The sequence below is a fragment of the Beta vulgaris genome, chromosome 4 (genome assembly GCF_026745355.1).
Source record: "Beta vulgaris subsp. vulgaris cultivar EL10 chromosome 4, EL10.2, whole genome shotgun sequence".
NCBI classification, from domain to species: Eukaryota; Viridiplantae; Streptophyta; class Magnoliopsida; order Caryophyllales; family Amaranthaceae; genus Beta; species Beta vulgaris.
Genome location: NC_079205.1, coordinates 51,395,797 through 51,467,885, shown reverse-complemented (window position 1 = coordinate 51,467,885; position 72,089 = coordinate 51,395,797). Strand labels below are relative to the sequence as shown.

The following is a 72,089-nucleotide window of genomic DNA, read 5'->3' as shown; positions in this document are numbered from 1 at the left end:
CTTACTTCTTTTAAGTAAAAATTATAAAAATTTGATATTGTGAATCTACACATCGAAACAAATCTAACAAGATCACACCTGACTATCTTTTTACTTATAAAAACATTAAAATGATTTGTCAAAGTTGGTAGCTTGATTTCTCATAATAAAATGTAGCAAAGGAAAAAAAAAAACAAAGGGTGTAATATTCAACATAACAATTTATAATATACATCAACATCATTGACAAAAGTTTATTGATGATTCTAATTTGGAACTCCTATAATATTATTGAGTTTATTGATAAATTGGGTACTCAATTCAATATAAATTTATAATCAAATAAGCAATTTCATATAAAAGCATGATTTAAATAATAAAATTAATACATTGAGATGAATCTGGCCAATTATATGAGCCCTACGCATGTAACCTTAAATTTAAGGATATAGGAAATCTTTATTAGGGAGGAAGGATTAGGAGCACAAATTATTATAATAGACGGTCTAATTTTAATATAAAATTAGACAATGCAAACCTACGTTCTCTTATGAAGCCCATTCAATTTCTCTCTAACCTAACACTATTTTTAGGTATCTTGCACCATCCTAGTCGTCCATTCTCTTTTCCTCTTTTATTTCCCTTTGAATTTCGAATTAGAACAAACAATTTTTAAAAATAGTTCGTCAGTCTTACAAAATGGATAAGCTAGTCACTAAATGGATTAAATCAGTCACTAAATGAATTAAAGAATGTTATTAATGAATAGATTAAACTGGTCACTAAATAGATTAAAATGGTCACTAAATAGATTAAAGTAGTCACTATATTAAGAAATATGATCTATTCTCTTCTTAATATTGGGCTTGGGCCGCGCCTACTTTTAAATTAAAAGTAGACGGTCTCTTACAAGACCAACTGGGATTAGGAGAACAGTGATTCCCCACTCCGGATTCCAAGCACTTTCTAGTTCGCATTCTCAATAAGCCATTGGCTGATAGTTTGGGTTGGAAGTTAAGGAGTGCTGTTTCGATCTTGGGCTACTTTAAAAAAGGAAATCAGCCCATAATCTGTATACCAACAACTAAAAAGGAAGACCTACAAATTTGTCTCTCTCATTAGTCATTATTAAAAGAGTTCCATAATTCCTTTAAATAAATAAAAAAAATCCATAATTATCTCATTGTATCAGTTTCCTATTGTCTAAAAATCAAACCACTCAATTTATAGATTCTAGAATTTGATAAGCGATAGATAAATCTAAGACATACTATATGAATTAGAAAAATCATTTTCTTTCCATTTAGATCACTTGTGATATATATCCTACTGAATTGGCACCTCACACAGGTATACCGTATAACTAGCCAGGTTTGCACGTTAGAGTCCTTGGATGGAGGGGGATGATAAGGGAACCCTCACCCCAAAGTACCCCGAGTGAGATTTGATCTCATGACCTTTGAAGTCATGAGGCCAAACCTTTACCACAGCCAAGCCTTGCTGGGTAATTTACTCACTTTACTTTGAGTGAAAATCAAGTAGAAAATAGAAAGTTCAAAAGTGTGAGAGATAAACTAAAAAGGTGGAGAGAGAAATTATAAGGAAGTTTATTATATTAAAAAGTGGATTACATGGGTGGAAAAAAAAAGAGAAAATAAATTGGACATCTTACTAAAATAGAAAAGGCAACATTGTGTATAGATTACAAAGAAATGACTCATAAAAGAAAGCGTATAGATTTTAAAAAAGAATCGGAGGGAGTTATATATAACGAGCTTCAATAAATGAAAGAAAAACTCTGGTTGGCAAATTTTTGGATTAATAATCATGATTTTTTAACACAATTGAACTTGGGTTAATAGCTATGATTTTTTGGTTATTAATTACTAGTTATGATTTTAGATTGATAGTTAGGGTATTTGGATCAATAACTATCATATATATTTAGGTTAAAATTTATGGTTTTAGATTAATATATTGTTGATAATATAAATTGGTTATTAGTTAAGCCATTTGGGTACATAATTATGATTCTTAGGTAAGTAGTTAAGGGTTTTGGATAATAGTTTTGGTTTTCAAGTTTTCAGTTAAGGTTCTCAGGTTACTATTTATTATTTTGGATTAATTCATCAGCTACGATTTTTAGGTAAATAGTTAACGATTTTGGATTATAATTATGGTTTTTCAATTATGAGTTTAGGTTTTTAGGTTAATAATTACTATTTTGATTGAAAGTTATGATTTTTTTTCTTTATTATTTATTACTCTCTCTGTTTCAAATTATAAGGCATTTTAGCTAAAAAAATTTGTTTCAAAATATAAGGCATTCTACAATACCAATGTAAGATTAAATGCAATTTTATATTATCAAGATAAGCTTATAGGTTGTTTTGTATTATCAATACAATATTTAATGTCAATTCTTATTACCCATGCAAAACTAACTAAAATTAACTAAATTATTAATTTGTGTGCAAAAACCTTAAACGACTTATATTTTGAAACGGAGGGAGTATTGGGTATATAGTCATGGTATTATAGTTATTATTATCGCTTTAGGTTGATAGTTATTATTATCGCTTTAGGTTGATAGTTATTATTATAATATTAGTACTTCCTCCATTTCCTTAATATCTCTAATATTTGTAAGTAAATTAAAATTTGTTATTTTGAAACTATATGTCGAGATGTATCCAACAAGAAATGACTATATTTTTCCTTACATTGAATTCGCAAAACACGGTCAAATAAACAAGAGTAACGTAGGTGAATAGTTTAAAAGTTAAAATATTTTCAGATTTTGAACAAAGAAGATGTTTATTATTTTTAGGTAATAGTCATAATATTATGATATTTGACAATTCACCAGGTAACCCCTGAAGTTTTACGAAATGCAATATGTACCCTTGTTGTTTGAGAAATGCACCAAAAGGCCCTAAGGTATGATTGATTATTTGATTTGCACCAAATGCCGTTAATTATGAATGACGTTAGACTGTTGTTAGTCACTATGCCTAAATCAACCAAATTAAACATAATCATATATAATTAAACATAATTAAACCTAATTAAATTTTTTTCTTCTTGTTCCTACCTCCTTCCTCTCCTTTCACCCCTCTGCGTCCTTCCCCTAGCTACCACCCCCAAAATCCCCTCCCCATTCCCTGCCACCAGAAGTTCTCGAGTACAAGCATAATTTCTCCTCCTTAATTTTGCGACAATGGAGTTTTAGGGTAAAATCATCGATCAAATGTTACTATGCGTGTTCAAATTCTGTAGCATTGGCGTCGGATTAACTACGCATCCTGAGTTTTTGATACTCGCCGCAAGCAACGCTATACCTAGATTTTATGGGAGTTCGATAATGCTTCGAATTCCTAGTGTAATCTCCTCGATTTGAGAAGCAACACTAACCATAGCAATGTTGAATTAAAGAAAAGGATAAGTAAAGAAGGAGAAATTCCGGCGTATAAGAAAATTTTGAGTGTGGAGAAGGGAGTTCATCAAAATGGGGACCCACTAGGTATGAGGGATATAGGGAAGGCAGTAGTGAAGTGGATACGATAAGCAACGAAAGATGTAGGGTGCTGGAGGGAGGATGTATGGTGGTTGATGTTGGGACTGAAGGTGAGGAGGAGAAAGAGTGAAGCCATTGTTGTGGGAGATAGAATGATAGAATTTTGGGGGTTGACGTGAGTTGGAGAGGGAGAGTTCATTTGTTTTAATTTCTGAGTTTTGGAGGTTAAGTTTTGTTGTGGAAGGAAGGAGAAGATCAGAAGAGAGGGAGGGTGTTGCTTAGGTATATGCGTGTATGGTGTATTAGATTATTCTGATATTGGGGGTTTGAAGAAATATTGGAGTGAAGGTGGGGAGGAGATAGAGTGTCCCATTGTTATAGGGATGTTGGGGGTTTGAAGAAATATGGGATACGAGGGTGAGGAGGAGTGTCACCATTGTCAAATGGGTGTTGGGGGTTCGAACTTCGAAGAAATATGGGAGTGAAGGTGAGGAGGAGAGAGAGTGTCACCATTGTTGTTAAAGAGAGAATTTCTAGGTTGATGGAGTTGTAGAGGTGATGTTGTGGCTAAGGACAAATGTGTGAAGATGAACTAACGATAGTATAATACCGTTCATCATTAATGGCATTTGGTGCAAATCAATAATACCTCAGGGGCATTTGGTACATTTTCAAACAAAGAGGGTACCTAATGCATTTCGTGAAATCTTAGAGGTACCTGGTGAAAAAATCATTGACAAAATCCAAGTCATTAGCTATGAACTTATAATTTTTGGGCATGTCAAATGGTTTGATTCAAAGATCTGTTGAAACTGAAGATGCATATGTATGTTCGAAAAATTGAATTAAGCTTCAACAAATTATGAAAATGAGCTTCATTGAGCTCCATAAGTTCAAATGAGACGATAAATCTAGGCTGAAATAATTATAAATAAATCAAAAGCATTTAAATAGAGTACATCCTAAAATAAGAATCATAATTATTTTTATGTGAATCAAAAATTATAAATTAAGCAATAAAAAACACTTAGGATTCTTTAAGTCGTTCGACATCATTGATAATTTTCAATTTTCAATTTTAATATTTTCAAAAATTTAAGTTCTATCATGAATTTAAAATTAGTCATAATTAAATATTTACATATGTGATCTTGAGGGAGCGACGTAACAAGCAAAATCTCTTCATACTTGAAGGAGGTTATGACAAACGGATTTTAGCTCAAGGGGAGGCTTGCGGTTCAAACAAGATATTGGCCTTGAGGGGGAAGTTTGTTAGGATTACAACCCCTGTATAATGGTCTATTATGTTGGTTGAAAACTTATGGAGTAGAGGAACTAAGGTAGAAACCTGATTTGCTGTTCTACGAAGGTTTATATGTGTTTCAGTTGCTGTCCATTGAGTGGTCCATGAGGTGGTATGCATAGCATATGTAGCTTTGTGTGTGTGACGGCAAATATAGATCTCCACGAGATTTTCGGCTTGGCAAAGTTCTTTTGTTTGTTTGATTTATTTAGTTTCCTAATATTATGAGGTTTGTATTTAGGTAACTAGATTATTTTTGGTATGTGATAAGTTTTAGAATTATTATCTGAAGGGCAAGTATTATAATTCTAGTAGATTGGGGTTTTTTTTTCTTGTTTATTATCTCCACATTTATTTATTTTGTCCTTAAAAGACAAGAAACCGAAGATGAAAAACTATAATGAACGTATAATTCCTAGTGATGACATTAGTGTTGTAAATTACTACTTTCGTTTTATAATATTTGCAACTTACTCATTTTAGTAAGTTCTTCTACTTGCAATGTTGATATCTTTAACAATATATTCTTTTTTTTTTTGTGCTAGTCACATGGTTTTTTGATAAGTTTATGAGAAGAGAGAAACAATATGATTTTATTAAGGTGTGTTTAATAATGACCAATGACTACAATATATATAGGAGTACACAGGAACTCCTACCCAGAAACAATCTCCAGAAGATATATTATTCTTAATACTTATCTAACACTTATTGAAAATAAATCATAAGATAATGTTTGCCTAAGATAATATTATATCCTAACCACTAATATATCCTACATATATTTATCATATCTTTAGTATCCTACTTTATCTCTAACACCCTCCCGCAATCGCAATGGTAGTAATACGAACGTTGCGATTGGAGAAAAAATTCAATAATAGTTGCAGATCAATTGGATAAACTGAAACTTCTTTTCGTTGAAGTTGATACACTAATTTGGTGTCATCGTATTCAATATTTTAGTTTTATAGCAAAATCAGGAACGTCATTCTTTTTGAACCCTTCCTTTACAGTCAAACGGGGATGTCAATATCACTCGAACAACGCCATCTTTTTGAACCTGTCTTAACTCGGTCAAGGAATGCCATTCTTTTCAAACCTCGTGTTGTAAAATCTCAGTTGAATGGGAACGCCTTTCTTTTCGAACCCGCAAAATATAAGTTGGACGAGAGACGTCGTTCTTTTAGAACCACTTGCCAAATATCAATGAACAAACATCAAACAAGATATTGTGTTCTAGAGCAAAATATACTCAAAATCAGAGAAAACCCTTGTCTCACGGCACAAGGAAGGTCGATAAAGAAACTCTATCTCACGACATAAGGAGAGCCAAAACTTTTTTTTTTGGAGGGGTTACTATAATTAAAGAACCAAATTAATTAGGTTTTTGAAAATAATATCAAAGATCAAGCAAGCCTTGTGACACGGCAGCAATACTTAACTAAGCAAGAGGAAAACATTGATGTGATCCGAGATGGTAGAATAAGTAGAAAGTCAACATGTGCAGCAAAGAAACACTCCTCAAGCACAACAATCAAAGCAGAATACTGCAACGGGAAAAACACTATCAATGAACAAGGGTTATGAATGATTTTCAACAAAACAAAACCTAGAAAATTGAAAAAAAAATCTCTAATTTAATTTTCGGGATAAACTTCGGCCGGTGAGTATGAAACTCAGACCCATCGGCAGGAGAACAATATTTTTGAGTTTTACCTAAGATCTTAACTTGCTTTGATACTATGAGAAGTTTATGAGAAGAGAGAAACAATACGATTTTATTAAGGTGTGTTCAATGATGAATGATGACTACAATATATATAGGAGTACATAGGAACTCCTACCTGAAAATAATCTCTAGAAGATATATTATTCTTAATACTTATCTAACACTTATTGGAAATAAATCATAAGATAATATTTGCCTAAGATAATATTATATCATAACTACTAATATATCCTACAGATATTTATCATATCTTTAGTATCCTACTTTATCTCTAACATTTTTTTATGTCTCTTGATCCCTCTTCTTCCCTCAGCTTGGTCCTTTTGTGCATTTCGACATTGCGAGTGTTTCTTAGAATAATTGTTATTATAGGCACAGTTAACCAGTCGCTTAAGTTTCGTACTGCTATGGGGTTTCTAGCTCTATCAAGTGTGTCATTTTAACTGAAAGCATCATACATACCATGTTCTTGGATCTTTCGAAAAAGAACATTTTTTATTTAAAACTTTTTTCTAAATATAACCACCTTATATGAAGCTTTCTTTAAGATCACCGCTAGTAATTAGTTGACAATCTTAACATATCTCTATTATATAAGGAAAGGAGGAGGAAAATGATATTCCCAATATGAAAATACTAAATTATCCTTAATGATCGATCTAATGAAATGAAAATAATGTAGAATCCTTTCTCATTTCAACTTGTCATTGTAAACAATGGTATATGCATGAAACATTTCAATAAATGAAATTAAATGGAAACAATATCTTGAGTTTGTTTTTAAAAAAAAAGATAAGATGGTATACTTGATGTCTACTTGTAAAGCTTGAAAAACTCACCACCTTTGATACTCTTTAATTTAGTCAAACTAACTCATTATGTCTATTTTTTTTGTTCAAAATTAATTCACAAAAATTAATATTAAAAATCGCTCATAATTTTTGTTAGTTTTTTGCATTAGCAAATTAATATATCTAAATTCATCAAATTATATATCTTTCACATTTTAAGTGTAATCATAACTATAATACGGATGCAGAGGTGAATTCAGGATTTTAGATTTGGGGGCCCTCATCAATATATCAATCACACGTACTAATTAGGAGTAGACAATATGTCTAATGCACCTCAAATAATTTTATTGTAGCAATATACAATGATGAGAAATTTAGATTTTAACGTCAACAGATTTAACATTAATATGGATTCACTAATTTATTTAAAAAAATTTGTATTAAAAATTATTAGGAATGAAGTTTTTTTTTTTTTTTTTGGTGAACAGACAAACATAAAATTAACTAAGTCAATCCCGAATTAAAGGTATTACAGCCCGAGATGTACTCATTCTTGCAACAAGGGGGTGGGGTTCTAAACAAATTTGTTACATTCATGCAATGATCAAATTTTAAAGCTTCCTTCGCCAATCGATCCATAACCTTATTAGGTGTCCTAGGCAGATGCTTGACTTGAACTTCCATGATCTGGAATAGGAGCTCCCTGCACTCAGATAAAATATTAGTGTAGATGTCCATCACTGACCCATTAAGCAAGCTAATAACAGGTAGACTATAAAAAAAACAGTAACAATTTGTGATATTCCGACGTACAATATGTTGTAACCCTTCCCTGATCCCTAATAATTCCGCAAGTACTACATTCAAAGTGTAAGATTGTTTGCAAAAGCCCAAAACCCAAGTACCCTTAGAGTCTCTAATCAGCCACCAATACCAATTTGAGAGAGAGGATCATGGAATGAGGCATCTGTGTCGATCATGAAGCTATGCTCGGGAACTACAAAATGTTGTGACGGGAAGGATGAAAACAAGGGTTGTAAATTGGGGTGGTCCGTAGGGAGATCCAACAAGGGTTTATAATTACAGGCCTTCAAAAACTCCCAGGCTTGCCTTTTTGCTTGGGCCATGGTTCCCTGGGGGGCGGGAAGAGCTTTATCCTAAAAAACTAGCAAGTATCTAGCCTTCTAGAGCTCAAAACATATCCAGGGAAATAGCACTTTCCATGGTAGGGCTTGTGTTACCCTTGTAGATTCAAGATTTTGGGTTATCCAGAATTTGATATCTCCCTCACTAACCTCGGCATCAAGGCTAGTGAGGGACCATACAGGAGCCGAAAATTGGCAATCCCACAAGACATGAATTCCATCTTCTATGAAATTAGCACACCGAGGACACGTTGATGAGGGGTAGATGTGACGATGAGCAAATTATGAGGTAGATAGTCACGCCATACCAACCAAAGGAAGAATTTCAGCTTGGGAGGGGTTTTAGATTTCCAAATCAAGCTGACCTTAGACGGTAAAGGTTTGTGGAGGTGGGGGATCTGCATGAGGCTCTCTTGATAGGCCATAGCAAGAGAAAAACCCGTTGCATTAATGAAATTTGACACCGGTGCATCAATATGGTGGTTCTGAGGAGGGGTTATAGAATGAATGTGGTCCACAATTTCATCCGGGAGGGACATCGACAACAGTTGAAGGTTCCAATAACCGTTAGATTTGAGGTCTCTAAGAGTTAGTCTACTTTCAATCTCAGTGAGGGGGCCCATAACCAAATCTTAGCGGTTCAACGCCCACCCAATTGTCAAACCACACCTTAATCCCTTCCCCATTACCAATGGTCCAAGAGCTAATTCTGGATAATAAATCCCACCCTTTCCCAATTCCTTTCCACACATGAGATCCACACTTAAATCTCGTAATATGGTTGTTATGAACATATTTAGCAAATAGACATTCTTTGGCAAGACTAGACTCACCATGGCACATCTTCCACCCCAGCTTAGCCATGAATGCCCGGTTTAGAGCCATCTGATTTCTTATCCCCAATCCACCTTTTTCTTTCAGGAGGAAAGTGGTATCCCTATTTACTAGATGCAAATATTTTTTCTCCTCCGTGTCTTCCTAAAGGAAATTATTACATATGCTATCTATATCGTCCAAAGAAGCTTTAGGAAGATAAGTGGCTTGCATGTAGTACGAGGCTATTGTTGCAAGGGTCGACTGAACCAAACATAATCTACTTGTTGTGTTCAAAAAGCTTGTTTTCCATTTTGCCAACTTGTTTCTAACCTTGTTTACAACAAACTGGACTTGCGCTCTGGAAGGACGTTTGTGAGAGATGGGAAAGCCTAGGTACATACCCAAATCTACCGACTCACGAATGTTTAGGGTATCCTGGAATAAGCCCCTATCCTCCTCAGTAGTGTTAAACGAGAAAACTAGTATACTCTTATCCTCATTGATCTTTTGGCCCGACTCATGACAAAACACATTCAACACCTCCCTAACAGTAAAAGTCGTTGTCTCATCCACTCTCCCAAACAAGAGAAGGTCGTCTGCAAACATAAGGTGTGAAATAGGTACTCGCTTACTTCCCACCCAAAAAGGCGTCCATAACATCCTACTACAGGCTTCATTAATCAAAAGGGTTAGGTGTTCTAGACATAGGTTAAACAAGTAGAGGGACATAGGGTCTCTTGATTGTCTCAAGCCTCGAGAATGTTTGAAGTTGGGCTCTTTCTTTCCATTAATGAGGATGGAGGATGAAGCTTTGGCTATACAGTCCATGATTAACCGCATAGTTCTCTCATCAAGACCATGGCTAAAAAGACATTTTCTAATGAAACTCCATTCCAATCTATCATAAACTTTTTCCAATTCTATCTTTATAGCAAATTAAACCACCCTACATGACCCTTTTTCTTGGACATGGAGTGTAGAACCTCAGAGGCCACTACCAAATTAATATCCGGCCCTCTATCCTTAGTGAAGCTATTTTGATTTGGTGCTATGAGGTCATTCATGAAGGGTTTCAATTAAGCGATTCACAATCACTTTGGTTAACACCTTATACAGAGTATTGCATAAATTTATAGGCCTCAAATGTCTAACAGTCTCCGCGGGGTATTGTTTGGGGATAATGCATATCATTGCTTCACAAAGATGTTCTGGAACTCTCCCTTTACTAAACCAACTATTTAAAGTTTCACAAATGTCTTGTCCCAGAATGCCCCAGGTCCTTTGGAAGAAGATCGGGTGAAGATCGTCCGGTCCCAGAGCCTTGTTTGGGTGCATACTAAACAGGGCCGTCTTGACTTCCATAGTGGGTAGATGGTGATATAAGCATATAGAAGCCTCATGTGTTTTATGGGTCCACACACTCTCAATTTTTTCTGACGAGTATAACTTAAGAAAGAAACCTGATATATGATCCCTAATATCCACTGGATCCGTCATCACATTTCCTACTTGATATCTAATAGAAAGAATCCTACTTGACTGGCGGTTCATCAGAACACTTCTATGGAAGAACTTAGTATTCTTATCCCCCTCCTGAAGTCTTTCTACTCTACACTTAGTAAACCACAAAACCTCTTCTTGGTTTAGGATATTCAATAGCTCTCTTGCAATTGCGATTCTAACCTGAGTAAGTATTGGGAGGACGGATTATTAGCTAGTGCTAACTGAGTTCCTTTCAACCTAGCATTCACTCTATTTTTCCATTGGTAAATATTACCAAAGGTGTTCTTGTTCCATTGAGTCATAGCGTGGTACAAGAGCTCTAAGTCTTCACTAAGCGAACCCTTCCTTCTAATTTTTCCCCACTTCGAGGCCACAAACTGATAAAAAGAAGAATCAAGGAGCCACACAGGCTCAAAACAGAAAGGTTTAGGTCCATGTGGTGGAGTCCTATAGTCTAATTCTAACAATACAGGGCAACGATCTGAGGTAATCCTAGTTAGATGCCAAAAGGAAGTATTCGAGAAGGAAGTAATCCAATCCAAATTAGCCCATCCACGATCCAATCTCTCAAATACGGGTTTAGTTTTCCTTTTATTCGTCCAATTGTACTTCGGGCCATTAAAGCCCAAGTCTACTAACTTACACTCATCCATGGTACTTGCAAAAAGCTTCGCCCATTTCCTATTAATAGGTCTACCTCCAAATTAATCAGATTGCCATACAACTTCATTAAAATCCCCTAGTACTACCCAAGGGACAGTCACCGTCCTAGCCATAACACATAATTCATTCCACAATAATTTTCTAGTTTCAAATTTAGGGTTAGCATAAATCGCAAATAATAAAAAAGGTGAAGAAAGATTTTGTACCTCCACCAACCCAGGCACTCCCTGAGCACTCGCTCATGTGAAGTGAATCGTGACCCTATCGGGGTTCCACAGGAGAAGAATATCACCTGCTAATCCCACCGGCTCAACTAGATACCACGATTTCAAAGGAAGGCTCGATACAATCCTTATCGTGTACTCACGGCTAACCCATGTTTCCACTATAATTGCTATATCCGGATTTTTGTAATTCATAAGGTAGCGGAAATTAGTTTTAAACGAGGGTCTAGCAATACCTCTCGCGTTCCAAAAAATAACTGACATATTTTCAGGAATTGGTGGGCGGCTTTGGATGCTTTGGTATAGCACCTCCTGTGGTTGTCCCGTTGTCTCCACTTCTAGCCCCGTGACCGGACACATCCAAAACCTCCTTTGAGGTGACACTACCATCTCCGCCTCGCGTGGGTCTTTTTCCCTTTTCCCTCTTCCCAACTTGCTGAAATCTGAAGTTGTTTGAGAGGTGTCCTTATTCTCGCTGCCACCAGTGCATTGGTGTTGCTCAGAAAAATCAAGCGTTGTGCCGTGTGTGTAACTCTTACCACCAAGCGTCTGTGAGGGAGGAGTGGCGTCGGGTCTAGCCAAGGTCCTAAGTTATGAATTAGCGCCCTCTCCTTGAACTCCTTCTTTACCTCTTTTGACTGTAGCCATGTCATGAATAATGTCTTCATGACTTCTGGGAGGTGTGAGGCTGTGAATTGAGGTACATGAGGTGGTAAAAACTCGTTGGCATCATGATGATACATCATCATCTTTTTCGAGAGGTCGGGGAATGCACTGGGTTCGAGTATCATCGCTTTCATCTAAGCGAAGGTTATGTCCTCCACAAATTCCTCCTCCTCCTCCTCTAGGGGAACTACATAGTCCGTGAACCCCGGATTCATCTCCGGCATCAACAGACGAACGTGACGGTTGAACATTATCGGTCCCTCGTAACCTTGGTGAATGAAGTGTGGTGGTGAAATCGGTGGTGATATTGGGGACGATGGGGGGGGGGAGAGTGGTGGAGGTGAGAGGGAGTACAAACTGATGGTCTCCGAGATGGGGGACGTCATTCTTTTTTGGTTTAAGGATGGAGATAGTTGTTGAGAGATTTGTGAGTGGTTTGTGGTTTTTTTGAGTGTCTGGGTTGGGTATTTGGTTTGTGGGAGGGGTTGTGGTATTAGGAATGAAGTTGAAACTGAATAAATCATTATTGTTGGATATTATTTTAAAAAAAAAATTAAAAGTAATTGTGATTTAAAGATAAGTAGTGATAATAATTAAAATTTGAAAATAAACATAAGGATGGAAGCAAGAGAAATTGAAAAATAAAAGAACAATTTTTTTAAAACGAACAAAAAACTAGGAGAATAAAGGAAGAAAGGATGAAGAGAAATAAAAGAATATGACACAAAGGTTTAGCCTCGGCCCTCGAACACGACGTTATGTGTACTATAAAGATTTTCAAGTACAGACAATACCACTGAACCAAGGTGTTTAGCATTGATTATAATTGTAAGAATACTCGCTCTTTTATAAAAGACGTACGGGTAAAGGCCCAAAAGTAAAAAAAAAAGTTTGGGGGGGGGGGGCTAGAACCCTTATTGGATCTGCCTCTTTACAGATGAAGTACTCCCTCCGTTTCCTAAAGATCTTCCTTGATATTGTTCCTACATATACCAAGGAGGATCCATTTGTGTGGGGTGGGTAAAGCAGGAGAGAGAAAAGGGTTAAGATAAATAAACAAATAAAAAAGGGTTAAAGTAGAAGAGAGAAAGGGAGTAAAATTGAATTAATAATGTAATGGTGGACCATATGATAGGGACATGAGAGGGTAAAGAGAGGAAAAAAATTTCAAATAAGGAATAAAGTAAAAGAGAGAAGATATTTTGGAAATGCACTTAAACAAAATGAGGGAAAATCTTTAGAAAACGGAGAGAGTATATGATAAATTAACAAGTATTTAAATTGATGCACACATTTCGTGCATTTATTCATATAACTTATTAGGGTATAGTTTCAATAAAGATATGATTAGAACTCGCAAGTAACAATAATATTCCTTTATTTTTCACATTTTACCATTAATTGGTAGTGATAATGTTTTTCATATAAAAAAATCATATAAAGTGGTTATTTGAAAACAATACTTTTTTAAATAACTAGTTAATTAGAAACTTCGATTTGATAAAGAGATAAAGTAGTCAAAAAATCCTTGAAAAGGAAAATAATACTCCATCCGTCCCAAAATATAGTTCTTGTTTCTATTTTGGGAGTCAAACTTTAAAAACTTTGACCAACTATTCACACCAATGTATACAAAAAAAAAATACTCGTGAGGGGTCTTGTTAGATTCGTCTCAATATATACATTCGTAATATTAATTTTTTATATTTTTTACTAATAAGAAATAAAAGATATTATAAGTTAAAGGTACATCTCGAAGATTGTGCAAAAAAGAAATAGGAACTATATTTTGAAATGAAGAGAGTACTAAATTATTTTATGTATTTATGAGCATAATTTTCTTTTCACATTAATGAGGTGAAGGGTGTTAGGACTTTCTAGGGGAGGAGGTGAACTAATTCTGAAGATGAAAATGGAACGCTATTTCCCTAGTAGGAGATCCTTTTCTCAAACTCCTACTATAATTTTTCCATATCCCACCAATCCAATCAGGCAATCATATTTGGTTCTGGTTCATAATTGATTTATATCTTGTACTCTTATGTAATCACATAGGTTAATAGTGACCATGCAATTACGATCATGATCTAATTGCATGCGAACACATTGTCCTACATGCAAGTTTTTGTTTGGCTTTTAAGTTTCTGATTTGATAGGTCAAAACTCCACCGCTGTACATATAAAATGAAATATTGTAGCATTTCCATGCATTCCACCTATATGCTTCATCTGTGGGGTTTCTTCTCTTTTGACTCTTGATCGTTGTTTTAATCAAGCACAAAAAATATTCTAAAGTGAGGTTCCATATTCTTGGTTTAAAAGTAATGGAAAATGACGTATAGAAAAAGGAGTGATGTGAGTTCTTTAATTTCTTTGTTTATTTGTTGTTTTCTTATATTTTTCTTCCCACATGGACGATTGTTGTAGAATTGGGTAGGAGACTTGAAGCTATTGAGTATTGACCATAAGAACAGATAGATTGAAGTAGAAACTATAGCAACCACAACGATATATTATTACTCACTTCGTTTCCTATTCGTATCTTACATATTATTTAATATATTTAGTATCTCATTTTACATATTAGTTAATAATTTATTAATATATTAGGTAAATATCATAAAATGTAGATGTTACTAATTGTATATTGTTGAAACATATCTAACATGTGCTCAAAATATAATTTTTTTTCTTATATACGAATTACTAAATGTGAAATTATATTTTTCACTTTGATTACATGAAAAGTAAATGTGAAAAGTATTATGGTATTGAGGGAGTAATTATAAGATGAAATCGACAATAAGGAGTTGAGACAGATTTATTTGCGTCATTTGTGTTTCATCTTGCGTCTCAACTTATAAGTTTTTATCATCAAGACTAAGAGTCTATTCTCTTCGACATAAAACAACTGAACTGAACTGATTGCAATTTGAACTGAATTAAATTATAACTTATAGTAGTGATAATAATATAATATTATTTAATTAATAATAAGTTCATAATAATGATTTACTAATAATAGTAAGTTAGTAAATAAATAATAATTAACTGATTATGTAAATTAGTTAATGTTCGATAGTACTATTATTTTGCCGAGTAATTCAACTATCAGAACGTGTATTTTTTTTTTCATTTCAGCAATGACAAGTATTATTGTTGTTATTATTGATAGTATTATTGTTGTTATCTATTAAAAAGTTTATACTTTGAACAATGACAAATATTATTGCAATATGTACTTCTTAGGCTTAAATTATCATTTTAATATAATTAGCCGAATTATATAGAAAAAAAGTATTAGCAAAATAATAATTAGCAATATTAAAATAATAATAATATTACTAAACGCAATAGTAATAGGAGTAATAATAACAATAATAACATAATAATAATAATTGTAATCATGATATTAATATTTATAATAGTAATAATAATGATAATAATAATTATTATCAGAGAATTAAATGACTGAACTGATTACAACTGAACTGAACTGAACTTAAAATAAGATGGGGAGAACATGTCCTAATAGATTTTTGTTACATTACTTAGGCTATGTTCTATTCAACTTATTATAACTTATTTCAGGACGATAAGATAAGATAAATTCGCATAAGATTGAATAATGTAAGATATGTTCAGATAGGATAAATTAAGTTGAATAAAATAACTCATTATATTAGAGAACCCAATAAATTAGAACATAAGTTCAAATAAGATAAGACCATATAAGATAGAATAAGATAAAATAAGATAAGTTCAAATAAGATAAATATAGATAAGTCAAAACAAATTGAATCAAATGGAACCTTAGATTTTCAATCATTTTTCACAACATATTAACTTTTCAAGTCTTTTATATGCTAACTTTTTTTAATTTGTTTGTTTTTACAATTTGATATTTTTATCTAATTAATTTTTGGTCTGACTATCATCAGATTATATGATATAAGATGTTGCCTCATTTTAATTGTCACATGTCATAATTTTAACTCTGGGATGGAGCAATTCTAACCTTACACTAGCTTGTTGATATGCATTATTATTATTGAAAAGATAGGATAACAATTTAACAATAATGAACGGTTGTTTTTTCTTTCAAATAATTTGCTAGTTACTCCATCAGTTTCAAATTCCGGGTCCAAATTAAAGAAGACACTAAACATCTCTCAGCAGTCATAATCACTAATTCACTATTATTGATGAGTCATGTAATGTTGAATGTCAAAACTCAAAACCTTTCTTCACTCTGGTGAAGTGTACGACTGTACGTGAGAAGATGTCTTCAATAATTAAGGACAAAGCCTCTAGAACTTATGGCAAATATCATTAAATTGTATGTGGAGTAATACTCAAGATCAACAGACGAGTCTCTGTAGTCTATATATTCTAATACAAGGACGAAAGTATCAAGTAGTTTCTAGTTTTTCACAAGTTATTCAATAATAATGTGGAGTCTAAAGAGCATTATTGTAAATTTCTTTTGAATTCAAAGGAAAATTTTAAACCACACTTTTCAAATTTGTACTAAAACTCAAAGCTCATAAACACATTTTAATATGTTTGCTTCTTAACTAAAAATGACCTCTTTTCGTCTCATAATGTATTGTGCACTTTTGATTTTTCATGAAAATCAACGGAATAGTATAGTTTCTCAAAAAAAAATTAAAAATGTGCTTTTTCGGAAACTTTTGTTAAGAATAGCTCTTTATTTTCTTTTTTCTTTTCAAAAAATCAAAAAGCAATAAATGTTCTTGAAAATGATAATAAAACAATAAATAGGATACATATTTTGAAAGAAAAAGAAAAGTATTTTGGACTGTTTATGTAGGAATTAAGAATAACTTAATCTAAATAAATTGATTTTAAAAAAACACAACATTATGCGACACTTTTTTGTTTTGGAAGAGAGATTGCTACACTTTTTTTTTAGTAGAGATTGGAAAACAAGTAACAAAACAACAGCTGATAGCTTTATTTTTGTTTCTTTTTCTTTTTAAACAAAATCAAATTTCAAATTTGTAAAAGAGTAAAAAAAAAAAAAAAAAAGCACACATAACACAAAAATTTATAATTTTCCTTACTTTATTAATGCTATGGAACTAAAACATGCAAGATCTAACCATAGCAATTTCTCCACTCTACGTTAGAAAAGGATCAAAAAGAATATGTAAACAAAAGAAAGAGAAATATGATTAAAAGAATAATAGGATAAGTTTATTTCCAAAAAGAATGAAAATCAAGAAATATGTCAAATTCCCTTCTCTCCTAAAATTTTCTTTTTTGCTAATAGTAGTAGTGGCAGCTACCAATTCGACCGTTGAAACTAGGGCTGGCAAACAGATCAGGTCGTGTCGTGTTCGTGTTCGGATCATATCTAAACGGGTCAGCTACCCCCCAACCCTAACCTGATCCATTTATTATTCGGGTCAATTACTTGAAACCTAACCTGATCTGTTTTTTTTCGGGTTGACCTGACCTGATCTGTTTGACCCGTTTTTTTTTTTGCAACATAATATAAAACCGGGTTAACTGAACCTGTTTTGACCTGAAATTTTCAGGTTGACCCGAACCTCTTAACCCGGTTGTAACCTACTTACAACCTGATTTTATAAACCTGTCAAACCATGATCATTGAGCATTCAAAATCTAAATTCAAATTACATCCCACATTAATTTTTACAGACAACCCAAAATAAATTAAAGAAAGTTCAAAGTTCACAACCAATAGCAAAGTTCAAAGTTTTAAGTTCTAAAACTAACAACAAATCCAAAGTTCTTGACATGCATAATCAACTAATCAAGACAAATTCTCATTTCTTAGAACTACTTCCATTAAAACCGGAGCTCATTGCCGGACTCGGGATTGGTGTATCGTCCATCGTATGATTAGCTAATCAAAGATTCAAGCATGAGTTAAATGAAATAAGTAATTAACTAAAATAAATAAGTTAATAATCTGAGGATCCTCTGGTTAATGAGAACATCCAAATTAGTAGTTCGTGGGAGAAGAGCGTCTTCAAAATACATATCCAAGTAATCTTTGTTAACCACACTTGCTTTTAGTCCAGAATTCATCAAAGTCCTAAAGCACAAGACACGAAGACATAAGTTAGAGGATACCAAACTGAAATTACATACTTAGATAACAAAGTCACAGATTAGCATTTGATGTTTGGAATTTAGGATTGATTACTTGTATTTACAGAATATATAATACTTCAAATATATAAATAGAAATTAGCTTATACTTAGATAATAAGATAAATAAACTATAATTAGCTTATACTTAGATAATAAAGTCACAAATTAGCATTTGATGTTCTGAAATCTAGGATTAATTACTTGTATTTACAGAATATATAATAACAAATCTAAGAAAGTTCTCTTCACAAATCAACGTTTACTACAGGCACAATACAAAATAACAACTACTACACATAATCACAGGCAATAATTAAACTTGTCACTAGAGAATCAACCAACAAAAATTATAAACATCCATGAACTCTAGATACAAAACTTAAGCCGTATTTGAGTTTGTAGCCAAACAAATCATTTGAAAGAAAGCAATTCTTGTCAGGTCTTTAAGAGAGTGCACAAATCGAAATTTTACTTTTCACAATAGTCACAAACTCACAATTCATCCTTGGGCTAAAATTCTGGTATATACTAGCACATGTGTGCAGTAACACAAATAATAGTCGATCGAAATGTAACACCAGTGCATGTCATTGAAATGATGATACTCTTAGGCTCTTACGCTTCTGCATATGTACATATACACATATTAAAAATGTACTAAGTCCCCATAGAAAGCTAACTTAAACAACATTCATTTTATAGAATCTAACAAGAAATTCAGAGGATAACTCCACTAATCTGCAAAGTTGAAACCTTAATCTACTATCTTAAAAAAATAAGCAAAATCCATTCACAAAATTTTTACAACATCAAACAAACAAACAAATAGATATAAAATGTAAAAAAAAAAACCAAAATTATTTTAAAATTTGCAAAAATTTTACTCGAAAATTATCTAAGTAATTACTCAAAAATTAGTCATAAAATTACTATAAAATTAGTCATATAATTAGTCGAGAATCAACATGTAATTAGTTCGAAAATAAACACGGACTTACTTCATAAATAAACATGTAATTAGTTCGAGAAAAAATATGTAATTACTTCAAAAATAAACATCTAATTACTTCAAAAACAAACATGCAATTATTGAAAATGAAATCAACAATGAAGGAAAATTACCTCAACGTTTGTCTGAATTGTTGTACAATCTTCTCGTAATTTTATTTTGATTTTTCGATTTTGATTTTTATTTTTTCTGATTTTTTTGAGAGAAGAGAGAAGAGAGAGAGAGTGAGTTCGAAGTTGAAAGTGAAACAGTGAAATGAGAGAGTTAGAGAAAGCGGCGAGCATCAACCTAATCTAAATGAATTTTAGGGTTTATTTTAGGGTTGGGCTTAAAGTTTGTTAGTAGGTATTTGGGCCTAATTAAAATTCTGGTATTTATTTTTCGATTTTTTTTGGGCTTTTATATTTTCAGGTCAATTCAGGTTGGTTTCGTGTTAGAAAATTCAACCTTAACCTAACCCATTTAACTTTCAGGTCGTGTTCGTGTCGACCCATTTAACTTTTCGTGTCGAAAATCTCAACCCTAACCCGGTTTTTTCAGGTCGTGTTCGTGTCGTGTTATCGTGTCGTGTCAGCTTTTGCCAGCCCTAGTTGAAACACAACCAACATTTTTACCGCCAAAAATCAGCGGGTCAAAACGCGTCGTTCTCCCGCCAACTAACTCTTTCTCAATTCTCACCAATATAATAAACAATATTTCTATTTTCGGAAAAAAATAATAATGTAAAAAATCAAATCCCTTTAACCTGATCTAATCCTCTGCAACGCGTACCCACCATAAACTCATATAGTCGTCACATATCTAGTATTTTGTTGTTGTTGTGGACCCCACACGTGCATCGGACGGTGGTAATAACACCACCGTCGTAACCTCCCCACCGTCGGATTCTTCCACTCTCTCTCCTCCTCTTCTTCTTCTTCCTCATCATCATCATCATCCTCCGCCACGTCATCTTCTTGATTTTCTTCCTCTGTTTTTTCTCTCTCTTCTTCTTTTTCTCTCTCCTCTGTGTTTTTTTCTTTTTCATCATGATTATCGTGATGATCATGATGATGATGATGATGATTTACATCTTTGACAAGATGTAATCTGAGGCGTCCATTATCACGAGAAGCATAAAGAATTTCTGGGTGTTCAGTCATAACCCCAACAATTTGTAATCTTCCATTATTTCTCATTGATTTAAGTGTAAAATTTCTCCTTCCATTCTCACTTAAACTCGTTAATGGTGGCGGAAAATTCTTCTCCTCCAATAAACTCGACACCCTTTTCTCTCTCCTCCTCAAGAAAAAACTCGACGATGATGATGATGATAATCCTCCATTATTTCTACGAGAATTGCAACTTTCAAAACTACCCAGATCGTCTAAACTAGACATCATCTCTTCGGAACTTTCGAACCCAAGACTTTCTGTGCACGACATAAGGTCAATATGACCGGAATTTCTGGAATCTCCGGCGAGATCTCCGGCGGAAACCGCCGGAGAAGTGGTGAGGGGGTCAAGGACTTTGATGGGTTTAAGTGGATTAAGGGTGAGATTGAGATAATTGGGTGGAAAATAGGGTGGAGATGAAGGTGGTGAAGGAACACCAAGTGTTTGATGAAATGCTTGAGAGAAGTGGTCTTCCTCCAACACAGGAGGAAGGCCTATGAATGAGTTCACACTATTCCTGCAAACGCTCATTGTCCCTTATATTTTTTGTGTTTTGTGTTTTGTGTTTCTCTCTCTTACTTTCTCTCTCTAATCTTCACTTTTTATTTTTTTCCCTTTTTTCCAAAATCTCAATTTCGCTTTATTTATCTATTTGTGTTGTGATAATATATATATAATGTAATTGATTAGGTTATGGGTGAGCTCAAATTGGCTATTTTCTAGCTGGAGTAGAAGTTTATCCAAAAAACATTAGAAAAAGGAGAAAATAAAAAAAAAAAAAAAACGTTTTGTTAGAGAAGATAAAGGGGAAAAAGTTTCTAAAAAGTGTGTGTTTTAATTTGATGGGAATATATTTTGCTTGGTGTGTAAATTTGGGGAGCATTAGAAGTATATATGATGCGTATAAATTGTGTTTAATAAAGATAAAATTAGGAGCGATGTATTCGGTTTTGTAGTAGACAGGTCAAATACAGCTTCAAGAAAGGGTCGCCAGCAAATTATATGGAGTAAAAATTTATGCCCATTGGTTAAGTAAGTTTAATTTGACTAGATTTCGGATAAGGTTAAAAACTTGTGCTAATTTCAGGGTTTTGTTAGTTTTCAAATACTCTACAATTCATAGTTGTAATTTTTTATAAATAAAATATGGTTTAATGGGTTGAGAAATATAATTTGAATATAAGCTTTATATCCATGAAATGTATATGTAAGACATTTGGTAAAAATGTAAAATTGTTCTAATCTCCATTCAATTTTATTTTGAAGGTAAGAAAAAAATATATACAAATTAAAGAATATAAATACTACCTAGAGCTGAAAAAATGTTTTAAGAATCAAGATTGACGTTGTTGGTGGGAATTGGGAGGTGCTTCAGATGTTATGGATATTCATCTTACCATACCAATAAAAAAAAATTACGTAGAGCATAATTTTTATTTTCAAGTAAGAGAAAATCAACAATATTTCAATATTAAAAAGTAATGGAGCGTGTAAGATAATACTTTATGCACGAGTGAATATCTTTCACATTTGGTGTATATCCTTCCTTGTTTACTATGATCTTATATGATTCGGTCATATATTTTACCATATCAGTCACAAAAAAGAATTGAAATCTCTTATGATTAACATAGTATAAAGAGCATAATTTTGAAGGGATAGAGTGAATAAATTTTACGGTTTTTTCACCAGTTATTCCTGTGGACTTTTAAAATTCATGTATTACTCCTATAGTTTGAAAAGTGCAACAGGTACCCTTACTATTTCAATAAAATTCACAAAATACCCTTAATGACTAACGACGTCAAGTTTTCGTTAGTCATTAATCCTAATTAACCACTCTAACACTAACCCCTAGAACCCTAACCCAACCCTAATGTCCTAACCCTAACCACCCAACCACCCCCACCCTACCCCCTTCAGCCCAGCATCGCCGCAAGCCCCCCACCCTCCCCCACCCACACAGGCCCCCATCCATCCTACCTCGCAGCCCCCACCTTCTCCCGACCACGTAGTCCGATCCCCCTCCTCCACCCCCGCAACCCTACATTTTAACAACAAAACTAAAATTTGAACTAATTTCATTGATTTCCATCAAATTCAAGCGTTCTTTTAGCAAATTTCAAACGAGAATAAAACAATGTAATCGCTGGAAAAGATGGTGCAGTGTTGCCGGATAGAAAAAGTACAAAGCAGCAGTGTGGCCACGTCCTTTCTAGCCGAGGAGAAAGAACTAAAAAAGCAGGAGCATTCGGGGGGTAGGGGGCCGCGAGGGAGGGAGGAAGGAGGAGGGGGCTGCGGGGGTGGGCGGAGAGGGTGGTGGAGGTGGTGGCTAGGGGTTAGGGCATTAGGGTTGGGGTTAGGTGTTAGGGGGCTAGGAGTTAGAGGGATTAATAAGGGTTAGTGACTATAATAAGAGTTAATGACTAATCGAAACTTGACATTGTTAATCATTAAGGTTATTTTGTAAATTTTATTGAAATTGTAAGGATAACTAATATATTTTTCATAATATATGAGTACCCCATGAATTTTAAAATTCTAAGTGTACCTGGTGAAGAATCATTGTTTTTTATCTTCAAGTAAGCTAAAATTGACAATAGTAAAAAAGGAAAAAAAAAAGGTAAAATAACGTTAATATTATAATGTAATATTCCGTAGGTTAGTGTATATTTTTCATATTTGGTGTATATCCTTTTGATAGCTTTCTAGTTTACTTCGATTTTATAAGCTCCGGTTATATAATTTACCATTTTTTTTTTTGGCGACAAGAACACATAGGCAAGCCCTATAATAATAATTTACCTAATCTAGCCGCTATCGCTAAATTGTGCGCTACGACAATGTCGTCTCTACGAACCCTTTTGATTTCCCAATGGGGGATACTCTGGAAAATTGCTCTGATATCATGCATTATTGTGGCGATCTCTACTGCTTGTTGCTGGCTTTTCGTTGCACGAACAACTTCCGTCGAGTCTGAAAGGATTTGTATATGACGGAATCCTTTTGAGTATGCTTCGCACAAGCCTCTATATACTGCAAGAGCTTCTGCTTGAAGAGATGAAGAAGCTGAGACTATTGCATTGCCCTCAAATATCTTGTCTCCGTTCATATAAGTCGTCCATCCTATGCCCGCTCTTGGATAATTCTGCTTATGTCTTTTCCAAGCTCCATCTACCAAAACTCTGCATGTATCCTGCTGTCCGGTATTTAGGGGGAGCGAGTTCCTATGGTGGGAATCGGAATCTGATAAAGCGCGCTTGAGATGAGTCCCTTTTATTTTGTTACTCTCGTCATACTCTCCAAGAATGATGTTTTTCCTTTCTATGATAATTGACGGGTCTTCGAATAAATTCCTAAACACCACGTTGTTTCTGTGAAGCCAGATTGACCAGAGAGTAACTACAAACTCTCTAACTCGCTCAGACTTTACTCCGTCTTCTCTCCAGAAAAGTTGGAGAAAATTTCTGATCCATTCATCTATGGGAATGAATTCACTTGAGTGAGTTTTGATTCCAAGTGTAGAGGATGACCATACATGCGAAGAAATCTCACAATCCCTACATAGATGCTTTTCATCTTCTGGAAATCGATGACAGATATTGCAGTTGACATTTACAGGGAATAATTTACCATATTAGTCAACTGAAAGAATGGGGAACCTCTCCTAAAGAGCACAATTTTTTTTATCTTCAAGCAAGCAAAAATTCACACGAGTTTTTCTAACCTATATAGTGTATAAGTTTAGGTCCTGTTCGGCTATTCGTAATAGTCTAATTGTGAACCAGAGTATCACGCATTTTATTGGCCCAATATATAACTAATAATTCTTCTGTATTTTTTTATCTTTCTCATTTAGAGAACAACCAATGGTTGCCATATAGTTTGTGGTCATTGATTATTTTATTACTTTCTCACTCTTCCACTACCCTATCATTTTTTCTCTCTCATCCAGTTCCTTCTTTGCTCCTCTTTTTCTTGGTCCATCATGAAGAGCTAGGCAGAAGTTTTTTTAGCCAAATTTTTTCTATCCTAATAAACTAATATTACTTTTATACTCTCTCTCCTCATAACCCACAAGGAGGGCAACGGTTGGGAACACTCTTAGAATTTTAGAATTTTGACACTATTCACAATTAGAGGGAATCTTTTAAATTTTTCTCAATATACAAGAAAAAAATATAGTCATGTGGGATGGGTCTTGTTTGATTCGTCTCAATGAGTACTTTATTAATATTCAATTATTATAATTTTTACTAATATGTAATGAAAGATATTTAATGTAGAATAAGTGCATTGACAAATGTGCAAAGTCAAAGTAGGAAAGGTAAAAAAATACAGAGGTAGTATACTTCAGCGTGTAATCTTGACCCTAATCCTTACCCTCTTCCACCATCCCTCCCCCACCCAGCAGCCCCCCCTCCCTCCACCACCAAGCAGCCCCCTCCCCAACCCCCCGCGGCCCCCTCCCTTACACCATCACCCCCGTCGTTTTCCCCACCCCCGCAACACCCCATTGATTTCCCTACCCCTCCCCCACCCCATCGATTTTCGCACCCTCCCCCCCACCCATTCTGCACCCAAACCCCCCACCCCCGTTGATTTTTGGGCTCGTATCGGCTTGTCGGCTGTTCGACTTCACGAATATTGACAGGGGTGGGGGTTTGGGTGCAGAACGGGTGGGGGACGGTGCGAAAATTGACAGGGGTGGGAAAATCGACAGGGTGCTGCAGGGGTGGGGAAAATGACGGGGGTGCTGGGGTGGGGTAAAGGGAGGGGCTGCGGGGGTGGGGGAAAGGGAGGGGCTGTGGGGCGTTGGGGAGGGGGGATGTTGGGCGGTGGTGGGAGAGGGGCTGATGGGGTGGGGGAGGGGGCTGCTGAGAGGGTGGGGGAGGGGTGGTGGGAAGGGGGCTGCTGGGAGGGTGGGAAGGGGTGGTGGAAGGGCTAGGGTTAAGATTTAGGATTAGAAGTTAGGATTTAGTTAGATTAATTAAGGCTAATTAGGATTTAATTAATTAGGATTAAGACTAACAACGGTTAATACTGTTAGTCAATAAGGACATTTGAGTGTATTATGTTGAAATCGAGGGGTATCAGAAGTATTTTCAAAAGTACGAGGGTATTCGGTGAATTTCGTGGAAACTCGGAGGCATTTGGTGAAAACCCATACATTACATTACGTTTTTCTTAGTTTATGAACTTCTCACCTTGCATTCTATTACCTTTCTCTTACTTCTTTGTAATATATCTGAACTTTAAGGAGCATTCATATAGGGAAAGTAGGAAAAATAAATACGAACGAGGAAGTGATCTTTTATAAATTTTTGCTCCCTTCGTAGGACTCTCAAGATCTCGAATGGTTCATTGCCGAATATGAATGGTTTAGGGTCTGATTCAGCTTATTTCGATTTATCTGAAGTTATTATATTATATGATATTATCTTAAGGAACATTCAAATAGGGGAACTAAAAAAAACAATTAGGAATCGGGTAAGTGGTCTTTTTATAAATTGTTGCTCCCTTTGTAGGACTATCCAGATCTCTAATGATTCATTGACGGGTATGAATGGTTTAGGATATCTTTGATTCAACTTATTTTGATTTATATGAACTTATCTTATACGATATTATCTTATCCAAACATATCTTATATTATCTGAACTTATCTTATCTTATCTTGTCTGAACTTAGTATAACTTGATGGAAATTATTATAATTGTGATACTTCTATAAAGAATTAAAATAAATTTCATTTATCATTAAGACAATTATAAAATTTTACATGCTTGTTCATCTCATTTTATTCACTTGTTTATTAACTTGTCTTCTATTTAATATCGAGCCAATCAAATGTATAAGGTATTATTAATTGATGTAATTATATAAATATGACATTCTAGATACATACATTCTTATTTTTCATCATAACAATATCATTTCAATTTTGACAAGTTTAGATTTATAAAACAAAACAACTTTTGAGTAGTAGTTATAAAGCAACTTTAATTTATCTGAGTATGAATAATATAGGTATTTTTATATCAAGCAAATCATTGTGATAATAAACAACTGAATTGAATTGAACTGAGCTGAACTGATTGGAGTTAAACTGAAGTAAAAATAAGTTGGGGAGAACAGAAAGAAAGACAATTCTCATAACACTTCAACTAAGTACTATTAGAATGATAACCGAAACGTTTTTAGTATCAAGTAACCTCTTCCTAATTCCAACTTAACAACCACAAAATTTGCTTATCAATTAGTGCCCAGATTAGACCTAGTTGTTAGTAGTAGTCTGGTGAAGACTAGAGAATTTCTCCTATTATACTTTGACTTGCATAGATGAAGTGTTAGGATTATTGGACTCCATATGATTATATGAATATGATGATGAATAAATGATGATAGTAGACAAAGACTTTCTATCCCATAATGAGACACACGAGGAAACCTTTATAATAATCTTGTTATTTCGGGTTGGACAAAAGCTTGCTGAGGTGAAATTGTAGAATGGTCTCAGGGAAGCGTATCAGAAACACGCATAGAGAATATTCAAGAAAAGGGAAACCATATCTCCTTCCCAATTGACATCTTTGTTTGAACATTAAAAAAAAAAAAACAAAAAGGCCGGCCGTCAAGCATTATGTTCCTCGATTTTAGTGCATTATTGAACTCTCTACGTAAACAATTGTATTCAATAGCCGTTGAATACTGAAGGTTCTCCATCTTATCATGAAAAATAGTGTTTTTTTAACAATATTCGAATTAGTTACAATAAATAAATATGTTATTATTTTTAAATTTTATAATTTATTTTGCTACTTTTTGATTTTTTGTCCATTAAAAAATTGAAAAATTTACGTCACAACATAATAAATAATTTTTTTTTTAGTTAAACAATACCTTAAAAGGAATGGTAATAAGATAATATGACATCAATATTCTCTTGTAAGTTACCTAACAAAAGTGTTACAGATGTATATATTTGTTTAAGTCTTTTTAGTTAATTATAAATATTACAAGACTTCATCATATTTTATTTGAAACATTAGACAACAAAGTCATATTGTATTGATGCTTAGCTTCTTATTTTTCATTTAAAAGGTCACATGATCGGTACCTTGCACTTACACATTTTGTTTAAGTGAGGAGTATACATAGATATAAAATATTTGCATTAGAATTTGGAGTAGAGCGTCACAGGGCACATAGGCTTTCTTTCACACGTCTTTTAATATATTTGTATAAATTTAGAGGACAAACTTTTTTATGGACAAAACTATTTTTATAAATATTGGGGATTAGTTTTTTTTTGTCATTTATTGTATATAAATTCATTATTATCATTTTCACTATTTATTAACCACTTATCAAATTACCAACTTAACATACAAACTGTTATAGGAATAATGAAGGTTCTCATGTTATCCTGAAAAAATAGTTTTTTTTCGAGACAATGTCTCAGGTTAGTTACAACAAATAATTATGTTATTATTTTCAAATTTTATAATTTATTTTGCTACTTTTTGTATTTTTTGTCCGCAAAAAAATTGAAAAATTCACGTTACGACGTGAAAGTAAATTTTTTTTGAAAGGTTTGAGTTAAATACCTTAAAAGGAATGGTAGTAAGAGAATATGACATCAATATTCTCTTGTAAGTTACGTAATAAGAGTATTAGAGATGTATATACTTGTGGAAGTCTTTTTAGTTAATTATAATTATTACAGGACTTCATCATATTGTATTTGAAACATTAGACAACAAAGTCATAGTGTATTGATAGTTAAGCTCTTACTTTTCATTCAAAAGGTCACGTGTTCGATTCTCCGATACCTTACTGTTAAATATGACTTGAAATCTTGTGAATGGCATAAGGCTAACTTTGAATGCACATATCTCTCAATCTATAGATGATTTTGATGTGATTCAAATTGGAGGTGATAGCTTGTTCAAAGAGCTTTCCAACGATAGGTCATATGCCCAATTTCGATGAGAAACGAGAAAGTTATGACTGTTTTACGAAAAACTGACGAAGCAGTTTTGTCCCGGGCCCGATCGGGCGGTTTTGGCCCGACCTAATCGGGCGGTGCGCGATTTTGGGCGCTGAACGCGTTTTTCCGATATTTTTCGTTTTTAGGTTATCTTTTAGGGTTTGTACGGGTTCCTTATGATTATAAAAGGGCTCTTAGTGTTCATTATTATTAACACAACTTATGAAACACTTTTAGCCTCTAGATTTAGGACTCCTTGTATTATTCTCTCTGATTTTCTCCATTATAGTGAAGAAGCTCTAATCCCCCACCTGTGGATGTAGGTCAAATTTGACTGAACCACGTAAATCCTTGTGTTATTTGTTTGTTCATCTTTATAGTTTTCTTACCTTCATTATTTCGTTGATTTTCTGTTCCGCATTAATCAAACTACAACACCGATTTCCTAACACTTACACTTACACGTTTTTTTTTTAAAGTAAGGAGTATACATAGACATAAAACATTTGCATTGAAAATTTGTGCAAAGTGTCACGTGGCACATAAGCTTTCTTTCGCATGTCTTTTAATATATTTTTATAAATTTAGACGACAAACTTTTTTTATGGACAAAACTATTTCTATAAATAATGGGGATTAGTTTTTTTTGTTGTCATTTATTGTATATAAATTCATTATTACCCTTTCCATTATTTATTAACCACTTATCACATTACCAACTTATCATACATATTGTTAAAGGAATAATATACTATGTTTATACAATTACTTTATGCTCAACTTCCATATGAAAGTGAGAATAAGCTTTAATAGAGAGAGATGAGAGAGAACGAGAGTGCCCCTAGAGAGAGAAACCATGAATATCCATGGCAGACGGTTCAAAGACGAAAGAGAGCGCCAAAATCTCCCCAGGCAAAGCACACCTGCTTTGTAAATCATCTTCCTCTCCATTACTCCACACATGATATAGCCAAAATCTTCAAAACCCATGGCCCTATCGAATTCATCTACATCCCCGTAATCCGTCCACAAAGCAAACTAAAATGCGCCTTTGTCCAGTTCAAATATCCTCAGTCCTTACCCACAGCCATTAGAGACGAAAACAGAAGGAAGGTGGAAACAGGTCATATCACAGTTTATCCGGCCAAGTATGACAAATCTCCCTCATCTATCAATAAACATTTTCACTTTAATTTACCTCCTCCCCCAAAATGGTTCCAAAAACCTAGTGCGACAAAAGGAATAAACAATCACCAGGCGAAAAGAGACTGGCGAACTTACAAGGAAGCAGTGAACCCTCAGCCAAAACCTTCACCTATTCAAAATCCTCAAAATCCTCCTCCCACATTCCACACAAAACAATATCCTCCTATCCGAAACCCACCAGGTTTTAATAGTCCTCCACTACCAAACAACAAAAACACAGCCATTCCGAAACCAACACGTCACAGGCAAATGAGCTCACGTGCTCTCGGGGAAGATACGGAAAACACTAGGAACTCCTTGGGGGAGATCGATCTTGATGATGATTATATGGCAGCCTTTGAAGGAAAGATCAATGAGGAGAATCAAGAAATGCTAGGGAGAAGTGCAATTGCAATTGCATCCTCTTCTCAATCTTCCGAAAGTATTATGGATCACATATGCTCAGAAGGTGTAAACTGCATTAAAATAAAAGCAATGGGGGGTATGATGCACCTTATCATTTTTGACACTTTTGAGGACAAAAAAGCCATAATGGAAGACAAATGGCTGGATAGGTGGTTCTTGACAGTGCAGAATGTCAATGATCAATCTTCCTCTTTGTGGAGGGAGACCTGGATTAGAGTCTATGGTGTGCCATTGATTGCATGGGGGTACGAAAATTTTTATAAGATCGGGTGTATCTTTGGACGAGTCATATCAGTCAATTATGATGAGTTCGACTGTGCTCATATCCTAATTTTCACGGATAGCCTCTTTGATCTAAATGGTAAATTAGCTATGAGCATTGGTGACAAAACATATCCAGTGTATGTGTCAGAAATCAGGTTGGCAAAGATTAGGCCACAAAAATCAAGCACTGAAGCACCTGTCCAGTCTGCCAAAAATCCTGTCAATTCCACTTTCAGCCCAGAAAAGTCGAATAATCATTTTCAAATTGACGAGCCTCTGACAAGCAATAATTTGGCAGTGGGCTCCCCCACTCCTACCACCCAGGAGCCGCAACTTTACACTTCCCCAAAAAAATCCTTCGATTTTCCAAATGGAAACTATCAACTACAGACCATAAACCACGCCTCATTAATTGAGCCAATTAAAGGTCCCTCATCTTTCCCTAGAAGTCCAAAATTATCCAGTGCATCACAAAAATTATGTCCACCCCCTTCAATTTCGCCAACTAGATCTCGGTCCAAATCCCTGGTACCTTCCCCTTTAAAACCAAAAGCCCAAAATAATACCCCTCCAATCTCTCCAGCCCAGCCCAAGTTTGGTAATTCAATTACTTCGCCCATTAAAGTTCACAACAAATTTGGTCCTCTTCTCAGACAATCGTCCAAGCCCAACTCCTCCTCTGGCACTAACGAATCCATCTCATGTTCTGGGCCTTTATTCCCTCCTGGATTCGAAGATAACATTCCAGCCCATTTCAAGACTGCCCAAGAAGAAAAAAAATGGAAAAAAAAGGAAGTCAAGGCGTACCTCTGCAAACGATAATTTTGTGCAATCTCAATTCAAGTTGAATGTGGAGGCTGGTGGAATCAATGCTGATGATATAATTGAGATGGCAGATACTCTGGGTCTCGTTTTTCATGGTCCAATTTCTGAACTAAGATCTCGGATCGAGTTGATTCTTCATGGGCAGAAGCATGTCTGGGATGGTTTTCAACAGTAAGTTCCTTCATCGTTTTCTCATAATATTGTCCAAATTGAAATGATAGGAATATCTTGGAACATCAGGGGTCTCAACTCCAGAATAAAGCGTAGTTCTCTACGTAAACTCATAAGCAAAAATGATCCCCATTTTGTTTTTATTCAAGAAACTAAAATGGAAATGTGCAACTCCAAGATAATAAAATCTCTGTGGAACTCGACAAACATAGAGTGGCTTTTTTCCCCTTCTATCGGGAATTCGGGTGGAATTATCACAATGTGGAAAGGAGATTATTTCAAAGCCAGTTCTCATAAGATAGAAAAAAATTGGATCGCTATTTGCGGTCTTCTATCTTCCTGCCACTTCAATGGCACTCTTATTAATATTTATAATCCTTGTAATAAGGAGGAAAGAGCTATAATCTGGCAGGATATAGTAGAATTCCACAACGTGACGAGTCTTCCATGTTTAATCTTGGGCGATTTTAACGAGGTTTTGGACCCTATTGAGAGAGGCAGCCACTCAGCTTCACTAGCAGGTATGAAGGATTTTCAGAACTTTATTCAGCAGATGTGCCTTACAGAGATAAACTGCTCAAACGGATGCTTCACATGGCATCGTGGTCAAGCTAAAAGTAAACTTGACAGATTATTGATAAGCCCTGAATGGCTTAATACCTTTCCTCACATGGCTGCTGAGATCTTGAATAGGTCGATTTCGGATCACAATCCTATCTTGATTAAAACTGAAGAAATTGATTGGGGTCCAAAACCGTTCAGATTTCAAGACTGTTGGCTTCTTCACCCTGGATGTTTAGAAAAAATCAAGGAGGTATGGGCGAAGCACAATTCTCTCGGCTTTGGGGACAAGCTTAAAGAAGTGAAATTAGGGTTGAAATCATGGAACCTATCAGTTTTTGGCAAGATTGATCAGCAGATATCGGAACTAGAGGAACGAATCCATGAGATCGATATGCTTGCAGATAACAAAACTCTCACTGATGACGAAATCTCCGAGAGAAGAAATGCGCAAGCTGAATTATGGGGATGGCTTAGAAGAAAGGAAACATATTGGGCCCAAAATTCCAGGGCTAAATGGGTGAAGGAGGGTGATAAGAATACAAAGTATTTCCATGCTTTGGCTTCATCCAGAAAGAGAAGAAATTGTATAACTTCCGTTTCCGCTAACGGTATTATTGTTGATAATTTTGCAGATATTCAAAAAGAAGCAGTCTCTTTTTTCAGAAATATCTTCCATGAAGATCATTCATATAGGCCTCTCTTCACGGGCCTGAATTTCCGTACTCTTTCAGATGAGCAGGCGTCGTTTCTAACTGCCCCATTTAGCAGGTTGGAAATAGATAGTGCAGTTGATTCATGTAACGCGCAAAAGGCCCCTGGGCCAGATGGTTTTAACTTCAGGTTTATTAAGGCCTCATGGGAAGTAATAAAGAATGATATCTACGGCATCATTGAAGATTTCTATCACTCCTCCTGCCTCCCTAAGGGGTCAAATGTTGCCTTCATAGCTCTGATTGCCAAATGCGAAAACCCGGAGGGTTTTAAAGATTATAGACCAATAAGCATGGTCGGATGTGTCTACAAAATTATTGCGAAGCTTCTTTCCAGGAGACTTCAAGGAGTGATGAACTCCCTCATAGGTCCTCATCAATCTTCTTTCATTGCGGGTAGGCAAATATTGGATGGAGCTCTGATTACCGGAGAACTCATAGAATCTTGTCAAAGATTGAAGATAAAATCTACAATTCTGAAGCTTGACTTTCATAAAGCATTTGACAGTGTGGCGTGGTCTTTTCTCGAGTGGACCCTTACTCAGATGGGATTTCCGAAGCTTTGGAGGTCCTGGATTATGACTTGTGTGACAAGTGCGGCTGCTTCAATTTTGATAAACGGAACACCTACAATCCCCTTCAGATTACATCGGGGCTTGAGACAGGGAGATCCCCTATCCCCTTTTCTCTTTGACCTGGTGGTCGAAACTCTAAGCCTGTTAATTGAAAAGGCTTCGGGTCTGGGCCTTTGGGAGGGGGGGAGTATCTAGAGATGGGGAAAAATCACGCATCTCCAATATGCTGATGATACGATTATTTCTGCCCTCCAAATATGAAATATCTCCACAATATTAAAAAGGCCCTCATTCTCTTCCAACTTGCATCGGGATTGCAAGTAAATTTCCATAAAAGTTCAATTCATGGGATACATGTGGAAGATAGTTGGATCCAAGAGGCGGCAAAAAGCTTGTTATGCAAAGTGGGGACTTTCCCTATGATGTACTTGGGCCTCCTATGGGGGCAATACATCGAGATTGGCACTATGGAATATCATAATAAAAAAAATTAAAGCAAGCTTGCATCATGGAAAGGGAAGCTTCTATCTATGGCCGGAGGCTTGCTCTCATCAAGGCTTCTATAGCAAGCCTACCCCTATACTTCATGTCTTTATTTCCGGCTCCCAAGGGGGTGATTGAGGCAATTAATCGACTCCAACGGCAATTTCTGTGGAGTGGTGTTATGAAGAAATCTTATATGGCTTTGGTCTCATGGGATCAAGTGGTTCTTCCTAAAGTCTTGGGAGGCTTAAATTGTGGAAATCTGTTGCACAGGAACATCTCTCTCCTTGTTAAGTGGATTTGGAGGTTTATTAATGAGCCCCATGCTTTGTGGCAAAAAGTGATAAAATCCAAGTATAACTACCTCCCTGTTTTACTCCCCCACGATCTGGAAATCCCTGTTAAGGGAGGCCCATGGCGAAATATTTGTGCCGGCATTGTGAAACACTTCTCTCATATGATCTAGTGAGAACCAAATTTCGAAGATCAGTGGGTGATGGCACAAAGATACTATTCTGGCAAGAGGTCTGGCTAGGGCCGCGTTCGCTGAGAGCCCAATACCCAGGCTCTATAAAATCTCCACTCTCCCTCTCGAAACTATTTCGGCATTCGGAAATTGGGAAGGAAATGTCTGGGTCGGAATTTAGTTTGGACCAGGCCCTTGAGGCCCCGAGATGTTGAGGAATGGAAAAGTTTAAATGAGGCCCTGGGTTCGACTTGTCTATCCGTTAAAAATGAGGACTCCGTGGTCTGGGCTTTAGATAAATCGGGATCCTTTTCGGTGAAATCACTATCATTTGAACTGGCCAAAGCTTCTGCGAATCAGGCCCAACCACCTGCTTTCAACTGGAAAAGAATTTGGAAAGGGCTAATTCCTCCTAGGGTCGAAATATTCACATGGCTTGCGGTGATGGGGAGAATTAACACACGATCAAAATTGGCTTCAATAAATGTAATTCCGCAGGAGGAAAGCATCTGCATTCTTTGCAACGCTCAATCCGAAACTCCCAACCACCTCCTTCTCCACTGTATTTTCTCATATAAGCTGTGGTCATGTGGTTGGAACTATGGGGTATGAGTTGGGTTTTTCCATCAAATTTGAAGGATGCTCTCGAACAATGGATGATTTTGGAATGCATCTTTTTTTAAGAAGATCTGGCTGGCTATTTTCTCAATTATAATCTGGTCGATATGGAAGGAGCGAAACGATCGCATTTTCAATTCAAGGTCGAGCTCTATCAATCAGATTATCGATTTGATTTTGCTTCGCCTAAGTTGGTGGATTAAAGGTTGGGGCGGGCTTCCCTCACTCTTCAGATGAAATTCTTCGTAACCCGTCATGTTTGCTGTGGTCCTCAAGTGATGGTTTGATAGGTTGCAGGCCTTCTGAAAAAAGTGGTATGGAATGGGTCTCTCCTCCACTTGGGTTTCTTAAGTAGGAAAAATAAATACGAACGAGGAAGTGATCTTTTATAAATTTTTGCTCCCTTCGTAGGACTCTCAAGATCTCGAATGGTTCATTGCCGAATATGAATGGTTTAGGGTCTGATTCAGCTTATTTCGATTTATCTGAAGTTATTATATTATATGATATTATCTTAAGGAACATTCAAATAGGGGAACTAAAAAAAAACAATTAGGAATCGGGTAAGTGGTCTTTTTATAAATTGTTGCTCCCTTTGTAGGACTATCCAGATCTCTAATGATTCATTGACGGGTATGAATGGTTTAGGATATCTTTGATTCAACTTATTTTGATTTATATGAATTTATCTTATACGATATTATCTTATCCAAACATATCTTATATTATCTGAACTTATCTTATCTTATCTTGTCTGAACTTAGTATAACTTGATGGAAATTATTATAATTGTGATACTTCTATAAAGAATTAAAATAAATTTCATTTATCATTAAGACAATTATAAAATTTTACATGCTTGTTCATCTCATTTTATTTACTTGTTTATTAACTTGTCTTCTATTTAATATCGAGCCAATCAAATGTATAAGGTATTATTAATTGATGTAATTATATAAATATGACATTCTAGATACATACATTCTTATTTTTCATCATAACAATATCATTTCAATTTTGACAAGTTTAGATTTATAAAACAAAACAACTTTTGAGTAGTAGTTATAAAGCAACTTTAATTTATCTGAGTATGAATAATATAGGTATTTTTATATCAAGCAAATCATTGTGATAATAAACAACTGAATTGAATTGAACTGAGCTGAACTGATTGGAGTTAAACTGAAGTAAAAATAAGTTGGGGAGAACAGAAAGAAAGACAATTCTCATAACACTTCAACTAAGTACTATTAGAATGATAACCGAAACGTTTTTAGTATCAAGTAACCTCTTCCTAATTCCAACTTAACAACCACAAAATTTGCTTATCAATTAGTGCCCAGATTAGACCTAGTTGTTAGTAGTAGTCTGGTGAAGACTAGAGAATTTCTCCTATTATACTTTGACTTGCATAGATGAAGTGTTAGGATTATTGGACTCCATATGATTATATGAATATGATGATGAATAAATGATGATAGTAGACAAAGACTTTCTATCCCATAATGAGACACACGAGGAAACCTTTATAATAATCTTGTTATTTCGGGTTGGACAAAAGCTTGCTGAGGTGAAATTGTAGAATGGTCTCAGGGAAGCGTATCAGAAACACGCATAGAGAATATTCAAGAAAAGGGAAACCATATCTCCTTCCCAATTGACATCTTTGTTTGAACTTGAAAAAAAAAAAAAAAAAAAGGCCGGCCGTCAAGCATTGTGTTCCTCGATTTTAGTGCATTATTGAACTCTCTGCGTAAACAATTGTATTCAATAGCTGTTGAATACTGAAGTTCTCATCTTATCATGAAAAAGTAGATTTTTTTTAGAATACATCGGATTAGTTATAATAAATAAATATATTATAAATTTTATAATTTATTTTGCTATTTTTTGTATTTTTGTCCATTAAAAAATTGAAACATTCACGTCACGACGTGATAAGTACAAAAAAAATGAAAGGTTTGAGTTAAACAATACTTTAAAAGAAATTGTATAAGACAATATGACATCAATATTCTCTTGTAAGTTACGTAATAAGAGTCTTTTTAGTTAATTATAATTATTACAAGACTTCATCATATTTTATTGAAACATTAGACAACAAAATTATAGTGTAATGATGGTTAAACCTTTTAATGTATTTGTATAAATTTATCTGACAAACTTTTTTTTATGGACAAACTATTTCTATATTGGGGATTAGTTTTTTTTTGTCATTTATTGTATATAAATTCATTATCACCATTTCCACTATTTATTAACCACTCATCACATTATAACCAACTTATCATACATATTGCTAAAGGAATAATATACTATGTTTATTGTTGGCTATTTTCAAAATTTAGGGTATGTTCTCTTCGGCATAAAACAGTTGAACTGAAATGAAGAATGATATGTGAGAGTAAAAGTATTGTCCAGAGCTTAATTGAATTAAACTGAACTGAACGGAATTGAACTGAACTGAAAATAAGATGAGGAAAACATGCCCTTATAATGAACCACTTAAATATATCTCATACAAATAGGAGTCTCATAATAAAATGATATTGTAGGAGTTAGGGCCATGCAAAGATTATTGTTGAATTGAAATATGGATTAGACCAGATCTAAATGAAGATTTTAGCGCGATTCGGTCCTCGATCCACATAAAATTCTATTATCGGGTTTCCGATTCGGTCTAAAATTGAAAAATTCCAATCAAGACCGGTGTACTAGAATTTCTTTTTTTGTAGTAAAAGAAAAAGTTTCTATGTTAAAAAAAAGTTTAACCGGTACAATGATAGAAAGTTTAAAAAATTCACTATTTGTTACCTTTAGCATAATTATTATTAAAATTTCAATGTGTCAAGTTTATAAATCTCTTTAATAAAATAAAAATAGTTTTTTTTTAATAAAAAAACTATAAATTTCGGTCCAACAGGTCCAAAGCCGATCGGACTAGAAAAAATTCCCAGATTTCGATCCACCGATCCAACCAGTTCCAATCTGGTCCTGAACCGGTGCACATCCGAGTAATAAGAGTAGTATTTTTTTTCTTTTTGTTAAAAAAAAACTATTCCCTTCATCCCAAAATATAGTTCCCATTTCTATTTCGGGAGTCAAATTTTAAAAACTTTGACCAAAATTCTTACTAATGTATAAAAAAACATATTCATGAGAGATCTTGTTAAATTGGTCTTAATGTATAAATTCGTAATATCAACTTTTTTATTTTTTACTCTTAAAAAATTGAAGATATCGTAGGTCAAAGATACGTCTTGGAAACTGCAAAATAAAATGGGAACAATATTTTGGGACGGAGGGAGTATTGTTTTTTTCCTTCTCGCTTTTCTAGAATTGGTAAGTCAGTAGGCAATAATATTACAGCAATATTGCATAAGAAACAATCCCATTAATTCAGTTAGGTAAAATAAAATTCATTGTAAACGTTATGTATAGTTGCCGTATAGTTATATCTATAGATCTTCACATAATAAATAACGGGAAATCAAACGAAACTGTAGATACTGAAGCTTAAGCTTATCAAATAGCAGCCATGTCTGCATATCCAATTCCTCTGCGGTTAGTAGGAAAGAGAAGGAACAAGAAGCTCGACAAAGCTCCGACTCCAAGGGGTAAATTCAGAAGCAATGAATTAACCCAGTCATTATCTGCAGAATCGCCAAGAAAACACTTTAAGACATGAGCATCACCTAAGGCAAACACCAAGAACACAACCAATGACACAAATGCATGAACAAAGTCTATGAACATAATCCTGTACTTGCTCAAGTCTTTTGCATCTCCACTACTTTCCCTCTCCTCCTCTTCCCATTTCAACACATTGAACACGTAGAGCCCCTTACGGGTGGCAATGCCATAGTAGAGCTTACCGTTGGAGCCAATGAAGCTATCAGTGAAGGAGGACAGGAAACAGATAAGAGCAAATACCGTGATCAGAGAAATGGTGAGGTATTTGTTGACAAGATGGCATAAACCATTGTGTGAGAAGGGAGGGACGAGGGCTTGGAATGCAAGGACTGTGCTTGTTGGCAAAAGGTTTGCAAGGTTAGCGGCACTGGCTAAGGTCTTGTGGACCGAGCCAGGGCCTCGAGTTTTTGGTGGGTCAAGCAAAGGCCCCTCTAGGGGTAGCTTATTTGATGCTGATTCTTGTGGCTTGGCTAAGTTATTCGACATTTCAGATTAATTGATCAATTTGTGGGATGGAATTAGAATATGATTATATAGCTAGTATTTGGTTTAAATTTGGGTGGGAATTTTGGTCGTTTTGTGTGGGTAACTAATTCCATGTAAAGCATATATATCATGTGTGATGTAAAAAAGAGTTATAGCGTAAATGGACATCTTTGTGATGTGTATGCCAAACTTTAAATTATAATGACATGTGAATTTATGGTGCATGTTGTAAGATTAGTTGCACTATTTACAAGCAACAGTGCAGATCAGAAGGTACTTTTAACCAAGAACCTAATACATAAAAAACAAAAAAAACTATGCATTTTATGATAAGGTTGTAATTAGCTTATACTATGATACAGAAAGCTTGCCATTTTACTCAGCAAGAAAGTCATACATGTCATAACAGAATGCAGCAATAGTTAAATTACATAAACACAGTAATCCCAGCATATATAGACATGAATAGAAACTTTTTTCGATTTCATTAGGTCAATATATGACTTATAGTGATCTATTCAAGAAAAAATAATTCTACATTTATTCCGTATCTACACTTCACAGGTAGTAACGTTGTCTGTTGCCAAATTCAGGTGAAACGTTTTGGTGCATAAACCTTTAGAATGACTTAACAAATTGCTAAATAAACATGACTGAAGCCAAATTTACAAAGAGGAAGATAAATACCAATTTCAAAGACAAAAGTTCTATACTTCTATCTCGATGTTAAAGGATTCATCGATGCTTGTATCTCCTCCAATGTACGCCCCTTAGTCTCAGGTACCAGCAATGCAACAAACACGACGGTTGAACCACAAATCACAGAGAATATGAAGAAAGTGCCTGTTAATCGTTATGAAAAAACCCAGGTTATAGGTGACTGTCAGAACAGCTAAAACAGTGCATCATAACAAGTAAATGTTTCCTTACCAGGGGAGCTCCAGCTCATCAAGAAGTTGAAAGCAAATGAAATCATCCATGAACCGAGCCAATTTACTACTGTCACAAGACTACCAGCTAAACCCTTCACATTAATAGGAAAAATCTACAAAAGAAAATGTAACTTGTAGTTCATAACATGAAAGTGCCTAACTTGTAACAAAGGCTTAAGTTGGAAATAAATTGTGTGAAGGAAGCATAAGATGAACAGAGCTAGTCCCTACCTCGGACATAATAACCCATGGTACGCCACCCATGCCCAATGAGAAGGATGCGGTAAAAACCTAGATGAATTAAAAAAAAAACTGAGCATGAGATCAAACCGGGGTGTATAAGCAAGAACTTAGGGTTGGGGCCGTTTGTTATCACTGCCAATTCCACCTTTTGGTTTTAAAAAATCATATGATAAAAGTTGTATTATAAACTTAAATTTAGTCATACTTATATTGATCATGGTTTCATTGAAAATGATGACTAATAGCTACATTTATTGGTTTCTAAAAATCTGTTTTTAATTTTCAGAACCAAACGAAAACCTAAAAATAGATATGATAACAGGGAACATGCATGTTAAATACAGGAATTAGTAGAAAGTATTTCTTGTATATGAAATATCACAGGGGTGGTAAGATTTTTTACAACTATTCCCCTTAGGCAAGAGCATCATTTGAGGTTTTAGCTAGGATAATGATCATAATTATGATTTTAGTAAGGGGAAAAAAGGTAACAGGCCAAGCTTTATATCATCTAGGCCAGTTTGAATCATCCATGCAGAATTTCATGAAGGCGAAAAGAAGGAGATATGCAGGACTAGTGTAGATTGCGCCAACTCTTATGCGTCTTACCAACACTCCAACTAGTGCCAAAAAGGGAGCTTCAGTAGTCCACATATGAAGATCCTGCAAATGAGATTTATCTCCTTTAAACACATGGAAGAAGGGGGGAGGGGACAAAGTTCGGAGTGAGAGAGAAGACCTGAAGCAAGAATGACAATCCTGTCAAGAAGCAACCCAAGCAAGTCCCAGTTGCTGAAATCTAAAATTTGACAAAAAATATTCAGCCCTGCCTATCTACTTACGACTACACGAGTGCACAATATTCCTTTACAACCCTCACCATTAGAAGAGGTCGTCGTCCAGATTTATCCATTAATAGCATGCCCAAAACAGTCATAGGAACCTGTCATTGGCAGTTTTAATGTCTTAGACACCACAAACAGATATCTGGGGAACAATGATAAGTAAAAGCAGAGAACCTGCACTGTAACCATTGCTATTGTCCCCACCCTTCCTGAAAAACCTGAGCAAGTACAAAATTATGAGAAGAAAATTGACTGAAGGCTTCTCAAACAATTTCTTGCTGAGCCCTATTCTCTTCACCTTGATAAAATAAGATCCGGTGAAAACAAGTTTCAATTAGTAAGAATCATCAAAAATAAATTTCAATCATAAATCACAATTGATCAGCAAAAAAAATGTTTCAATCAGTAAAAATTATTAATTATGTTTTCTTAAAGGAAAGTATTAATTATGTTTTGATCAATAATAATCAGTAACTTCATACCAAAAATATGAACTTGAAACAATAAAGTTTTGAACAAGTAAAAAGTCAGATTTAATGAGTAAAAGTATTTTAGTTAGGTAGAAATCACTCAATCAGGAGAAGAGTACAGGGCCTTAGAGTAAGTACCAACAAACAGCATTTATATACCAGCAGATTCGAATATAGAACTTGCATAAAATGCAATCCCATTAACACCTCCAAATTGTTGGAAGACCATCAGCCCAACTCCAACCTGAATCAGATATAAAGCAGTGTATGAACTATGAAATCACAGTAACGTTCAAAGACAAAGTTGAAAGACGGAGCAAACGAATGACAACATTCTCTTTGCAATACTCACTATCAGGGAACGGGTGTATTCTCTTTGGAATAAGTCGAGAAGCTTTGCTTTAGATAAGTGTTGAAGAGTTTCTGTATACTCCTGAAGCATGTAAGAGGCTTAATTCATTCTCTATCCCACACAAACTTTTAAGGACTTGTAAAAAGAATGGAAAGTTTAAACAAGAATGGTAAAATCACCCTAATCTCAGCAGCTTCAACTGAAGTATCGGCGTTCTGTCCTCTAAGGTACTTAAGAACATCTTCACAATCTTCCCATCTTGAATTATTTGCCTGCACACAATTTCCAGTGTTCTCAAACAATTAGGGTATCCTAGTTAATTTTTCCTAGTTGAGTATTTGGCTATATGCAGCAACAAGATCATAGATTTTAAGGTGTTCTTTTTTCTTTATCTTTAGTAAAATGTAATTAAAGATACAAATGGTCAAATTTGTGCACTGTAAATATGAAAAGGCAAATGTTGCAACTGACTACAGAAAAAGGGTGAATTATTATCTTACTTACAAGCCACCGTGGGGACTCTGGGATGAAGAATAAACCAAGAAATTGTAGAATACATGGAACAGCCCCTGAAATACAGTTCAGAAATTGTTATTCTGGAACCAACAATATGGCACCTCCTGCTTAAGCCAAAGGTTAAAGTTATAAGTACCAATTAAGGCGAGGACGCGCCAATGAATGATAGTTCCAATAAGCCACATTGTTGATACACCACAGCAAATCATCAACTGCCATTTAGGACATGTAAGCAATAAAATCCCGAAATTGTACTCACGAGGTTACAGATTCAAGAGAAAGAACCTGATGTGCTGCTGTAAATCCTCCTCTAAGATTTTTAGGGGTTATTTCGGCTACATACACAGGCACCTGTTGTGATTTTAAGAAGGCTATAACTCTTTCATATCAACAAGCAAGTAAACTGAGCTTAATGTCTATGTAAGACTTGTACTTACTACATAAGAGAGGATCCCAATTCCAACACCGATTAGGAGCCTAGCTGTATCAAGTAACCATGCCACCTTAAGCAAGAATGGGAATCACGATTATATAAGATTGAAAAGATGTCATCGCAAGGTGAAAGTTGAAACTCTAAACAATGCTAACATTTGCAGAAGGAAGGCATAAATATTAGGTACAAAAATTAATATTGAAATACACTTTCATAAGAAGCACGAATGAATATAAATAATGAATATCTGAGCATCAAAATAGAAAAAGTGATTACCAAAATAAGCACAGTTAGAAAAGATAAGAACCTAAACCTTTGCAAATACAATGGCAAGAAATCCTGCAAGGCAAAGAATTTCCGAGAATGCCATAGCCTGCAAAATAGATCACATACACACGAGAATAAAGAAGATAGCTATAATGACCAATCAAATTTGCCAAAGATCTCTCGAGAGGAGGGAAACAACTTACACCCCTTCTACCAAAACGGTCTGCTATCTTGCCACTTACAATCGCACCTGCCATTGCTCCAATCGTCAATATCGATCCAAAGATTGAGTACTGTACGGCCAGATCATGCAAGTGGTGTAGATATTTAGCAGAAAGAAAATATACAGCAGTGTAAAACAGAGAAGATAAGAGGCACCTGAGCCAAAGTCAGGCCTAGGTCAGAGATCATTCCAGATTCAGTAGGTGATGTAAAGCCCACCTGCAAAAAATCATGTCTCCTCCAGCATAAGACAGCTGATCAATGATTATCATGTGAACATATCTTTACAGGAAAGGGTTATATATATATATTCACATTTTTTCCACTATATGGTGCTTAAGAGCAATCGTCAGATAGCAAATTATGAAGAGCAAAGTCATGTGTTCTATCATTCTGAAATCAGGAGAGTAACACTATGTTTCCTTTTGAACTTTCTGTTTGCTATTTGCATAGTCTCCAAGACTCCACCATACAATTTTGACTATTTATATCTTTAAGTACGTAATCATAATAATTATAAAGTGTATCTATCGAAATGAATATAATAAGATCACACATGACTATAGTTTATTTAAAGGCAAAATTGGCCTCAACACCTCAAACTATAACTTGGGTGCACGTGACACACCACAAACATTAGCTAGTAGCCAAGATATAACGAACTATTGGACTTGGTGCAGCGTGCATAACTAATGATTATGGAAGTAAGTTTTCGGCTGGCGACATATGCAAGTAGCATGATAACTATACCGTGCAGGTCCCATCTTCTATAGGTACATGCTTTTTCCATCGCCAGCCAAAAAACTTACCTCCGGTTTCGGTAACAATACGCGCTGCGCCAAGTCCAATAATTCATGATATTTTGGCTACTAGCCAAACTTTGTGGTGCGACATGTACCCAAGTCACAGTTTGGGGTATTGAGATCAATTTTGCCTTATATGAATGAGACTTTATGGTAGAATTTTTAGAGTTGTGACTTTGAAATAATGTGGGAAGTTTAGAAGGGAAAGGAGGGTCTATCATCTATGTAAGAGTAAAAGTAAGAAAGGTTGGTTAAACATGAAACTGTATAATAGAAAATGTATGTAAACCAGTTGAAACCCATGTATTTTGTGCACAATACATGTGAGTTGTCCCACATTGGAGAAAAATGAGAGTAAGTACCAAAATATAAGCTAGAGGAGCTACTCCTACTATTTCCAATTGATTTTAATATGGAACCTTTCCACATACTTCTCCAAGTTACTATTCCGTGGAATTTTTTTTTTCCAAATATATATTCTAAAATTTAGAATTATAGTATTCTTTTATGAAGTTTAATTTTGATTGATGAAGTATCATTAGCCAATTCAAAGCAAATTTTTAAACAGAGAGCAAATAATCTGAATTTGCGTTTCCTATTATAACAATTTGTGATCTTGTTTATTAAAATGAAAAATTTGGCACCCCTTCTAGAAACTGAAGGATGTTTATTAAACACCAAAACCAAAGTCTTTTTGTGTGTATTAGAAAGCGACTAAGTGCAGTGATCTCAGGTCTTAAATACGACCTTCACAAGACTTTACTAACTAAGCTAGATGACATTCACATCCTCGAAATCTCGAGACTTAAAAGATTGAGAAATTGATAATTTGAGTAATGTAAGAAAATACTTACAGCAGAACCAAAAACAAAGGAACCACAAATAGCAACCAATGTGCTGAATATAACAACTGCAGTTGCTGGAGAGACGTTTTCTGGTGGTTTGATTAGCAGAGGGATGTTGTTGCTGCATATAATTGAGGTTGGCTGCTTTTCTTCCATGCTTTCTCTCTCTTACTCTTCTTTCCTTTGTTTTGGTGACAAAATATTATCAGTCTAACCACTACTTGGAAGTTCAAATCGACAGTGAAGTATGGAAGAAGACAAAATATAAGTTTGACTTTTCAGTTTTCACTGAAAACAAAAAGTTCCGATGCCGGGAATCGAACCCGGGTCTCCTGGGTGAAAGCCAAATATCCTAACCGCTGGACGACATCGGATTTATTGTTCATTTATGATTTCAATTACATTTATACAGTTGATAATGCGATTTACAGATATTTTTTATTTCTATTGATAGTAATACTGTACTTGTTCCTGGCAAAAGACAATTACTTCATTCATTCCAAGAGCTGGCAATTATTCCATGGATGGATGAGTGGATTATTTACCCATTCACTCTAAATAAATGGGTAAAAACCTGTAATGAGGCAAGTGACAGACGGGTGGCAGGTGAAATGTGTGGTGGGCTAGGCGAATATGGGTAAGATCTTTTTAATCCATCACCCTTCCTATCACACACTTCATCCATCCACCCATATGACGTAGGAAGGTTAGCGGATAAGTTCGATGACGAAGTTCGTCAAAATAGCTTGAGATGATTTCTACTAATGAGGCGTCCGGAGTCCGATTGCTTATTATAATACCTTTCTGGAAGCAAAACGGGCCAACGAGTCAAACTCACTGCTATGTTGTGAGCTATAGGCTTTTTTTAAGCCATCCGAGTTCGTTTAGGGCCCGAAAATAGCATTTTAACTTGTTAGATCAAATGACATTATTCATTCATCAATTTTGACTCCAATTTATCGTCATTATATAAAGAAAAACATAGTCAAGTGAGACTTGTTAGATCGTCTCGATGCATACTATCAAATTATAACTTTTTAATATTTTTTACGTGTACACAACTAAAAATATTAATAATTAAAGAAGCGCATTGGGTTGCGTGAAAAAATAAATGTTTTATTTAAACATAAGGGAGGAAGTATAATATTTTATGAAATATACTATATATATTATGATTAGCATTTAATTTTTCCATGCAATAAAAATAAACAATTCATATTTAGTTACTTTGTTGTTAGTAGACAACTAAATTTTTATTTCTTAATTTTCTAAACTTGTTAAGTATACAAACTTTTTCTAGTATGATCCATTTTCCACCCGCTCCACTCGTTCCATCCGCAATTGAAGGTTGTGGTGAATATGGATGGAATTTTTGACAGGTGATGGATGGTGTGGATGGGATTTGGTTCGCGGGTGATGAGAAGGGGTTGAGGTACACCACACCCATTGCCAACCCATTGTCAGTCTTATAATCATTCCTAAGAAAAGAAAAAAATAATTACTCCTAATTACTTTCTTTAAATTTTTTTTATGTATTTTAAACTTCAATATTTTAAAAACCCTAGTCGTTATCCTTTTCTCTCTCTCTCCTCTTTTCTCACAAAACCCTTTAAAGGGGCATGATTATAAGAATAAATTGTTGAACATATGCAGTTTATGTTTTCAGTGGTTCGTTTTGATTAATAATTTGTCAATTTGATTTGAAGAATATGAGAGTGGATGGTTTAGAGTTGTAACTGAATTCAATTTTTATTCAGATCTTGTTGATTTTCGTTTTATGAATTTATATTTTATACTGTATTTTATAATTTCATATGTTCTTTATAATTTTGTGATGCTCAAATAAAAACAATATAACTTTGTAATTGTTTTTGGATATAATTAGAACTATGAAATGTAAAAAAAAAGGTGACAAGGGCTGCAGGCTTAAGCAAAAACCGCTGTCCTTTGTACAAGGAAGGGCTGCGATTTAGGCCTAAAACCGCAACCCTTCAGTATTGTCAAAGGGCTGCTACGACAAGGGCTGCTGGCCAAAAACGCAGCCCTTAAGGTTGTTTTGACCGTAGCCCTTGTGTTTTTTTCCACTAGTTATCATTATATTTAAAATTTTATGGTATAATTTGTAAACGGTAATATTACCGATGACGACAAAGTTAAAGCAATTGAAAAATGGCGTCGCGTGAGTGGAGACGCTAGCTTTACCCTCTTCCAAGACAAATGGCGCGCATTCGCTGGTCAGTCGAAATTTTTGTTTAAGAAGAAGGAGAAAAAGCTAGAGAAAGAGGGGAAAGCGTCTAAGAAAAGGGCGGGAGAGGGGATTTGATTGTTTTTTCCACTTGGCGTGCACTAGATGGTCCGATTTATTGGGAGGTTCCATTTTTATTGGCGTTCCCCAACTTTTGACTTTGGTGGGAAGGTTCTTTTTCCCATTTTTTCTCAAATGGGAAACCTAAATGCCCATCAATGTTGCTGCTCTAAACACTCTATTTTAAATCGTAGTCTGATACAACATTCTACGAGGGGTATAGCGATCTGATGTAGTTTTGATGTAGGATTAGAACTAATTCAACCGATTGTATGCAAATTACTGACAACTGTTGAAATCGCGCACAAAATCCTTTCAACAAATCAACCTTCAACCGGAGCTAGGGTCCAAACCCCATTAACACTGAAAGAAACCAAACTAATACACTCACCATGAGGGACTACAAAATCCATAAAGAGGACCAAAGTCATCACACATATGAGACTTATTGAAAGCAGCAAAAAAGTAAAAAAAAAAAGTATGAAAATAAACCAGAAACTGCAAAAATGTGAGAAAGAGGGGCTTACACAGACGAAAACATCCATGTTTTTAAAATAACGGATATTAACGTCGTTAGTCATTAAGGCCAAATTGATGTATTTGTCGAAAAGTGATGGGTATATGGTGAATTTAAAAAGTTGAAAGGATATACAATGCAAAAAAAAATTTCAAGGATATATGGTGAAAAAATCGTTTTCCTTTTGTCCTAATATGCCTCCTTACCCTTATATTGCAACTAATTTCGCACAAAGGTCAAAGAATGTATATTACCTTGACAACATTCTAAATCGCTAAATTGAAGTTATTATGAAATACTTGCACAAACCTTAGTCAAAATTATGCATGACTATTTAGCATATGACAATGACGTAGGCGATAATTTCATTCGTCTTATTGGTCCCCAACAAGTTGTAGATAGCGTAACATAGACATGATTTTAATGTTATATACACTATTTTGGTAAAGTTGTCATAGAAATGATGAATAACTACGATCTAGATCGAGCCAACTTGTATATAAACGAATACTTACATAAATTATTAAGAAAACGAATACTGACATAAATTATTAAAAAAACGAACACGATGTAAAATATGATAAAATAATTATGTTATTTCTTATCAAATTGTTAGAAATTTTATTTTAAATGACTTATTTTCCTCTAACTTGCAAATTTTTTCATCATATTATTTTTTTTGAAGGAGAAATTTCATTAATGGAAGGCCAAACGGCATCTACATACAATAGATATTAAAGAAAAACAAGATACAATCAAACAAGGTTAAATCAAATTCGTCTTCGAAAAAACTACAATGAACCAAATCGAGCAATATAACGCAGCCCCCTTGTATTTGCTGAATCAAACAGCTATTGATGAGGAAGTCTATCATTCTGACAGAGTTTGGGAAGAACAATCTTGATCGAGCCATGTTTACCACATCCGAGATTCCATACTAACAACTCCCATATGGGAGACGGAGATCTTCACAGCAAAGAGTACTAAAAATCATAAAGAGATACTAATTTATTCAACAAAAATAAAAATGGAAAATAAAAGAGGGAGAGGGGCTTACCATGGATGAAAACATCCATAGCAGCCCCCTAACTGATGAAGAAAGGGTAAGAGAGGCTAGGGTTTAGAGAGAAAAAGAGAGAGGGGGGGGGGGGGGGGAAGGGAGCGGCACCTTTTACAATCTAAAACTAGTTATTAGGCCCGGGCTATGCCCCGGGTAAGAAATTTTCATTTATTAATATTATACTTTAAAATAATATTAAATATCACTTGGTCTAGTGGTTAAGACTTAAATATATAACCTTGAGGTCATGAGTTCAAACCTTGTGCTATGCAATTTTAGGTTTTTTTTATTGTATGCAGATTATTACATGGAGTAAAATGCTTTAGGGAGAGCGCCACGTGGCACCGTTCCACATTTAGGAACGCCTTTTAATATATTAGTATAGATTTTGCCGCGATAACCATCTAACCACATTTATCATATTATTATTTATTAATAATGTTATTAGTTAAAACAATTCATATCTTCCTTTTCAGTTATAGTTTTTTATTTCTTACAAAGAATTCAACTATAATTTATAAAGATCGAGTTAAGTACACAGGAGGGTACTCAACTTTGATAAAAGTTTCAGTTAAGGTACTGAACTTTCAAAAGTTCCAGTTAAGGTACTCAAAATGGATGTCTGTTAACTTAAGGTACTAAACTTTGGTTTGTACCGTTAACATCCCCAAAAATAAAAGAAAAATGTGACATGGCATTAATTAAAAAGAAAAAGTGACATCACATTAATTATAAAAATTTCACTCTTTTCTCTCTCCTCTGATTCACCACCTTCTTTTCTCTCTCCTCTTATTCCTCAACTTCTTTTTACTTTTTACTTTTTACTACTTTTATTTCAACAATCTAATAAAGCAACTGAGTCAAACTTTAGTTAAATCTTAATTCTGACTAAATTATTTACTTAATTCACCAGCAAAATACAATAGATTTTCCTCTCCCTCCCTAGATTTCATTAATATAAATAATTTTGAAGTTTGCATATGGACAAGTTTAACTCAGGATAACTACAAAATTACTGGTCTTATGTAGGTTATACTTATTCAACAACTAGAATTTTGATATATCTAGAATACTTAACTTTCAACATTTCATTACATCATCGAACTTCAAGGACAATTCTTTTTAAAACTTCTGACTTCATTTGAGATAGTGCTTTAAGGTAAGTTGATAACTTCATTGATTAATCTGGAAGGCCATCTTTGAAAAACTACTTCTCTCCTTGAATAAGTAATCCAAGAAGACAAAATAAAATAACCAAACTTTATTCCTATCTCCATCAAACCAACAACCTTCTTCAAAACTCTGAAATGAAGATGAAGCTCTGTGTTCAATCTTATTGCTTCATCATCTTTCCTTTGATTCAACTCCTTAGATTCATCAAGGCTGATGAATACGAAGATTGCTCAGGGCAGTTTTTGTGTGGAAATATAAACATAAGCTACTCTTTCTATGACGACGAAAACCTCCCAGAACACTGTGGCTATCCTGGCTTTAGAGTCAATTGCAACGGTGAATATGGTTATCCAGAGATATCATCAGTTACAACATCGTCAAGGAGATACCTTCTTCTGCAGATGGATGCAAATCTAAATAATATCTCTGTTTTTCAAGAAAAATTATGGGACGGTCCCTGCTCTGAGAACTTGTATAATACCACCTTAAACACAACCCTTTTTAACTTCGTACAAACAGTTGAGAACGTTACCCTATACTACGAATAATGGAGGAGGTGATGAGATTGATGGTGGAAATTAAGGTTAAACTAAAGTTTGACTCAGTTGCTTTACTAAATTGTTGAAAATAAAAGTAGTAAAAAGTAAAAAGAGGGTGAGGAACAAGAGGAGAGAGAAAAGAAGATGGTGAATCAGAGGAGAGAGAAAAGAGTTTGAAATTTTTATAATTAATGTGATGTCAGCTTTTTCTTTTTAATTAATGCCATGTCACATTTTTCTTTTATTTTTGGGATATTAACGGTACAAACCAAAGTTTAGTACCTTAAGTTAAGAGACATCCATTTTGAGTACCTTAACTGGAACTTTTGAAAGTTCAGTACCTTAACTGAAACTTTTATCAAAGTTGAGTACCCTCCTGTGTACTTAACTCTATAAAGATCTGATTGAACTTTTAAAGAGGATCCCACAACTAACTGTTCATCAAAATATCCATAGATTAAAAACATATAGCACCGAAAAAAAAAAATACATCAATTAAAGTTTCAAAGAAGAGTTCCTTATTAGCTTCGTGTTCCAAAAGATGTCACATCATCCTCAAAAGTCAAAACAATATGAATAATTTTATACCAAAAAGTTCCGATGCCGGGAATCGAACCCGGGTCTCCTGGGTGAAAGCCAGATATCCTAACCGCTGGACGACATCGGATTTGATGAAATGATCTGCATTATAGAACATCATATAAAAAATCGAATCAAATTAATCTCCCCTCAACAACAAACTGCTGATAAACAATGATGAAATTAAGAGGTTTAGGGAGGAAGAAAGTGAGATAAGCCATTGTTGGCTTAGTTGAGAGCTCGAAGAGCTAGAGAGAGAATTGAGTACAATGACTACATTTTTATCATTGATAAGTGGTTAATGAATTATTACATCAACTAAGCTATATATACTACAAGCTAATAACAAGATACAAAGTACTTCCTATATAACAAAACACTTGCTAAACTATAATCTCCAATAAACAAGTTGCTCTATTTTTAGAAAAACAAATCCCTCAAAATCAGTCCGAATCATGTTGTGTAAATGCCATTAACGAAAGAAGAGAAATTTGAGTGAGAGTAAGGGACGAAACTATTGGATAATATTATATGTAAAGGGATAATATTATATTGTAAAGGGTAGAAGGGTACTTTCATAGTAATAGGTCTGTATTATATACACTATATATATTGAATGCCAGGTTAACCTACAATAGGTTAACACACAATTATTCCCACACTTGTACAGAAACTAATTGTTCGATTACATTTCATTCATTTATCCAACTTGGGATGCTGCCCATTACATAAAGAGAGCAAGAATAAGGGTGCTAATCGAGTTGAGTAACAAAATATCATTTTCGCTAGGCAGCAAACTTCTTCTCTACAACAAGGGAGTACAATTTACATAATTATTATGATCCCACGTAGTTTCACTTGTAACTTATTAGTTCTTGTATTTCCTCCAATGTTCGGCCCTTTGTCTCCGGGACTAATTTTGCCACGAATAGTAGTGAGAAAACATTTACACACGTAAATACGAAAAATGTACCTGAAAACAAACCCAAAAAAAAGCGTGTCATATAACCTATAAATCATGTCATATATCTATAAAATTACAAGTGACATATTTATTCACCAGAGGAGCTCCACTGCATCATGAAGTTAAATGTGTAGGTGACAATCCAGGAACTTGAGAAGCTCACAACAGTTGCTAAGCTTCCAGCTGCTCCTTTTATGTTTATAGGGAATATCTGAAAGCACATATAGTTTATCTTATCAATGAATATCATAAAACAAATTTAATCAGGATGTTTGCATCAGTTAAAATACACATACCTCTGACATTATAACAAATGGTACCCCTCCCATTCCCACTGGATAAGTTGCGGCGAATATCTGAAGTAAAACATTAGAAAGATTCTGGTTACAGATGTGCACAAATACTGTCAACTTAACGTAAAGATTGAGCTTATAACATTGGAGATAGGAAGTGTGATTCATGATTACAGGCTAGTTAAATTGAGTTGCATAGCAAGCTTATCATGCCTATAGGTTCAAGGCTTTTTTTATCTGTTATGTACTAGTGAAAGTTCATTTGTAGATTACAGATTACATATTCTCCCATCTGTCTTTTTCCCTGGCCTCCATTTCATTTCTTAGGGAAAAGTAATTTACAATTGTGTTTTTCTCTTGGAAACTAGTATTTATCATGGAAAATCAATTTTCACCAAAAATGCTTTCTGTCTAGTGTCTAACTAGCCTTGGTTAGAGAGAAAAGCGAATAATAAATGGAGCAGAGATGGATGGGATATAGGAGGATGAAGGTTGGTGATAGGGAACATAACATTCGTTCGTTTATAAAGTAGAATCTTCTCCATAAATATTTTCCGCCATTCACAAACCAAGGAAAGGAAAATGGCAAAAGTGTTTTCCTCTTAACTAAACACAAAAACAACTATGGGGTTAAATCAGAATAATGAAGGGAAGTTTGTAAGGAAAGCCTTGTACCAATATTCCGATGAGGGCGAGATAGGGACTGAAATTTGTCATCCAACCATGTGCCTGTGCATCAAACATGATATATATAAGAAAGGGAACAGAAAGTGGGAACTAGCATACACTGAATACCCTGAATTTAACATTAGAGAAGAGGCACGTCTTGTTTTTGGGGTGCGAAGTAGAGGGAAATGGAAACAGACCTTTAAGAAGAAGGATGAAGCCACAAAGAGGCAAGCTGTTGCCATCCCTGCTGCAGAAAACTATGAACACAAACATTACATTGCATACTCGCAGATGATTGTATCATATTGTCTGACCTAGCCAGACTATTGTTAGCTGAACAAAAATCAATGGAAGTAATGAAGAGTTTGTCTCTGGAAAACTTATACAGAAATACTGAAAAGTTGAGCAAAATGCACGAGTGCATGACTGTGTCAGATGCTCTAACAAAAGAAGAGCTGATCGATAACTCACCAGTAGAAGTGGTCGCCTTCCATACTTGTCCATCAAAAACACACCAAGAGCAGTGGTTGGGAGCTGCAGAGGTTGAGGGTTATATATAAATCAGAGAAAATACAGAATGAAACACAGAAGTCAGATATACCTGGATAAGAGCCATAGCTATAGTCCCTATAGTTCCTGAAAATCCTGCCAAGATTGAAGACTAAAATGTCAGTATGTGATGAACTTTAGTTTCATATTGTTTTCACTTGCAATTGTGACTAACTTACTAGCCGATTCAAAGAGTGCAGTTGCATAAAATAGAATTGCATTTGTCCCGCCAAATCCAGCTAGTGCCATGAGCCCAAGACATACCTGGAACATATTTAATCTGACTGTAAACTATGTACATAGAACTACTTATATTTTACTTCTATGAAGGTATGTGATATGAAGAATAAAATAGTTGCAACTTTTGAGCTTACAATGAGTGCATAAGCATATTTCACTCGGAACAAATTGAAGAAATTATCGTTTGAGATACTTTCAACAGCTTCCGTGTACTCCTGCAAGACAGTATAGACACTATATCTTAGTTAATTACTCAAAAGTACAGGTTAGAAAAATTTTCATGTTTTACTAGCATGAAGGCCAATGGCTTAGATTTTTACTTTAATTCCAGCTGCTTCTTGAGATATATCTATGTTCTTTCCCCTAAGACGTCTCAAAGCTACTTCATAGACGTATTCAGAACTGGACTTCACCTGCAAGATAGAGTTTATCATCTCGAACATTAGAATTTAGTTGTATCTCTTCCACTTGTGTACTCGCTCCCCAACTTTTATCACTTAGCATCCTCAATAAACCTTGGATTAACATAACTTACCAACCATCTTGGAGACTCTGGAATGAAGCATAATCCTAAAAGTTGAATCAGGCATGGAATAGTACCTAAAAAAATAATGATATAACTAGATTATTCTGTGAATCACTAGTTAAAAAAACCTTTTACACTACCCAAAGATTGCTGTAGGCCTAACGAGAATCGCCTCAACTGAAGTTCAATCAACACAAGATCAAAGTTGTTGAGGTGGGATAACATAAGCTGGTTGGATCCGCGTCAATAAGGCCCAATAAGTCTGCCTCTTTATGAACATTTTTTTATCGGTGAACATGAAATATGAATGTGGGATAATAAAGCAAGGTTCAAAATCAAAATCAAGATCAAAGAGCTTACCAATTAAAGCTAAGACGCGCCAGCTAGTGATAAGCCCAACAAGGAAAGCAGTTGCGATTCCACAACCTAACATTAACTGCAAAGCACAAGGATTAGGTGCATAAGTAAGCATCTCCATGGGAAAGTATTTTTCATGAAAAATCATTCATTGAGAATGTTCTGTCTAAACATATAAACAGAGCCTTAAATCATTCCCCAGTATCCACTGGGTTTGTAAATGATTAATGTTACCTGATGGAGAAGCACTGATCCCCCTCGATAATTCTTTGGTGTTATTTCTGCTATATAAACAGGAACCTGTTCCACATTCATATATGTAATTATTACATTATATATCTATTTCTCTGTACACCAATATTAGTTTTTCCACAAAGTTTCACTATAAAAGCTTACCACATAAGAAATGATGCCGCATGCAAAACCAAGAGTTAGTCTACCAATATCAAGAAATCCGGTACCCTACAGTTGCAAGTGAACTACTTATGTCACTCAAACAATTGACCATAAAAACCAAATTTCAAGGCATACTACTAGCATACGATGGAATAACAACAAAATACAACCTGTGTATATACTACAGAAAGCCACCCACCAATGCTAAGTATGCTTGATATCCCCATTGTCTGCATCAAGAGTTGATCAGAAGAGACAACAGTTAGAAAGGAAGCTAAACAGTCAGAGTGGTCAGACATCATGGAGGCAGTAAAAGACTCTTACACCACGGCGACCAATGGCATCAGCTAATTTTCCAGATACTAGCGCACCTAACAGTCCTCCAACTGTCAGTATTGATCCGAAAAGCGAATACTGCAGCGAGTAAACAAAGTAATTAGGCCTGATATATAGCACCAAGAATTCTGTTTTGTGAAAGAAGAAACAGTTTTTATGGCGGCTATAAGCAGAGAGGTAAAATTATGTATTAGTTCAACCAATTCACCTCTGCAGTAGTAAGGCACAAGTCTTTGAGGATTGCTGACTGAACAGGGGAAGAGTAGCCCGCCTACAGCAATAGGAAAATGCTATATTAGTCGGCTACAACAACAGGAAAATGCTAGAATATAATGACTTCGATATGTATTTCATTTTATACTTATGGTTTTTGGTTGATCTTCAAAAGTGACAAATTCTTACACACATGACAACACACCTGAGTGTACCTAGAACTAGCTAAATTCAAACTGCTGCTACATAAATTGTGCACATAGCGCGATATCCATGCAAGTGTTGCACGCTAATCTAACAGTCCTATAACGTTATTTAGCACCAACAATCTAAATAATGTAACTAGCCATGTGTTAAGAGTGATATAGCCAAGAGACTTACAGCAAAACCGCAAACGAAAGAGCCAGAAACTGCTGTGAAGATGCTGTATATGAGAATAGATGTTATATCTCTGTAGGATTTTTCAGTAGCTGTTAATTCCACTCCCTCATCTACTTTAATCAAAAGTAGCTCTTTCTTATCCTCCATAACATCACCATTAAACTTCATTTTGCTACACATTATTAGTTGATGTTTAGACTAGATGATTTGATCTTTGGAGGTTTAAGGTATAGCACCATTCAACAATAATATATAGCCATATAGGAGTAGATAGGGAAGATATCATTCATTATATACAGATGTGTAAGGTATCTTGATTGATTATACTCCTTTTGTTCGAATTACTCCTCCGTCCTCTATTAGTTTACCCCTTTATTTTGCACAGAGTTTTAGGAGAAATAGAAACTATTATTTTATATTAAAGTTGAATGTATGTGTGATGAAAAGTTTGTGGTCCCATTCCAAAAACAGCAAAAAAAAGAAATGGGTAAACTAATAAGGGACATCCTTAAAAAGAATACGGGTAAACTAATAGAGGACGGAGGGAATAAATGAGCAAACCAACCACAACCAGATTTGATTTACTATGATTTGGCTTAATTAAGGAAAATTGATGACTAAAATCTACTTTTGTGGAAGAATTATGAGTTTTGGTGTCATATTTTTAGGTTGATTACTTCTAATTGATTCTTTATATGTTGATCTTATTTGATCAACACCTTATATGATTTGGTGATACATTCTAAGTTTGTCACCTCAAGTTCTTTAAATGTCTGATACTAAAATTGGAAAATTGATAACGCAGTGTTACAATTTGTTTACAACGAGTGTATCTAATCCATGTATACAACGTTTGGTAACCCTCAAGCACATAGAGAGCACAAAGAATTTCACGAAGTATATGTCACCTGATATCACAATAGTGATGTATTTTCTCCTTTCTTTTGCACCTCTTTCAATTTTGACTTTTGTGGTCTAATTTTAATAATTTTACTTTTAAGAGTTTGTTTTGTAAGAGAATGCCTATTTTAAATTAAAATTAGGCAATGGTAATATTAAAAAGAAAATTAGCCCAACAGTGACTAGGTTAATTTCTCTCAGTGACTAATTTAATTAATCCATTTAGTGACTAGGTCTACTTTTATATTAAAATTAGACAGTCTCTTTTAATAATTTTTGTACCTTTAATATATAACATATATTATCATCAACCAATTTTATACAAACGTCTAATAAAGGAAGATTATGGTTAAATACCTAGATATAGTAATAAAAGATAATATATACACAATATCTCTTTTTAAATTATTTCGAATGACATTTTCTGGAAATCCTAGCTATTCTTAGCATGATATTATTGAAACTCAAACTCATAGGGAAGAAAATTGATTTACGGATAAAATCTCTGTTTCTAAATAAATGCAACAGTTTGACTTTTACGTTTGTCAACGCACAACTTTGACCATGAATATTTCTAATTGTGTATTTGAAAAAGTTATAAAATACTAATATTATAAAAATATTCATTAAAACAAATCCAACAATATTTTATAATACTAAAGGAGGAAGAGTGAAAGTTGAAGATCAACCAAACCTATTCTTATTACTTTGGCAGACCTGAAACGGTGCAATTTGAAAAGATTGTCCAATTTATCTACAGTTGTTGCCCTTGCCCAAGTTAGTATGACACATTGATACATAACCGATTAATGGGTGTAACTACTAGTGCTTTTCGTAGGTCGTATATAATAGAGTTTGGTATCATATTGGCATTTGGCGTATGTTAATATGTTGTTTTTTTGGCAAAGGATCTGCTAATATGTTATTCTGGTTAAAACTCATGGCAGCAGGTAGAGTGATAGTCAATATGTTTTTCCTGATTGTAAAACAGACAGGACGCGTTTGTGCCTCTAATTCTCCAAAAATTGGGTTTATCTGAACTTTCTAAGGGTGCGTTCTATTCAACTTATTGGACCTGAACTTATTGGAACTTATCTGAACTGAACTTATTGAACCTGAACTGAACTTATTGGAACTTATTAAACCTGATTGGACCTGATTCAACTTATTGGACCTGATTGAACCTGATTGGAACTTATTGGACCTGATTGACCTTATTAGACCTTATTGGAACTTATTGACCCTGATTGAAACTTATTAGACCTTATTGGATCTGATTGAAACTTATTAGACCTTATTGGACCTGATTGAAATTTATTTGACCTTATTAGACAAAAACATTGACCATGAATAACATAAATATTACCACTAACGTAAATACTACCCCTCAAAATTTTTTATGGAATAATAATTATAATAATTCGTCCTTTAAAAAATAATAATTATTAATTATCTCTTATGATAATTAATTTAACAAAAAAATTACTATTTATATATTTGCCTATACATAACTTTCATCACTAATATATCTAATAGTGTTGTTTTAATTTTATAAAACACTAGTAGAAAATCAAAAAATTAATTTTATAAAATACTAGTAGTTACTAATTTAACCTGAGCAAAAGGCAATGAACTTTCATTGTAAAGGGCTTGATTATGGGCCTGATTCTCCTTTTCCTAATCAATGAAAATAAGCTGAACATTTATTGCTAACAACAACTCCTTCATTCATTTCTTCAGCTTTCTTCACCTTTCATTTATTTGAATGTTACTAGAAGAAAGAGAAAAAAATGTTCAAAGTCACAGTAGCTTCAACTCGGGCGAAAATTGCAGATGAAATATGGTTGGCTATTGATGAAGAAAACGTATTGATTGAAGAGGATGATGTAGAAGATGAAGAAATATACTCCGATAAAGAAAGATACTCCAGTGATGATAATGAAGCAATCAATTGATAACATTTATATCTTTCATAGTTATTAGTAACGAAAACATGTTATCTCTAGTTATTTAAAGACGAATTGCAAAATATTGTAATTATTATTATTATTATTATTATTATTATTATTATTATTATTATTATTAACCTTAATTATTTGACCATGATTATAATATTATTCAATAGCAATATGAATAATCAAATAATAGACAATAATACAAGTATAATACTATACATTGTAGTACTTTAATAAAAAATTCTAATAATAACATAATCAGCTAATAGTAATATGAATAATAAAATAATAGACATAATACAAAAAAATAATAAAATAATAGACATAATACAAAAAAATAATAAAATAATAGACACTAATACAAGTATAATACTATATAATCATTGTGGTACTTTAATTAAAATTCTAATAATAGCATAATCCGCTAATAGTGATATGAAATTATGAATAACAAAATAGTGGACAATAATACAAATGTTTATTAAACATTGACTATTTGGACCTTATTGAACCTTATTAGACCTGATTGGAACTTATTGGACCTTATTAGACCTGATTGGAACTTATTGCACCTGATTGGAACTTATTGCACCTGATTGAAACTTATTGGACCTTATTAGACCTTATTGGAACTTATTGCACTTATTAGACCTTATTGCAACTTATCTGAACTTATCTAAACTTATTGGACCTGAAACTTAATTTTTTAAGTTGAACAGAACGCACCCTAAATTGGTGATACGATAGACGATATATTTTTTTTTTTAGGACTCTGCTACCTCAAGTTCTTCATATGTGTGTACTACTTGGGTAGTTATTTTTTTTAGGACTTTCAAGTCATCTACTTATTCATAAGTTCCTATGCAATTATTTTTTTAAAAAAGGCTTCTATAAATCAGTTAGAATCAAATTTTGATTCTTTAATCTACTTTATTAACTAAATAGTGTTCACTAGTTCAGGGATAATTTTAAATGGCTATCCTAAAATTGTAGCTATGATAATTTCGCTAATCTAGATCATTCAATTTTAATCTCAAATCTACACCATTCATTTAATTAACTTTCGTGATAAAACTAAAACTAAAACTAAAACTAACAATTATAAATGGATTTTTTCACCAGGTACCCCTGTGGTTTTTCAAAATTCATGGGGTACCCCTAGTTTTAAAAAAATACACCAGGTACCCTTATTATTTAAGTAAAATGCACGAAATGCTCTTAATGACTAACAGTGTCAAATTTCCGTTAGTCATTAGGGTTAATTAACCCCTCTAACCCTAATTAAACCCTAAATAAACCCTAACTAAACCCTAATTAACTAACTAAACCATAACCTAACCCACCCAACCCAACCCACCCCCACCCCAACCCCACCCCCGGCAGCATCACTGCTCCCCTAGCAGCAACCACCACCACCCCACCCCCACCCCACCCCACCCCACCCCACCCTTGGCAGCATCCCTATCCCCTAGCAGCGACCACCACCACCCATCCCCACCCACCACCACCCCGGCATCATCCCTGTTCCCCTAGCAGCAACCACCACCACCCCCCTCTAAAACTAATTTCAATCAAAATTTCTAAAATTATTTTCGAAATCATTTTCAAAAATCATTTTCAAAATCATTTTCAAAAATCATTTTCGTAAACCTTTTCGAAAAGGATTTTAAAATCATTTTCAAAAAGGATTTTCGAAAACATTTTCGAAACTATTTTCGAAAACCTTTTGCGAAAACCATTTTCGAAAACCAATTTTGAAATCAATTTTGAAAACCATTTTCGAAATCAGTTTTTGAAATTAAAAAAAATCGATGAAGAAGAAGGAGAGAGAAAAAGAAATGAAGAAGAAGGAGGTGGTTTTTCTAGCCCAGTTCGACAGTGATGGGTCGATTTGGGGGCTTCGATTTGGCGGCGGGAGTGGGGCAAGCAGGGGTGATGGTGGGTCACTTTTGGGAATTCGACAGGGGTGATGGGGTTGGGGAGGGGGAATTCGACGGGGGTGGTGGGGAAGGGTGGGGGAAGGGTGGGGCTGCTTGGGTGGGGGTTGCGAGATGAGGGAGGGTGGTTGTGGGTGGGGAGGGTGGGGAAGGTAGAAGGGGGTGTATGGGTGGGTGGTAGTTAGGTTAGGGTTTAGGTTGGGGGTGGGTGTGGAGGTGTTAGAGGGTTAGGGTTAGAAGGCTTAATTAGAGTTAGAGGGCTAATTAGGGTTAATGACTAACGAAAACTTAACGCCGTTAGTCATTAAGGGCATTTGGTGCATTTTATTGAAACAATAAGGGTACCTTGTGCATTTTTTTAAAACCAGGGGTACCCCATGAATTTTGAAAAACTACAGGGGTACCTGGTGAAAAAACTGATTATAAATTTACAATTAACAGTTTGCCTAGTTTTCGGCAATTTTTTTGAATGTTTTGGTCTTTTAGAGGTCAACAAAATCAATGCACAGGGTTGAGATTAAGTAATTGTAGTGGCTACAATTTTAGTGTAGCCACTTAAAAAGCTTATTTTGTTCGAACCCTCGTTTACATTTCAATTAATGTAGCTACATGTTATTTGATTTTTTTTATTAACAGGTAATAAGAAATCATAGCTCCCACTTATAGGCCAATTACAACCATACACCCACAATTCCTCCAACCCGACCTTCAATCCCAAGCAAATGCTTGGGGTAGGAATTAAACTGTACCTTAAACTTCCCTAGGAAAGATGAGAAATCTCACCATTTGAGCGAACGCCAATTCCTTAGTTTTTACTCAATGCATTTTCTTTTGTTATTCCCGTATTCCCCATTGTGAAATTTCAATTAGTTGTTCCTATATTGAATATTTCCATTAATATGGGGGGAATTTTTTTGACTTAGATCTCCATTGATCTTAAGTTGCAATACATGTATTCACACTATTCAAAATCGTTGATTTGCGTCGGATGTCAGACCATCATTTGCGTCGGATATGGGTCCGACGCCGACGCAAATGTGTCATAAAAGATCTGCGTCGGATGAGGACACGACACAAATCGCTTGTACTATTTGTGTCAGACTTTAGGCATGGTGCGACGCAAATGTCCCCCCAGCTCCCAAGTCTTTGTTTTTCACTTAAAAACGTGATTTGCGTCACACATTGGGCCTCATTCGACACAGATGCCTTTTCAAAAGTGATTTGCGTAAGATGTTAAACACTATCCAACGCAAATGAGAACATTTTTATCAAAAATATATACCAGTAGGAAATTGCAAAAACAATCTCACTGTGGCTGACATCCAAAGGACCACAAAATAGCAAAAAAGAGTATATAAAAAATAAAATCAATCATATGAGGTATCAATAATAATACAACATCAGATTGTACTCAATATCTAACAAAATATTATATTGAAAAAGGTTGAAACAATAATACAAATTGTTGAAAAGAACCAAACCAATATCATTCATTTACAAAAAAAAACGAAGAATCATTCCCTAAATTTGCAGATCTAAAATATATCAAAATAAAAGCAACACTATAATCACTTTACAACATTCAAATCTGATAGGCGTGTCGCGCACCTAACAAAATTAATTTCCTAACTAACCTCGTAACTATGTAGTGGGGTAAGTCAAAGTCTAATCCACAGAGACAAACGGTATCAAACACTAGAAATCTCGACTCAATTTAACTAAACAAGTGACAAAGAATGATGAAAAAGGTGTTGAACTAATAATAACGCTAAATTACGACAACTATTAAGAGCACACAAGGTAAAATCAATCAATAAAGACACCTAGAATTAAGTATCCCCACTAGCACGAATAATACATGAATAATTCCCATCCCAATAAACATAATCAATGATTCAAAGGAGTAATGCACTCTATAACTACCAAAGATCTCTCCCGAGTACCTATGGCTACTCTAAACAAGCAATCAAACCTATTCCTATGGAATCATGCAAGAAAGAGACATTGAACATAGCATCACAAATAAATTCCTAGTAATCCTGTCTACTTATTCCCATAGAGATACTCATACTCTTGATTGAATCAACAAATCCATCTAGATTCAATTCCCATTGAAAACAAGACATAAGGAATCAATGATTCAAAATCACCTATCCCTAGTATGATAATATAAATAAGCACAATTCAATCAAGCAAGAACAATTAATCACATCAAATTGGGATTATGGGAGAGATTCATGTATTAATCATTGCTAGGGTTTAACTTAACCCTAGATTATAAAACTACTCACTCATAATTGAAATAACAAAGCAATTGATAGATAAATTGAAAGACATAATTATAATAAAAGAAAAGAGGAGATTAGAAAACTTAGTCTTGACTTCAATGGATCAAACTTGTAGAATTCAAGGTTTAATAATGGAGTTTCCTCTCAAAAACTCTCTAAAAAGTGATACTCTATTTTCGAATAATGAAAAAGTGTCCAAAAGTCTGTTTAATAAAACCTAATATCACCTATATAAATCAGAAAAACAAATAATAAGAGTCGCGAAAATAGGTCGATAGCAGCGTGCACGGGCAAGCAAGAAGTTGCACGGGCGTGCAGCACAGTGCATAGGCAAGCAGAATCTCGCTTGGGCGTGCGCCTTAGTGCGTGGGCAAGCGAGATTTTGCTTGGGCGTGTGCCTTGGTGCATGGGCAAGTGAGGTTCTGCTTGGTCCCGCAAAGAAAGTATTCTTCAGTATCTGTCATTATTCCTTCAACCCCAAAGCATTAAAACTTATCTTTTCGCATCCGAAAACCGCCATCTAGACCATCTAAGAACCATATTAGCTTCTCTTAGTCTCAATCGGCCTCAATAACCTGAAAATCACATAAAAGAGCCAAAAGTATCTCGAACTGACACAATGATGGTTCAAAAGAATGCCCAAATGATGCAATGAGATCTAAGATGCACTAAAATCTTCATGAAAATGAGACTTAATACCTACCTATATGTAACTAAAAACCGACTTATCAAAATCCAATTGACTTTTACATAGACGAAGACGTCGAGAAATTTGGGTGGGGCGATAAAATACATGGACATACCTCAATTGTATTCGGCAAATATATAAAAACAGTTGTAAAATTATAACTGGAATGACGTATGTACTCAAGATTTAAAAAAATATTGTTCTTCGTTGGGTTGGGAAATCTGGGTGAAATTCGTTGAAGAAGGAAGAGGAGATGGTGGTCTTGAGCAGTGGAGACTTCGGCGCCGGTATCAATTTGAGAAAGAGAGGTGCGAAGTGGGCCTGAGACGCGCCGGTGTCATATGAGTGCGAAGAGAAAGAGAAGAGAAGTGTGAAGCCCACATGAGAAGCGCGAAGCCTGCCTGAGATGCGCGAAGCCTGTCTGAGACGCGTGAAGCCAGCCTTTTCACTCATTGATTTAGGGTTATAAACATGGTGAACCATTCCCTAGATCATTTTAGCTTGATTTCGTATTTTATTAGTTTAAAACTTAAAATTTCAACTTTATGATCTTGTTTAGTTTCTCCATACTTTAAAAGCTAGATTAAAATAACCATATCTTTAATTTATGGATTTGACCCTACTTACCCTACTACATCGTCAAAAGGTTTTACAGGTTTTTTTTACAGGTTTACGACATCATATAACATAACACAAACATCCAAAAATCCTTATATCTGTCATTGCACGAGGCTTTCCATACATACACTCATAAGGGGTTTTATAATCAAGCACAACAGATGGGTATGGTTTATCAAACGACTACCAGGCTGAACACAATCCCTCCAAACTTCAAAGGTAGATTAGATAGAAATCCAAAGGCACGTGCAACATTTAAAATATATATGTTGATGTTTTCGTTCAACCATTCCATTCAATTCAATTGTGGATTTTTAACATAAGAAGTTTCAAAGATTACCCCTTGTTTCACAAAATAAGGGCGCAAATAATTAAGATATGTGCATCCTAACATGTCTGGTTAAATTGTCTGTCTACCAAAGCCACACAATTCAAAAACATAATTTCAACCTCCAATCTATTATATAATAAGTAAATCCAAACAGTGCGGGAAAAATCATATACATACTATTGTCAAAAGAGATGAAGCAACATAAGCAGCCGCGGGCCGCGGCCACGACCAAATCGACAGCCCCGCTATGCTATGCCAACATGTGTTTCCCGAGGTGGATCTCCCCACCAATCGAGGTACCTAATAGGCTGAAAACACTCGGTTGCGTCATATCCTTCAAGATTACAATGAGTGAAAAGGAGACTATCATTAAAGGTGACATATATCGATCAAGTTTCAAGTTTAAAGGGTAAAGCATCACCCGGAACAGTCAAGGAGGAAGTGTGTGGGCCCCGTAAGCGTTCCTCCTGATCAACATATTGTTAGGTGCTCGTATCAATAGGCAAAGGATCTTGCTCAAGAAGGTTCGATCAGATCGGACCATAAGCATCATCAAGGCCGACCAAAAATCAATGAAGACGACCTTGAGTGCGGAGTTGTTCGAGAAACCGCGTCACCTGACAACTTGAGCCACACATCGAGCAAGACGGGGCGATCTCCTGCACCGCAAACCCGTCCCACAAACGAGATAATCTACCATAGTATTCGGCTAAACACTCCCAGTCTTTTCTTGCAATCACTAATTTGAGATTTGAGTTGACAAATCTTCATGCCGTTAGAGACACAAAATCATTCCTTGAGATGCATCCATAAGTCATGAGTATCAGAGCCGGCCACTAATTGTGCAACCAGACCCTCAGCACAGGGCCCCCAAATTTTGAGGGCCCAATTCACGGATATTGCCGCCCAGCTTAAAAAAAAAAAATTGGGTTTAATTCTCTATCTTCATTTCGGCGTGCAAACCGCAAAGCACAAACCACGTTCTCTAACTTCCCCTAAAAATCTTTCCAATTTTCAGAAATTTGTTATCTTTTGAAAATCTTCTAAATTTCTCAATTTCTGTTAACAACTTCCCCAAATTCTCTCAATCATTCCTTATTAACCGTTCAAAAAATATAAAAATATCATTTCTGATTTCTCCATTCAATCTTCAATTAACGGCTCATTTTTTTCACTCTTTATATATTTGTAACTCATGTATATTTTTTTTTATCAATTATCAAACAATTCTGAGACAAAAGAAATTGAAATTCATATCTTCAATTTTTTGTTATTTTTTGATTTCTGTAAATTTGGAAATTCTCGACGTTGTGAAAATTCTGAGAAGTTGTGAAGATTTTGAGACAAAAGAGTTGTGAACGCTGTGGCGTGAAGATTATCGGCGTTCGGTCGACGGACCTGTGGGTGTTGATTCTGACAGGCTGCAGCAGATGATGGAAGGTTCGCACAGGTGAATTGCTAATTATCATTCACCAATACATTATTTTTTGTGTTTAATTTTTGATTTGAAAGGATTGGAATTTTCGTACAATAATTTGCTTGAATTGCTTCATGAATTGATAATGCAACTTGTGATGGATTTTAATGGCGTGATGTTACACAGTAGGAACATTAGGGAGTGGGGAATGATGCATTTTTCTTAGTTCATCATACAACTTGTGATGGAATTTTCTTACAGTAGTATATCGCATTACAGCAAATCTTTGCCAATTTTTTATTTTTTTCCTTTGCTTTCGTTGGTAGGCTTTTTGTGATTGTTTTGTTGTAATTATTGGCTTGTTGCTTTTTAGTTCGTGTAATTCAAGTTCCATTTTCGTTTTTTTGCTCAATTTTTTTCATCTAATTGTTTCTGTTTATTTCCTGTTTTTATTATCTTTTTGTTCGAATTGTTGTAAATAGTGAGTTCCATTTTCGTGTAATTCTTGTAGTCTTGTAGATGATGAGTTTGATTTTCGTTTCGTTCTAGTTTTGTTCATCATCTTTTAATTGTTTGGAACAAGTTGCAAAGTATGGGCTAATTCTGATTTGCAGTATTTAATTTGCTTCAAAAAGCGTTAGAAGAATAGCTCGTTTTATGTAGGAGGTTAGTAATAGCTTTAAACTGTATTGAGATTTTATATCACCATTTTAATAAAGTAGTTTAAGTTTTCGTGGATTCAATTTGTAAGAATATAATCGTATTTTGATAATATTTTTAATACATATTTTTTTATTATGAAAATTTCATTTTTCTAAATATAATAAGGGGCCCGATTTTTAAGATTAGAACAGGGCCTCTAAAATGTTCAAGACGGTCCTGATGAGTATCATTAAAGAAAGACACCATCGAGCGAAGGTGCAGAGAGATAGTGTTTAAGAGCCATGAAACGAGCATAGAGTGAGTGGTACTCTAATCTGTAAGACGTTCCGCAGAGGTAGGTTTGGGAATTGTACCGTCAACGAATCCAAGTTTTCGTTTTGCATTCAAGAACGTGGAAATCGTGCGCGACCATTCATCAAAAGTATAATCTTTCCATTGAATCGGCGTAATCAGATTGCCAGGAATATCATTAGATCCCAAAAAATAAGCTAGGTCGAATTTAAGGGTGTTAGTTTCACTATTTTCTATCCTGACTACAGACTACGTGACGAGTGCCACGAGAATAAGTTCGAAGAGGGGAATCAATGATGATCTACGAGAATGATCAGATCTTGGTCAAAGGTTCGATTTTTGTGGTGTTTATGGTTCGGTTTTGGTTTAGTTGTGGAGAAAAAAAAAACAATGTTTTGTTTGACTCTTGATAGCATATTAAGTTTGGTCAAGTTTGTGTCACCTTTCTCATTCATCATCAAAATATATTTATACATCCTAAAGGATAAAGCCTACTCCAATACAAACTAGTAATAATAATTCTAAATAATATCTAATTAATATCGTATTAAATATAAAGTCGTAACAAATATGTTGCAAGTAAAAAGAAATGGAGAAAGTAATAAGTAACTCTTAAATAAAATAATACGGTAAGTATTGTGATGTGTCTATTTTATATAGAATTTTACCCCCGTTCCCCTTGAATTATTGGTATTAATTGTGCTCTTTGGAGCCTTTTTTAGTACTAATGTGTGTCTTGTAGTGTGGTTGTGTTTTCAGATTGACTTTTGTAGGAAAAATCATATTTTGGTGCATTTCCTAATCCTTGATATCGCTACATGAGACATGAAGTCGGACGCGCGAAAATCTCACATTTGGCTAAAAACCTGATGACCGCCCGACCGGGCGACATCTGCCCGGTGGTCGGGCGAGTCTTACTTAGTCAGAAATCGAACGCTGAAGTTCCAAGAGAAATTGCTCCCGCGCCCGACCGGGCGAAATCTGCCCGGGCCGTCGGGCGAACCTTACTTAGCATATTTTCGAAGTTTAGGAGCCAAGCCAGCTGCACTTGCGGGCCCGACCGGGCGAAATCCGCCCGGGCGGTCGGGCGAGGCGAAGGATAATTGTGCTGAAAGGCGCCCGGCCAGGCGCGACGAAGAAGCATCAGACCTCACGACCGCTCGACCGGTCGGGCGGGACGATGTTTTGGCTGTTTTGAGCGCGTGTTGCACCGGATTTGCGAGACATATAAATACTATTTTATTAGAGTTAAAAACTACGCCTTTTTACTAGAAATACATTTTATAACTTTTTAGAGAGCTTTTGAGTTTACTCCATTGTTGAACATTGATTACTACGCTTTGATTCCTTCAAGTAAAGACTAAGTTTTCTTAATCTCTTCTTTCCTTTCATTATTATCATGTCTTTTAATTTGTTCATTATTTGTTTTGCTATTTCAATTATGTGTGAGTAGTCCATTAATCTAGGGTTAAGTAAAACCCTAGCAATGATTTAATATATGAATTCTTCCATTAATCCCAAGTTTATATGATCAATTGTTCTTGTTTGATTGGATTGTTCTTATGCTCATTATCATACTAGGGATAGGTGATTTTGATTTGACTCCGTATATCTTATTTTCAATGGGAATTGAATCTAGATGGTTTTGTTGATCCAATCAATGGTATGAATATCTTCTATGGGAATAGTTAGATGGGATTGCTAGGAATTTAATTGTGATGCTATGCTTAATGCCTCTTTCTTGCATGATTCTATGGGAATAGGTTTGATTGCTTGTTTAGAGTAGCCATTGGTACTCGGGAGAGATCTTTGGTAATTATAGGGTGCATTACTCCTCTTGAATTCTTGATTATTATTTGGGATGGAAATTATTCATGTATTGGTCATGCTAGTGGTGATGCTTAATTCTAGATGTTTTAATTAATTGATTATATCTTGTGTGTTCTTAGTAATTATCGTAGTTTAGTGTTAGTCTTAGTCAACACCCTTTTCATCATTGTTTGTCACTCGTTTAGTTAAATTGAGTCAAGATATCTAGTGTTTGATACGTTTGTCCCTGTGGATTCGACCCTGACTTGCTCTGCTACATAGTTAGGAAGTTAGTTAGGTAATTACTTTTGATAGGTGCGCGACACGCCTACCAAATTTTGGCGCCGTTGCCGGGGACTAACGGTATTAGATTAGTTTATCTTTGATTTATTTAGCTAAACTGTCTTTGTTCGATCATTGTCACTCTATTTGCTGTTTGATCTCTTTTCTTTCAGTCTTTTTGTTGCATGCGCACTCGTAGCAAGGGTTCACAAGATCTGATTACTCTTGATCGCGAGATTGAGGCTACAGCAAGGCGATTAGGAAGTCGAAGAAGACAACAACAACAAGAACCAACAATGGGAGACGAAGCACCACCAAAGTCTCTACGGGAATATGCTATGCCCGATGAGACCACCACCACCATAAACAGACCGACAACCGCTGCCAATCATTCGAGGTCAAGCCACAATTCATCCAGTTTATCTCACAGGATTCTATGCGGGAACACCCAAAGAGAGCCCTACTGATCATTTGGCTAACTTTTTAGAAAAATGCAATACTTTGAAATTAACTAATGTTTCTGATGATTTAATTCGGTATTGTGCTTTTCCTTTTTCTCTCAGGGACGAAGCAAAGGAATGGTTTAAGAAGAAGAAGTGAGGAAGATTGCCACATGGCCAGAACTGAAGAAGGCTTTTCTTTACAAGTTCTTCCCTCCTATGAGAACTTCCAAGTTCAGAAACGAGATATCTGGCTTTCAACAACATGAATTGGAGTCTCTCTATGAAGCATGGCAGAGATACAAGGCTTTGCAAAGGCAGTGTCCACACCACGGCATTCCTGAGTGGTTGCTGATTCAGACATTCTACAATGGTCTGAAGCATGAAGTTCGAAGTTCTATTGATGCCGCATCTGGCGGTACTTTCATGGCAAAAACTCCAGAAGCCGCGAAGACATTGTTGGATGTATGGCTGCCAACAATTACCTGAATGACTGGAGTTATCTCGTGGAGCCCCTAAAAAGGGAGGTAAGTATGAGGTTGATGCTATTGCTACTTTAACTAACACTGTGCAAGTTTTGGCAGCTAAAGTTGATCAGTTGAGTAGCGGACCGTAGCGCCTATTTGTGAGATTTGTGAAGTGCAAGGTCATCCTTTACTGAGTGTCAATATAAAATATGGGAGCGGGAACTGAGCATGTCAATGCCCTCCTTAACACAAAACAAGGCCACAAAACAACCCATACTCAAACACATTTAACCCAGGTTGGAAGCATCACCCAAATTTCTCCTACAAAAATAACCAACCTCAACCTCCACACACCAACTACTCCCAGCCACCTGGTTTCCAACAAAGACCACCATTCAACCCTTCATCATCATCCTCTCGACCCAACCTTGAGACTATCATGGAGAATTTAGCTTCCTCTCAGGCAAGCAAGTTGAATACCAAGCCAAGCAGAATGAATTCTTCAACAACTCTCTCCAACAAATCACTGCTCATAATAAATTGATGGAGAGTCAGATGACCCAACTAGCCCAACAAATAAGCCACCTCTCTAAACCTTCAGGCCAACTTCCTGGGCAAACTGAACCAAATCCTAAGGGGCATATCAATGCCATTTCATTGAGGAGCGGTAAAGAATTGCAAGAGCCTACAAGGAGGGTAACTGAGCAAACAACACTGCAAAAGAGGTTATAGAGTTGAGTGAGAAGTTCAAGAGAAGACGGGTTTGGAAGATGAAGCTAAGAAGCCTGAGAAGGAGGAACCCACTGTCATTCCTATTAAACCATACAAGCCACCTGTTCCGTTCCCTCAAAGATTGGCACAGGCAAAACTTGAAAAGAAATATGGGAAGTTCCTTGACATCCTGAAGAAGCTACACATCAACATACCTTTCTTGGATGCCATATCTGAGATGCCTTCTTACGCTAAGTTTTTGAAAGACATGCTCTCTAACAAACGAAAAATTGAAGAAAATGTCACTGTTTCACTAACTGCTGAGTGTAGTGCTATTTTGCAGAATACGCTTCCAGAAAAGCTAGGAGATCCGGGCAGCTATTCCATTCCGTCAAGCTTGGAGATATTGCTATCAAGAATGCTTGTTGATCTTGGGGCTAGTGTTAGTCTCATGCCGTTATCTATCTGCAAGCAACTCAACATGGGCGAACTAAAACCCACACGCATCTCTCTACAACTAGCTGACAGGACAGTGAAGTTTCCACTTGGTATACTTGAAGATGTTCCTCTTCGAGTGGGTAAATTCTTTATTCCCTGTGATTTTGTCTCATGGAGATGAAGGAGGATGCACAAGTTCCCATAATTCTTGGAGACCCTTTTTGGCCACTGCTGGAGCCATTATTGACATGAAGAAGGGTAAATCACTTTTGAAGTAGGTGATGAAAAGATGGAGTACACACTCACAAACTCCATGACTTCTCCTTCTATGGGAGAAACTGTTTATAGAGTGGATGCTCTTGATGAGGTGATAGAAGCAGAGGCTTTCAATCTGCAACTGGATGATTCGCTACAAACGGTCTTGATGGGTAGTGCTGATGAGGAAGATTGGGAGACTAAGGAATACAAGAGACTTCTAGAGGAGACACGAGCCACTGAAGAATCTGAAGAGCCTCTCCAGGAATTGCTGCATTCTGAGGACACTAAGGAGAGTACTACGCCTCCTAAGGTAGAACTGAAACCTCTCCCCTCTACTTTGAAATATGTGTTCATGGGTCCCAATGATACATACCCTATTATTGTTAATGCTGAGCTTGATGACATTCAAATTGAAAAATTGCTCGTTATTTTAAGGAAATATAAGAATGTCATTGGGTAC

At 35.2% G+C, this 72,089-nt stretch overlaps 4 protein-coding genes and 3 non-coding genes across 8 annotated transcripts; all 7 read right to left on the bottom strand.

Annotated features, from left to right (window-relative positions):
• Window positions 1–17,979: 17,979 nt before the first annotated feature.
• On the bottom strand, window positions 17,980–21,535 carry LOC104891050 (protein FANTASTIC FOUR 1). 2 transcript variants are annotated; one of them, XM_048643292.2, is made up of 2 exons: window positions 19,612–21,535; window positions 17,980–18,430 (listed from the first exon to the last, which is right to left on the bottom strand). In XM_048643292.2, exon 1 carries the CDS (start codon window positions 21,181–21,183, stop codon window positions 20,281–20,283), a length of 903 nt encoding a protein of 300 aa, XP_048499249.1. In that variant the 5' UTR covers window positions 21,184–21,535; the 3' UTR covers window positions 17,980–18,430; window positions 19,612–20,280. The 2 variants fall into 2 exon arrangements, with proteins under 2 accessions (XP_048499249.1, XP_057250329.1); XM_057394346.1 differs by lacking the exon at window positions 17,980–18,430 and adding an exon at window positions 18,605–19,112.
• Window positions 21,536–38,330: 16,795 nt separating this feature from the next.
• Window positions 38,331–45,313, bottom strand: LOC104891048 (sugar transporter ERD6-like 5). Its single transcript, XM_010676691.4, has 19 exons — window positions 45,049–45,313; window positions 43,548–43,610; window positions 43,373–43,462; window positions 43,216–43,275; window positions 42,907–42,972; window positions 42,755–42,820; window positions 42,606–42,681; window positions 42,458–42,522; window positions 42,133–42,225; window positions 41,954–42,034; window positions 41,761–41,845; window positions 41,306–41,349; window positions 41,167–41,229; window positions 41,026–41,085; window positions 40,896–40,949; window positions 40,275–40,334; window positions 40,042–40,156; window positions 39,799–39,954; window positions 38,331–38,585 (listed from the first exon to the last, which is right to left on the bottom strand). Exons 1-18 carry the CDS (start codon window positions 45,193–45,195, stop codon window positions 39,827–39,829), a joined length of 1,416 nt encoding a protein of 471 aa, XP_010674993.3. The 5' UTR covers window positions 45,196–45,313; the 3' UTR covers window positions 38,331–38,585; window positions 39,799–39,826.
• LOC130591179 (protein DMP10) lies at window positions 38,458–39,111 on the bottom strand. The gene has a single exon (XM_057394114.1). The coding sequence runs from the start codon at window positions 39,109–39,111 to the stop codon at window positions 38,458–38,460; it is 654 nt and encodes a 217-aa protein (XP_057250097.1).
• Window positions 45,314–45,341: 28 nt separating the features above from the next.
• Window positions 45,342–45,413, bottom strand: TRNAE-UUC (transfer RNA glutamic acid (anticodon UUC)). The gene has a single exon. It is a non-coding gene; the product is annotated as a tRNA-Glu (tRNA).
• A 5,815-nt stretch (window positions 45,414–51,228) lies between these two features.
• Window positions 51,229–51,300, bottom strand: TRNAE-UUC (transfer RNA glutamic acid (anticodon UUC)). Its single transcript has one exon. It is a non-coding gene; the product is annotated as a tRNA-Glu (tRNA).
• Window positions 51,301–51,882: 582 nt separating this feature from the next.
• On the bottom strand, window positions 51,883–56,413 carry LOC125497027 (sugar transporter ERD6-like 5). Its single transcript, XM_048643287.2, has 18 exons — window positions 56,137–56,413; window positions 55,751–55,813; window positions 55,531–55,620; window positions 55,377–55,436; window positions 55,207–55,272; window positions 55,045–55,110; window positions 54,814–54,889; window positions 54,463–54,527; window positions 54,248–54,340; window positions 54,062–54,142; window positions 53,867–53,951; window positions 53,740–53,783; window positions 53,610–53,672; window positions 53,336–53,395; window positions 53,145–53,198; window positions 52,473–52,532; window positions 52,273–52,387; window positions 51,883–52,185 (listed from the first exon to the last, which is right to left on the bottom strand). The coding sequence occupies exons 1-18, from the start codon at window positions 56,314–56,316 to the stop codon at window positions 52,067–52,069; spliced, it is 1,440 nt and encodes a 479-aa protein (XP_048499244.1). The 5' UTR covers window positions 56,317–56,413; the 3' UTR covers window positions 51,883–52,066.
• Window positions 56,414–69,986: 13,573 nt separating this feature from the next.
• LOC125497252 (small nucleolar RNA R71) lies at window positions 69,987–70,093 on the bottom strand. Its single transcript, XR_007273881.1, has one exon. It is a non-coding gene; the product is annotated as a small nucleolar RNA R71 (small nucleolar RNA).
• Window positions 70,094–72,089: the final 1,996 nt, after the last annotated feature.

What these genes read in the sequence shown, in the direction of transcription:
- LOC104891050 (XM_048643292.2), bottom strand. Translation starts at nt 21,183, where the DNA reads ATGAGCGTTTGCAGGAATAGTGTGAACTCATTCATAGGCCTTCCTCCT.
- LOC130591179 (XM_057394114.1), bottom strand. Translation starts at nt 39,111, where the DNA reads ATGTCGAATAACTTAGCCAAGCCACAAGAATCAGCATCAAATAAGCTA.
- LOC104891048 (XM_010676691.4), bottom strand. Translation starts at nt 45,195, where the DNA reads ATGGAAGAAAAGCAGCCAACCTCAATTATATGCAGCAACAACATCCCT. An exon ending in TTGGGATCCTCTCTTATGTA is followed by an intron (nt 42,821 to 42,906) that starts GTAAGTACAAGT and finishes AAATCACAACAG; the next exon opens with GTGCCTGTGTATGTAGCCGA. An exon ending in GATTTACAGCAGCACATCAG is followed by an intron (nt 42,682 to 42,754) that starts GTTCTTTCTCTT and finishes CCTAAATGGCAG; the next exon opens with TTGATGATTTGCTGTGGTGT.
- LOC125497027 (XM_048643287.2), bottom strand. Translation starts at nt 56,316, where the DNA reads ATGTGTAGCAAAATGAAGTTTAATGGTGATGTTATGGAGGATAAGAAA. An exon ending in AAGAAGCAGCTGGAATTAAA is followed by an intron (nt 54,143 to 54,247) that starts GTAAAAATCTAA and finishes ACTGTCTTGCAG; the next exon opens with GAGTACACGGAAGCTGTTGA. An exon ending in GATGCAGTGGAGCTCCTCTG is followed by an intron (nt 52,186 to 52,272) that starts GTGAATAAATAT and finishes GTTTGTTTTCAG; the next exon opens with GTACATTTTTCGTATTTACG.